This window comes from Borostomias antarcticus, assembly GCF_949987555.1.
Source record: "Borostomias antarcticus genome assembly, chromosome: 13".
In the NCBI taxonomy this organism is placed as follows: Eukaryota; Metazoa; Chordata; class Actinopteri; order Stomiiformes; family Stomiidae; genus Borostomias; species Borostomias antarcticus.
In genome coordinates, this window is record NC_140246.1 from 14,221,572 (window position 1) to 14,293,660 (window position 72,089).

The 72,089-nt window shown below is 45.5% G+C and overlaps 4 protein-coding genes across 7 annotated transcripts in view; 2 read left to right on the forward strand and 2 right to left on the reverse strand.

Annotated features, from left to right (window-relative positions):
- Positions 1-6,898, reverse strand: part of mettl25 (methyltransferase like 25) — a gene marked incomplete at its 5' end in the record, with an annotated part of 16,371 nt that extends 9,473 nt beyond the window's left edge. Inside the window, 5 exons of the mRNA XM_084447637.1 lie at positions 4,756-4,903; positions 5,216-5,851; positions 5,964-6,070; positions 6,340-6,508; positions 6,671-6,898. Of these exons, the coding sequence (XP_084303763.1) occupies positions 4,756-4,903; positions 5,216-5,851; positions 5,964-6,070; positions 6,340-6,508; positions 6,671-6,898 (1,288 nt within the window). The remainder of the gene's footprint in view (positions 1-4,755; positions 4,904-5,215; positions 5,852-5,963; positions 6,071-6,339; positions 6,509-6,670) is intronic.
- A 248-nt stretch (positions 6,899-7,146) lies between these two features.
- Positions 7,147-11,038, forward strand: ccdc59 (coiled-coil domain containing 59). The gene is made up of 5 exons (XM_084448242.1): positions 7,147-7,387; positions 7,710-7,859; positions 8,335-8,740; positions 9,462-9,570; positions 9,690-11,038. Exons 1-5 carry the CDS (start codon positions 7,234-7,236, stop codon positions 9,852-9,854), a joined length of 984 nt encoding a protein of 327 aa, XP_084304368.1. The 5' UTR covers positions 7,147-7,233; the 3' UTR covers positions 9,855-11,038.
- Positions 11,039-13,533: 2,495 nt separating this feature from the next.
- On the forward strand, positions 13,534-36,283 carry cracr2ab (calcium release activated channel regulator 2Ab; the record flags this gene model as incomplete). Its single annotated transcript, XM_084448012.1, has 17 exons — positions 13,534-13,737; positions 16,299-16,410; positions 16,629-16,812; positions 16,955-17,101; positions 29,681-29,771; positions 30,525-30,620; positions 30,982-31,169; positions 31,468-31,539; positions 31,944-31,992; positions 32,112-32,188; positions 32,623-33,355; positions 33,496-33,634; positions 34,423-34,504; positions 34,694-34,808; positions 35,129-35,230; positions 35,499-35,575; positions 36,196-36,283. The coding sequence occupies 17 exons, from the start codon at positions 13,534-13,536 to the stop codon at positions 36,281-36,283; spliced, it is 2,556 nt and encodes an 851-aa protein (XP_084304138.1).
- A 2,505-nt stretch (positions 36,284-38,788) lies between these two features.
- Positions 38,789-48,560, reverse strand: prmt8b (protein arginine methyltransferase 8b; the record flags this gene model as incomplete). 4 transcript variants are annotated; one of them, XM_084447945.1, is made up of 10 exons in its annotated part: positions 38,789-38,872; positions 39,008-39,129; positions 40,485-40,635; positions 42,133-42,248; positions 43,034-43,121; positions 43,445-43,587; positions 44,453-44,516; positions 46,128-46,283; positions 47,504-47,722; positions 48,492-48,560. In XM_084447945.1, the coding sequence occupies 10 exons, from the start codon at positions 48,558-48,560 to the stop codon at positions 38,789-38,791; spliced, it is 1,212 nt and encodes a 403-aa protein (XP_084304071.1). The 4 variants fall into 4 exon arrangements, with proteins under 4 accessions (XP_084304071.1, XP_084304070.1, XP_084304069.1 ...); XM_084447944.1 differs by having other exon boundaries at positions 47,504-47,725; XM_084447943.1 differs by having other exon boundaries at positions 47,504-47,728.
- Positions 48,561-72,089: the final 23,529 nt, after the last annotated feature.

The following is a 72,089-nucleotide window of genomic DNA, read 5'->3' on the forward strand; positions in this document are numbered from 1 at the left end:
AATGTATTACTTGATCACACGGGGGAAGGCCGAAAAAGCATTGTTAATTTAGAGCAGACCTTCTCAACTCAAGTAGGCTACCTAAGGAAGAACATCCTGGGCTGCTGCTATCTGTTTCAACTCGGAGTAGGCTACGTCTACTTAATTCAGCTACTCAGCATACCATAACCCTTGAATCACAAGCGTTAGAGCTGAACTAGCGCAACACATATCTCGGCTTAATTACGCAAAAGAACCAGAGTTGAGGTTCTTCTGAAACACTGATACAGAATTACAATGACTTATGGCCCGGTACTTATATTGATTCAGAGTCGGCTAGCTGAGAAACCCCCTCTTATGGATCTATCTAACATATGACGCTGGAAAACATTTCGTATAAATAATTTCCAAATCCACTCTAAATGAAAAAGGTCGAAAATATCACATTTTCAGATCTTTTTAAACTGTTATCCTGAGACTATAAATCTACCCAATGGTTCTAACAGTGTCCCTCGTCTTTCCATAAGGGGATCTGTATTGGCGGTTGGCTGCGCAGGCTACTCCTGCACACGATGGTAATCGGCAATGGCCTGCAAATATACTATTGTCATCGTGTATGTATCCAACGGCACACGACTGGGCCCGCCGGAAAGGAATCCGTCCCCCGGGCTGAAAGAGAGTGACAGGGTAGATGTGTGTATGTGACAGAGCTATGGTTAGCATTAAACTACGGAGGGTGTGTGTGTGGGAGGCGGGGGGAGGGTTGTGGAAGTGTCACAGGACCTCTCCGAGGAAGGACGGCGCAGGAAAGAGGGAGAGATGAGTGAGCGATGATGAAAGAGATAGAGATGGAGGGATGGAGAAAGGACGAGAGAGAGAGACATACACACACGCAAGCACAGCAGGCAGTTCGAGACTTAAGAGTTTGGCTCTGGTTGAAGCTACAATATATGATGGGAACCATATGTGCACAAGAGAAGTGTGGTCTGTGTGTGTGTGAGGGGAGTGGTGATCTTAGGCGTTACTACGTCTCCTTGTCTATCTATACGCCATGCCTGGAGACTAAACCTGTCCTGTGGGAACCCAGGCAGGACACTCACTCCTTTAGCCCATCTGATCGATCACCAACAAGGTAGTGAATCACAAGAGACTCTGCTAATCGTGAGCCTACGTACTGAAAGGGTACATAAGTCACACCAGCACGGGATTCGTCTTTGAATAGGCTGTATTGGCCTATAGCAGTGACACTAAACAATGTGAATAATCGTCACATCAAGATAAACCAGAGTACTCGTGGCATGGATGTATTAATTAAACTGGATACAGCCACTCCATTCACTGGCCGCTATCAACAATGAAGCCCTATTGAACCGCGCCATCTTGGCAAATTTGTAGTCATTTGACTATTTCCGGTGACTTTTGACTTGCGCAGTTGTGCTTTTCTGGCCTTCCGGTGACTTTTGACTTGCGCAGTTGAGCTTCTCTGGCCGACGCGCGTCCACGAAAAAGTTCACATTTATCTGAAATGTAGACGCACGTTCCCGGCTCTCTCGGCTCTCCCCGCTTTGATTTAGCAATGAAAACCGGCTTGCATATTAACCTGTTTTGTCAAATATATCAATTGGAGAAATTATTTTTTCATCCAGGCATCTTAGTTTTAACAGGTTAAATATAATTGAACATGTTTTGTTTGCTAGTAGATGGTATTCATTCCGTTCGCGATAACGTTATTGCAGCCAGGCTAAATTCCTCCAGGGAGCCAGTGACCGGCGAGTTGAAGAGCTTCACTCCCCGCCAGCAGGAGCTCTGGCCGCGGCTACCGCATCTCGGATAACCCGCTGAGTTCCTGGCTGCTATTTCACACTCGCCCTTGATCAATCCCAATACCGATCCATGGTAATAATGAATCAATCGTTCAGATCAGATCGGCAGTGCTGCATGCATGTTACAACATCATTGTTAGCTTTATTAACAATAACCATAGCCTACATTTATCTCTCTAACGTTAGGCTATCCATCTTACACCAGTCGGCCATTCGATAGCTGGAAGCGGTCAACGCCAACGTTGACTGAAAACACCCAAACTCAGTGTATCGTTTCATCTTCATGCTACACATCAACTCCTTTACATTGTATGTGAATAAATTCCTGTTATTCTAAAAATATCCCATTTCTGTCCATTCCTGGAAAAGGCTAATAATTGCTGTCAAATGATCACTCCAGTTTATCACCGTATCCCACTACCATTTCAACTATGCACAGGAGATTGTCTTATATATATATATGTGTGTGTATGGAGCAATTGTTTTTAATGTCCGACTTTTGTCTGTGCTGTTCAGTAAATGTGCATCTGTCCTAATTTATTGTAGCCTATCTACTACACAACATGCATTCATACATTTATGAATCTTCCGCGGCGTGATCATTTCCAAACCAAATTGCGGGGGGGGGGGGGGGCATTAAAAGCATTACAAATTAGACATTAAAAGCATTAAAACGAAATGTGAAACAGCATGACAACATACATATTCCTTGATTATTTGTATGCTGTGTTGTCCCGTCTGAGTTTGTCCTGTTCGTGATTGGGCTCGTGTTCCCACTCGATAGGCTTGCACCTTGACGTTGGTGAGTGGGCTTTAAACCAAGACGGGCTGTATGTGTATGTGTGTATGTATGTGGTTTGTGTGTCATATTCTATTATTGAAATGTAATAACAGAAACAGTGTGCCTCCTCTTATCCTCACAGCTCAAGCCATTTTTAGGAGACCAGTTCACACCTCAACCAGACCTGCTGCTGTTTAGGACCTGCTTTAAGCCCTTTTTTGTGGTGTCCGTTTTCTGTGTTCTGTGTCAAGTAAGCCAACCCACCTTCAATGCAGTGTAGCCTCCACATTTGAATGGTTACAGCAGTCTTGTCGTCTACAAGCAACAGTCTCTGGCTTTGCATGGCAATTTATGTAGTATCATCCGAGTTCTACAAATGCTGTACTTTTTTGTACTGTAAGTAACCCCTCAATTATTCAATTTTACTGGGGAGCAGTGACCATAGCCTACTTGCCAACCCTCCTGACTTCCGCGGGAGATTCATAAATTTGAACTAGGTTGTGTAGTAGATAGGCTACAATAAATTAGGACAGATGCACATTTACTGAACAGCACAGACAAAAGTCGGACATTAAAAACAATTGCTCCATACACACATATATATATATATATATATATATATAATGTTTCACATTTCGTTTTAATGCTTTTAATGTCTAATTTGTAATGCTTTTAATGCCCCCCCCCGCAATTTGGTTTGGAAATGCTCCCTATTTCTGAGGTCCCAAGGTTGGTGAGTATGGCAAGCTATAAGCTATTAATACAAGCATACCGCTCAAAAAGGGCTTAATACATACAACAAACTGATCAGGCTAATCATTTTTTAATGAAAATGACCACAAGACAACCTCCTGTGCATAGTTGAAATGGTAGTGGGATACGGTGATAAACTGGAGTGATCATTTGACAGCAATTATTAGCCTTTTCCAGGAATGGACAGAAATGGGATATTTTTAGAATAACAGGAATTTATTCACATACAATGTAAAGGAGTTGATGTGTAGCATGAAGATGAAACGATACACTGAGTTTGGGTGTTTTCAGTCAACGTTGGCGTTGACCGCTTCCAGCTATCGAATGGCCGACTGGTGTAAGATGGATAGCCTAACGTTAGAGAGATAAATGTAGGCTATGGTTATGTTAATACAGCTAACAATGATGTTGTAACATGCATGTAGCACTGCCGATCTGATCTGAACGATTGATTCATTATTACCATGGATCGGTATTGGGATTGATCAAGGGCGAGTGTGAAATAGCAGCCACGAACTCAGCGGGTTTTCCGAGATGCGGTAGCCGCGGCCAGAGCTCCTGCTGGCGGGGAGTGAAGCTCTTCAACTCGCCGGTCACTGGCTCCCTGGAGGAATTTAGCCTGGCTGCAATAACGTTATCGCGAACGGAATGAATACCATCTACTAGCAAACAAAACATGTTCAATTATATTTAACCTGTTAAAACTAAGATGCCAGGATCAAAAAATAATTTCTCCAATTGATATATTTGACAAAAACAGGTTAATATGCAAGCCGGTTTTCATTGCTAAATCAAAGCGGGGAGAGCCGAGAGAGCCGGGAACGCGCGTCTACATTTCAGATAAATGTGAACTTTTTCGTGGACGCGCGTCGGCCAGAGAAGCTCAACTGCGCAAGTCAAAAGTCACCGGAAATAGCCAAGTGACTACAAATCTAGCCAAGATGGCGCGGTTCAATAGGCCTTCACTTTAGATTTCGAATCCTGGGGGCTTGGGACTCGTGGACACCGATGGGAAGACTCTTGGGTTTTGTGCGTGGAGGGTGATTGGCCCGTGCAGATAGAGGGCTGTGCTGGGAGTCTGATTCGGCCTCTGATTGGTCGCTGACCGCAGCTTTACACTTTTCAAGTATCCTGCATTCGTGCGAGATGTCGGTAGCATATGTGGCACGTAAGGTGCGATTTAAGCCACTTGGGACTTTTCTTCCATGTTAACTCTCACTTCTCGGAGTTGGCTAGCTACAGTCTTCCTCTCTTCTGGGCAGGATGAGGTTTTCATTTAGAAAGGTATGCGACAGGCTCCGCCCCTTATGCCCATGCTTTGAGGCGTTTGACTCCATGTGAAGAGGTCTGGATCAGGCCGGGGAATGCGGTCGCCAGCCTGTTCCCCCCTCGCCCCCCCCCCCCGACGCGCGTCATTACCCTGTCTGCCGGGATCGTGCTCTTCAGAGAGGAGGTGGTAGCAGCAGCCCACGCTGCACACAGACAGGAGCTCCCGCTTGGCCACGAACATGCGCAGCGTGCTGGGAGCCAGGTCTCCGCACGTGTGCAGGCCAACCATGACCGCCTCCTGAGGTTTGGAAGAGAGGGGGGGGGGGGGTGTGGAGATGAATTGATGAGATCCTGAGAAGCTGGCAGCGGCACTTATAGCCCTAACTGATATGAGGCTAACATACAGGGAAGCAGAATGATCTGAGGTGTTCAATTGCCATTTAGCAAGTATTTTGAACAACTTGAATATCACTGTAAAAATGCAGCTTGATGTAGGCAAGGTCATGTTATTAATTTCCTCGTACAGTGTAGCCTAATTCGACGGAGTGAATCGTTTCCTCACTTCCTCATGGCCTTAGGCTAATTAACCGAATTCAAGAGTGTCGCTCACCTCAAGCTCAGCGATGATCTCCCGCAGCTCTGTCTCCGCGGTAACGTAGGAGGTCAAAGGTGAGTAGAGGCTGCTGTCACTGTTGTTGACCCTGTTCTGGGCCTTCCTCTCCAGGTTCTCCCTCTTCCTCCTCTCCCTCTCCTCCGCGGTCAGCTGGCTGGGAGGGACCCGGGGGGACACGGGCTCCACCGCGTCCACAGACAGTGCACTGATGAAGGGATCCCCTGGTTCAGGGTCTAGGGTGTCTGCTTTGTCCTCTACGGTGGGAGAGGCGAGTGGTGGTGATGTCACTTCCTCTTCCTCGCCCCGTGACGTCACAGTGTCTTCGTGTAGTTCTGTTTTGTCACACTCTGCGTCTTGATTTTCTTCATCCTCTGCACGCTCAACCTTGTCGAACTTATTTCCGTCACTTTTACTCGGTGTAATATCGTCCAAACCTGCAGGGGGCACCACTCTCAGAGTCCTGCCTTTAATAGTGTGTTTCTGGTAAGCCCTGGAGTATTTCTTCATCTTCCTGTTTCTCTCCTGGGCGCCGTGGGTGTTGGTGCTGGAGGAGTCGATGCCGTACACTCGGAGGCCGTAGCGCAGAGACAGAAAGGAGCACAGGTAGCCCTTCCCTGAGCCCACGTCAATCACCTGGGAAATGTAGTTTGACAGTTCAGAAAAGCAGTCAAATTCTGGTTTGGCCCCATACATCAGTGGATATCAAGTTCGGGTTTAGGTTCAAAATATGTTGTCTCTCTCTCACCTGTCTGACCCCGCAGCGTTCGGCTAAACGAGCCACCACCTCCGACATGGCCCGAACCTCGTGGGACTTCTTAGAGTTCATAAACTCATCAGGCTCCATCACAGAACCTGGAACAGTCGGTATATGAACACGTCGGCGTAACCGGTGTCTGATGCAGTCGTTCAGACAGCGACAGAGAACGCATCTGAATTCAAAGTGAAACTGCAGAGAATAGCCTATATGTGGAGTGAAACCATGAAACGCCTTAACCCTATGCACATTCTGTATGCAGTTGACTCACTGCGCAAGACAAATTCCCTCTAAGCCATCTCAGATCAGAATCAGATAAAAACACACTCCCTCTTGTTTTTGGAATAGACTGAGTGACCATCATTACCTTCCTCTAGGGGTGAGCCATGATCCAGGTCTCTGAGGGACAGCAGTAGCTCGTTCCTAGATAAACACAGCCCCAGGCCAGGCAGGGAGTGAGCCTTGGCAGCCTCCAACAGTTCAGCAACATCCACCAACCGCTTAGAGTCATCACAGAAACCAAATGTTGTCTTGGTCTCATCTGCAAGAGAGCATTACATTTATAATGTTTCTGATAACAAACATTTAAGGTTTATGCATTTTCTATAAGTGTCTTTAATTAAATAAGAAATGACCACTAACTTGTTATATTTGAATATATGTGAACAGCAGCACACAATTTATGGAATAAACGTTACAGTACCTCTACCACTTAAATAGTCTTCTGGCGCCCTCTTCTGGACACTGTCCGAAATGATCGCTGACAGGACCTCCACTGGTGGCACAGCCATGAATTGATCCCATACATTACGAGTGTAAAATTCCACAGTGTGTGCATTGGCGATGCTCAGCGAAACGGAGAGAAAGCGTTTTACTTCGTCTAACTTACTCCGAATCACTTCGAGTGAATTCAAAGGAGATGCCATTAAAGCTCTCTAAACGTGGATGTGTGCTCTCTGTGATCATCGAGGACTTCTACTGCACACTCAGACATTAGTAGTTGCAACCAAAGGATGGTCATTTTCTGGTCCACTCGAGGAGGCCATGTTGGGTGTACCAAAAAACACTGAACACTACGGAAGAGCGCAACAACACGATGGTCTCTCTCTCGTACGATTGCTCTTGTATCGATGGTTCGTGTCTTATTCTTATCTGAACGTCATCACAATGCGACACTAAGGAAGCGCATGCTTTATCAGCGTGGAATTGTAAACATTTATTTAATTCCACGGATAACGTTACTTTATTTAAATTCAGTCCAATGACAACTGTAAATCAGAATATGAACAACAAAGGCAAATTTGCGAGGAATAGTGGCAAGGACAGACAAGCAAACACGCGACCAGGTGTTCTTGACAAACCAAATAGGAAATGGGTCCCCGAGCATAAAGTATTGGATGGAAGTGCTGGCGAAGGTAACGTCAGCCTATTTAGCTAGCTGGCTTTCTAGCAGTTTACACTGCCAGGTCAAGGAAGTCTAGATAGACAATCCAGATGGATTACTTGGTGTAAAATTCAAAATGTGATCCTAATAGTTATAATATGCAGTGAGCATGAGCAAGCTGTCAGGTTGTTACTACTTGAGCTATATCTAGCTAGAGTTAGGCCCATCGGGTAGCCTACATGAATCATGACCTGCAGTTGTATTTTTATTGGTTCACTAATGTCTTGAGATGCACAGCAACGAAGGTGGCTACGATATTAGCCAGTTTTTGATTAATCCTTTTCAATTAACAGGTCAGGGAGGTTCTGCCTTCAAGGACAAAGGCAAATTTGCGAGGAATGGTGGCAAATATAATCAAGCAAACCAGCGACCTGGGGGTGTCAACAAACAGAAAAGGAAATGGGTCCACGAGAATAAATTATTTGAAGGAAGTGTTGGAGAAGGTAACTAACTTGGCTAGCTAGCTTTCTAGCTGCTTACACTGTTACACTGCCAAGTCAATGATGTCTAGATAGACGAACCAGATGAATGAAGTGGCCTAAACTGTAAAATATAATCAGATATAATCAAAGTGTCTTTTTTATCCTGTACGGTGACCTTGAGTGACCTGAAAGGCGCCTTATAGATAAAATGTATTATTATTATTAATATTATTATTATTATTAGTAGTAGTAGTAGTAATATTCATAATATGCAGTGAGACATTTGACAAAGCTTAGATTGTTAGCTATATTTCATGTAGGCAGTCTAGTGTGCTAGTAGTATTACTGTTAACTTGCTATAGATTGGTTAATACAGGGTCATTGCTTACACATGACCTGAAGTTGTATTGGCATTGGTTCACCAAGTCTTGTGATGCAGAACAACCAAGATGGCTACAATATTAGCCAGTCATTGATGAATCTCTTCCATTAACAGGTCAGGGTTTTGCATTCAAGAGAAAGCAAAAAGTGCAACACGAGTACAACAAATTGCTACGAAAGGAGAGAAGGAAACATGCAGCGGTCAGAACCTTTTACAGAGACGAGTACCCCGACCACCTGAGCCACCTGTACAAGGCCGAGGCTGAGAAACTCTACGACGAAGCTCGGATGAGCCGTATAAAGAGAACCCAGTGTAGAATGGGTGTTGTGGTAGAAGAGGTGCTAGAAGATGCTCCCGCAGAACAAGCTCTGTCTGCAGACACGGTAGCAGAGCCTGGCGTTCCCACAGAGCAGCCTGACCCTTCCACTCAACAGCCGGTAGCTGAGCCTGACGGCACCCCAGACCAGACTGACTCTGCCACGCGACAGCCAGAACCCTCGTCGGCTTCTGGCGCTTACAGGTAAGCCTACAGCACACGCTGGGTAGACTGCACATAGGATCATACACTAACACTTCACCAGGATCATACACTAACACTTCATACACTAACACTTCACCAGGATATTACACTAACACTTCACCAGGATATTACACTAATACATGATACACTAACACTTCACCAGGATCATACACTAACACTTCATACACTAACACTTCACCAGGATATTACACTAATACATGATACACTAACACTTCACCAGGATCATACACTAACACACACACTAACACTTCACCAGGATCATACACTAACACTTCGCCCCAACCCCCTCAGTCAGTATACTAATAAGCAGAAATCAGGTTAATTGTTATTCTAATAAGCAGAATTCAGGTTAATCATTGCTCTAATATGCATAAATCAGGTTAATCGTTGCTCTAATAAGCAGAAAGACATCGTCACTGAACGATTTGAAGTTGCCTGGTCTACCTCCTTCTTGACGTCCTAAATAAAATCTATTCTGAGGGTAGGGGTGCATTTGCAGTACGTTTTGTGCTGCTGTAGTCATTGTGTCAAATGCATTTGAAATACTTTGTAGTCGGTATTCAGTGACGTGTGGATGAGTGATGCAGAGCCTTCTGGATGTGTGTCAAGAACATTAACTGTGAAGTCATTGTGGGTCTTAATGATGCGGGTGTGTTAATGATGCGGGTGTGTTAATGATGCGGGTGTGTTATCTTCCTAGTCTCCCCTTGAGCAACCGTCAAAAGAAGAAGCTGCTGAAAAAGACTTCCTTTCAGAAGACAAAGGAGGAGTTTGAGAGCATCATAGAAAAACGCGCAAAGAAGAAAGAGGTGAAATAGACCTATCCTAAAATCAATAAATCCTATCTTGCACTGCACTGGCCTTATACCAGTTCCAGACATGGAAAAGTGTTTTAACTGCTTTCTATGTGCTCATGTTCACTTTTTAGGAATTCTTGAAGGACAAGCAACAGAGAGAAGAGGCCATTCAGAAGTACAAACAGAAGAAGAAGGAGACCTTTAAGGTGCTGAACACAAAGACCAAGAAAGGGCAGCCCAACCTAAACGTACAGATGGAATACCTGCTTCAGAAGATACAAGAGACTGGGAAATAACCAAAAGATGTTGAAAATAAGTAATGAGTAATAAGCCAAACTGGACCGCAGATTAAGTTTCACACAGACCTGTGGAGCTACAGTATTACAATATTTATACTGTGTTTTACCCCTGCTCACACAGGCTGGGGTTGAGCCTCAGGTCCCAGAGCTTGGTGTCAAGTCTGGGGGGGTATGTCACCTGTAGTCAACAAACAGCATCCTTCACTGTCACATGATTACAACTAACTTGATGTTTTTCCATCAGTGGGATCCTACCAGGTCATAGTAGCCTGTACAGGTCATCTAGCTGTAGTAGCCTACTTGGCCATAACTGCCACACAAACAGAACTCCTTTGAACAAGAATGGAATCATTTAGTTTAATACTGTATCTTAATATTAATTAAAATACATTTACTTTCACCACTATGTCATCATGCTTGATCCAATTATTTTTTTCTTTTGACATAGTTGTAGAGTTGAAAGGTGATTATGGAAACGATGAACCAAAGTGCATTCTCAAGGTTTTAGAGGTTAAGTAGTATGCTGACTTGGATTGTATTTCAAAACAAATCAAACTTGATTTATATAGAGCATTCCATACACAGGGCCGACACAATGCACTATATCAATTGGACGCTTACTATTTCATGCAGGCAGAGGAACATTTACATTAGTGTGTAAAAAGCACATAACAGTTCTGAACATCCAGACACCATGGAAGAAATATTAATTCAAGGTCCAATAATGACTCTACAAACCAACAAAAAACGTATATTTGAGAACAGAAGGTTCTGTCACATTAACTAATTTGATACACAAAGCACCATTATAATGACCGTTCTGGGTGAGTTGACTAATGTAGCCAGTAGCCTATTGTAATGACATTAACATAAATGAGGAAACATAAATTCATTAATTAATACAGGCCTAGACTACTGTAAAATCCTGCAATACTGATATTTTCACAAATTTGTACCCCCCAATATGACCAAAAAAGATCGAGAGTTTAACATGTTTTTGAAAGATTTTTCAAGATGCCCACCCACATCCATTGTATGACCTAAACAGTGGTAGAGCAATTATCAGACTTTCTCAAAAGTGCTAGTTTTGTCAACGTTTTTATCTGAACCATTGTATATGATCATAAGTAACCTTAAAACAGGGCTAAACATGCATTTTCCCTTTACTACTCCTTTAAGTATGTGTGTAAACAGCTGTGCTGTGAATGAACAGAAGAGAAATTGGGAGGGTAATTGCTCGTGTTTGAGTTTGTCCAGATGACAGGTGAGAGTATCAAAACACTGATGTGTGCCTGTCTGTCTGTCTGCCTGGTTATCTGTGTCAATAAACAGGAAGGATTATTCATTTTAACTCCATTCCTCTGTTCTCTTTATTATGTTGGAGACTGTATCCATCTGTGGGTTCACTTTCAAACTAACACTTCTGAAGATAGAAACCAGATTCCAAACTCTATGTCCTTTTTGATCTGATGATCACGTGTTGTGACCTTAACTGACTCTGTTTTATTCCTTTTGGTTTAGGAATGTCACATGACATTTTTTTTAGATATGAGGAATTCAGGTCTACAGTATGAGGAACTGCAGTTGTTTTGTTCTCTACATTATCACTTAAATGATCATAACTAACCGTAACTTAACTCCTCCCACTGCTGCTTGGACCAGTCGGTCCAGTTTGTTATATTCTTCATAGGGCTTCTGTCAGTGTGCTTTCGCTTCAGTAGTTCACATTAGGCCTCCCAATTACAGTGGATTAAACTGATATTTGTAAATAAATACATTCAGTGGTATTCCATAAGGTAAGTTTTTAACATATGGATCTAGTTAAGGTTTGTTAACATTTAGTGCTGTTACTATTGTAGTCTACTGGGGTGTGGGGATGCTGAGAAAATGTATTTTGATCCAACATTAAGCTAGGGCTAGGGTTAGGCAGGGTCATCATACCAAAATATAAACTAGAGACATAGGGTTAGGGTTAGACGGAAGACAAAAATAGACTAGCCTACCAATATTCTTTGGTCCCCTTAGGTGGTAGGCTAGCCTACCAAAATCTGGATTGTCCCCTGGACTAAATAGTTGGTCTTTTCTATTAATTTATTTTTCAATTAATTCTCTTTCAGAATTGCGTATTATGCAAATTAGCATCTTCCAGCTACTTTTGGGAGAGCCAAAAGCTACTTCCCTTACAGACGAGTTGGCAACACTGGGTAGTTAACCATAATAGACCGTATTCCTAATGTGTCTTGCATGGCAGGGTCGGCCACACACGCGTCCTTGCCATCTATGGTCCTTGTCCGGACGTTGTCATAGCTACAGATGATTTGCACATCGCTCTCTTTGATCTCAACCTGTTGCTGAGAATATGGTTTATTTCGGTTCGACCGGCCAGAAGCCCGCTGGCCGACTGCCCCTGACATCACATGGCTGCGGGATGACTTTTTTGAACGTTAACCATGAAGCAAGACCGGAGACTTCCTAGATAGAAAGTGTTATCGTTGCAATAGGCCCGGCATCTAGCTGTTTGCGGAAGAAAGTAGGCTAAGAAGTTAGTGGGGCAAGATCTCTTTTTTGGGGACTGCATTAACAGGAGTCGGTAAGTTATTTTAAAATCAATCAACATCACTCGACAGTTAAGAATGATGGGATGTTTTACTTTACGGTTGTCAAAATATGTCTAGCCTAGCAATATCAGATCAGGGTAAATATCTCGTATGAGACTATCAGAGGCATATCAATCAATTATAGCATAATGGAGCATAATGTAGCCTATTGTATTGGCAACTTCACACACTCTAACCATACCACAAGATCATATTGTGTAGGACGTCACCCATCCGGATACTGCTGCTCACTCCTCAAAAACCACTTCCTCTCCCTGACTTTGAGGCGGTTGTGATCTGCAGATGATGCTGTCAGAACTGTAGCTTAGAGCGGACAAGGTCACACATTTGGAGTCACAGGATGTTATCTCTTGACATGAGTGTTGAACCAATCAGGGATACACAGTAACAGTAACAGTAGCAGTTCTACTACTGGATACAAACTATTCACCTTCCCATTATTTGGAGTGGACTCACTGGGAATGGCTGGTCTCCCCCTTTTACTCAGGAATTAACATAGTCATGTGTTTAGTATGCTGATGGGTATTAAGGTAAGCCTGAACGGTATGTTTTCGTACTGTACAGTATATAGGTTACCATGGTGAGTTGAGAGCTTGAGAAAAGAGGAAGTGTAGCCAAGTCTTCCAACTGTCTTCTTATCTTCCTCCAGGCACTTCTTGTGATGCACAGTGCTCAACCTCTCAAGAAACAGTTCTTTGTGTGTTACATTGGAATGAATAATAACTCATATTTATCAAACACTTTTCATTGTGGGGCAATCTGAAAGTGCTGAATTAGGGCACATTTATTGCATAGTTCACATCTAGCACACTAGAATTATCTACAGTAACAAACTAAATGCAATGCAATTTCTCAACTGCTGTAGAAATTAAAATGATCTCTCCTCTCTTCTTCACAGGAACCTGAGTCATCAAACACCAAACCAACTCCTATCCAATCAGCTGATGATTCACCACCGCCTGCTGTCCTCCCAGATCTAACAACCCTAGCGACATCACATCCTGTCCCTCCCGTCACCATGACCCTGGTGGGCCTCACAGGGGGTCTGTCCGGAAGCCATGTTTGATTCCCATCTGCGCCGCGCCACCAGAGTTCACCGCAGTATCCTGAACATGGAGGGGGAGAGCCAGCTGAACCGTGGAGAGCCCCCCCGGCAGAGGGACTCAGACTGGGGCAGCGCCGCCATGCTGGACAAGACCAAGGAGTTCTTCCAGACCTGTGACGTGGAGGGCAAAGGCTTCATCACACGCACTGATATGAGGGTCAGTTCTGATATGAGGGTCAGTTCTGATATGAGGGTAGGTTCTGATATGAGGGTCAGTTCTGATATGAGGGTCAGTTCTGATATGAGGGTTAGTTCTGATATGAGGGTCAGTTCTGATATGAGGGTCAGTTCTGATATGAGGGTCAGTTCTGATATGAGGGTTAGTTCTGATATGAGGGTTAGTTCTGATATGAGGGTAGGTTCTGATATGAGGGTTAGTTCTGATATGAGGGTTAGTTCTGATATGAGGGTTAGTTCTGATATGAGGGTAGGTTCTGATATGAGGGTTAGTTCTGATATGAGGGTTGGTTCTGATATGAGGGTAGGTTCTGATATGAGGGTCAGTTCTGATATGAGGGTTGGTTCTGATATGAGGGTTGGTTCTGATATGAGGGTAGGTTCTGATATGAGGGTTAGTTCTGATATGAGGGTTAGTTCTGATATGAGGGTTAGTTCTGATATGAGGGTAGGTTCTGATATGAGGGTTAGTTCTGATATGAGGGTCAGTTCTGATATGAGGGTAGGTTCTGATATGAGGGTCAGTTCTGATATGAGGGTCAGTTCTGATATGAGGGTAGGTTCTGATATGAGGGTCAGTTCTGATATGAGGGTCAGTTCTGATATGAGGGTCAGTTCTGATGTGAGGGTTAGTTCTGATATGAGGGTCAGTTCTGATATGAGGGTAGGTTCTGATATGAGGGTTAGTTCTGATGTGAGGGTTAGTTCTGATATGAGGGTTAGTTCTGATATGAGGGTTAGTTCTGATATGAGGGTCAGTTCTGATATGAGGGTTAGTTCTGATATGAGGGTTAGTTCTGATATGAGGGTCAGTTCTGATATGAGGGTAGGTTCTGATATGAGGGTCAGTTCTGATATGAGGGTCAGTTCTGATATGAGGGTAGGTTCTGATATGAGGGTCAGTTCTGATATGAGGGTCAGTTCTGATATGAGGGTAGGTTCTGATATGAGGGTTAGTTCTGATGTGAGGGTTAGTTCTGATATGAGGGTTGGTTCTGATATGAGGGTTAGTTCTGATATGAGGGTTAGTTCTGATATGAGGGTTAGTTCTGATATGAGGGTTAGTTGGGAGAGATGGGGAAGGCAAACATGGGTCCAGATGTGGAGTGTATTGGTATCAGCTTGTTTTTGAAGGCAACATGTTTTATAGCCCAATGAGTTAGCTAAACTAGAGAGATACAGCACAGCTCTGGCATACTCTCAGCCCAAATTCTCTCTCTTTCTCTCTCTCTCTCCCTCCCCCTAGTTCTCTCTCTCTGTGTCCCTCTTGTTCTCTCTCCCACACCCATCCTCTCTTTTACACACATACGAACAAACAACGTACCAAAACAAGGTTATCTTGGAGAACATTGTGTGAAGGTGTTACGCTGTTGCATCTCATTAGTATTGCTGTTATTGAGCGGAGGGTCACGTTGAAGCAGTACTAACAGGACTGTGCATGAACAGTGTACAACAGGCAGGAAGTGCTTTGTGTTGTGGTTCTCTGGTTCTCTTATCCTGCTCTCCACATAATCAGTGTGGGCTTTCCATACTTTTATGAGACACACACACACACAGACACAGACACAGATGCAACCACTTTTGCTTTGGTACATGCTGTAAAGTAGGTTCAGCTCAATGGATTAGACACCCATGTGCGTGCAAGCACTTGCGCACGCACACACACACACACACACACACACACACACACACACACACACACACACACACACACACACACACACACACACACACACACACAAATATAAACAACATATGGATAAACAAATATACACATTCACATATAATTCGGCGAACTCACACTCAAGCCATTTTCTTTCAAATGAACAGAGGTCGTTATGACCATTAAGCTTTTGTTGTTGTTTACGTGGAGGATACTGTGCTTTTGTTGTTGTTTATGTGGAGGATACTGTGCTTTGTTACCTGTGCTTGAAGAAAGGCTATAGATAGCTTTATGCTAATCAACTATCTAATACCAAGAATATCATCTGTTATGTATTCTACCATTGTCACATTGCTTGATTGATTCAGTACCTTAGTTCAACATTTACACACCACATTCATCCTGCATGTGATGGATGGTTTGTTTGACAAAAAATGTTATAGTCATTTTTGCAATTTAAAGGAATTACTCAAATAGAAGTCTTAGTATTGATCATACATAATATATTGTGCCTTGCAATTGTGTACTCTTCTCTCACATTACCTCTACATTTGTATCCAAAACATGTGCTTTATGGTGCTAGCAGTTTGTGTGTGTGTGTGTGTGCTTTGGTTTGAAAGATTTGGGCAGATACAGAGCTTTAGTGGAGGATTGTGCGTGTGTGTCTGTGTTGTGTGTTGTGTTAGGACTGGTGGACTCTGTGTGTGTGTGTGTGTGTGTGTGTGTGTGTGTGTGTGTGTGTGTGTGTGTGTGTGTGTGTGTGTGTGTGTGGTCTGGTTGCATTTTAGGTTTATATTTGGCTTGTGTGTAGAAGATGATGACAACATCTGATCATTTTGGCATTTGTGTGTGTGTATGTGTGCGTGTCTTTGCTACAGAGGCTTCATAGAGAACTAACTCTCTCAGCAGAGGAACTGGAGGATGTTTTTGACTCCTTGGATACAGACCATAACGGCTACCTAACACTCGAAGCGTTCTCTTCTGGATTCAGTAGGTTCCCCTCCCTACTTCACTATCTCCTCATATCCTATTACTTATTGGTATAAAGTGGATGGCAGTGCAATAACAATATACACCTTGATATCTGACTTGGGTCACATTTGGTTCTCCAGTAGAATGCATTGGCCTTTAGTCAAATGTAGGGAATGCAGTTCGCTAACAAGTTTCTCACCTATTGCATCGTTTTTCTGATATGGGCATGTCCTCAGGTCAGTTCCTGCACGGTCGGAGGATCTCAGTGGCTGATGAGCGGGGCCCCGCCCCTGCGCAGAGGGTTCCGGAAGCCCTATACCAGAGCCGATGGGATGAGAAGTTGACGGGCGGAGAGGACGAGGAGGAGAAACACTTCAGTATGCTGCTGGACAGTCTGGGAGCCAGCAGTGTGTTTGAGGAGTGAGTCCGCTTTACTGTTGTGCATCAAGGGATCATCTGGGGAATTCGGATAGAGAAGTTCATATGAGCTCCATGGGTTTCCCCCAGAGATTTCTGAAGTGCTGCTCTCCCCTCCTCGCTCTGCCCCCCCCCCCCCCCCCAGTCCAGGGGAGGTGCGTAGCCTGTGGGCCCAGCTGAGGAGAGATGAGCCGCATCTCCTGTCCAACTTCGAGGAGTTTCTGGCCAGGGTCACCTGCCAGATCAAGGAGGCCCAGCAGGAGAGGAGGGAGATGGAGAACGCCCTCCAAAGGTGGGAAGGAGACAAAGTCTCCCTAAACACTCCCTAAACACTACTGTAGAACTTTCCAGGGAAGTTAGTGATCTACGAATAAGTTATGTTATGATTGATTATGCTTTCTTAATTATTGGAACTATATCGTATCTCCAGGCTGTTAGGACATGCGTAGTTCGCCGGGGCGTAGGGATTTTTAGGTGACGTTAACTTCAGTTGGTTTTTCATTTTAACCTGATTGTCAGGACCGGTATGCTTGTCGGTGAGTGTTGAGGCTAGCATGGTTAGTGTTTCGGGTCACAAAATGTATATACACGATTTAATTGTTGTAATTCCTGTTATTAATACCAAGTATGTTTTGTGTGTTTGTGTTGTATTGCAGGTTTACAACCTAACTACGATTTCTATTTCTTCTAAGTTACCAACTGTAGCTAACGGTTGTGGGAGACGTGTATGTGTGCGTGTGCATGAGCGCAATAAACGTCACTACAAAGAAACCAGAGTTGTAGCCAATCCGCCGTACCGTTCTTGAAGACCCTTCCAGAGGGGAGTTTATTAGACAGAGTAGCCTAGTCTGGTAAAATCTGGACAGTTGTAAACCGTCGTCGGAGCCGTGCCAGCGAGTACGAGAGCCCGAGCGGACATCGAAAAGACCGTCGCGGGACTAGAGGCTTGAAGCAGGAGGCTGAGAGACCATCCCCAGCGGCCGTCAACGACGCCATCACAACGGAGGAGCCGGAGCCAAGAGCTAACGGGGCCGTTAAAGGGCAGTAAGTCGCCGAAAGGCTGAAGTAATTTCCAGTCGTAGATAAGGCTGTGTGGACAGTATAAACGCAAACGCTAAAAACTGACTGTTGTCGGGGCTAATTGCGTTCTGGACAAACTAACCGGACGGCTGATCAAAAGAATCGAATCCTTTAAATAACTCTTTTTGCCTGGTTCGGATCGTTTAAACGATTCTTTTTGCCCGATTTGAATCTTTTGAACGACTCTTTTTACTGAAGTAATTCTAGTGATTAGGAAACAAAGTGACTGGTGGTTCTATTCATCTGGGGAAAACAATGATGGAGGACAAGTCAAACCTAGAGACACTTAAGCAGAGGCGTTCAAATGTGCAACAAAACTTCACAACACAAATAAACCGGCTAAGTGTCTGCGCTGGCCGTTTACGTGAAGGTGATTTATCAGATGAGTTAGCAAAATTGAGGAATGATTATAACAAACTCCTTGATGCCAATAATGACTATATTGATGCATTGGGACAAGCAGATCCATCAGGCAACGACACTGAGATGCGGGATGCCCTGGCGAGGAGAGACGCCAGTGAGGAGAAATTCCTTGGAGCCGAGGACACGATCATGGACATGCTGTGGTCCAAGTATGCAGCGCCAGACATAGACACTCTTGTAAAACAGTTCAAGTCGGCTTTTAATCAGGCTGAGGCACTCGGGAAAGACAGAGTAGTATCATGGATGCAGCAAGGGGTCGAAACCAACAAATTGGATAGAAAACTCCATGATCTGAGAAACACTGTAAGTTTGTGGAAAGATTATTGGCCTCACGGAAAGGAACAATGGATGCTCTATTTGTCATTGAAAGAGGACAAGGAGCAACTGATGGATGAGTGGGGATGCAGACGTCGTATTAAAAGGGACAGTACAGAGCATGATGGTAACGGTGATGGGGGTGAGGAAGAAGAGGATAAAGATGTGGGAGGAGATAATGCAGGCAGCGGGCCTGTCACAGCAGCCAATGACAGCCATAGAGCTGCAGATAATATTACTTTTACTCAATCTGGAACTCCTGCTATTACCACTCCACCCGTTAACACCCAGTCTGCTGATGTCACACCGCCTGTTTACGGGCAGGGAACTATACACGTCACAAGCCCTCAGTTCATTTCTACTGAAAGAGCAAGCAACATCAATAGCACTCCCCAACAGACATTACATCCCACCCCGCAGTCACGACAGTCTGACGATGGACTTAATATTGGGTTTTCTCTACCTCCGACTCACGCCAGCACGTCACAAGCACTGAGCGCTCCAGCTGCTCCGCCTGCCAACCTCAGCATGGGACAAGGGAGTAGCGCACCTTACAGCGGCTCCGGTGCATACGCCGGGGTTAATAGCAGCTCTCAGTGGGCCCGGCCTACAATAAGGCTAACTCCCATAAGCCTGCCCAAGTTCTCCGGGGAAAGGAGGGACTACTGGCGTTGGAAGACTGAGTGGGAGAGTATCCAGGCGCAAGCGGAGCCAACGGGGTCACGTGAGTGTAAGAAACTACATTTACTAGACAGTATAGACGAGACTGTGAAGAGTGAACTCAGGCTGTTGCGTTGCAGAGATGCATACGATATCTTCAGGGAACTAGAAAACCGTTATGGAGATAAAGCTCAAACTGCAGAAGAGATTGTGTTGGAGCTACAATCGCGACCTGCTGTAAAGAACCATCAGCCACGAGAGGCATTAGAGTTGATCCTAACAGTGAAGAGAGCAGCATTAGATCTAATGGACCTGGGGTGCATAGACGCTTTGCAGAACCAGCTTGTGATTCGGTCTTTAGAGAGCAAGCTCCCTGATGTCATGAAACGAGAGTGGCTCATGTATGTAAGAAACTCCATCAATGATGTCCAACCAGGAAACCGCTTTGATAGGCTCTTACTGTTCCTGGAAGACCAAAAGTCATTACTCGTGAGGTTGGAGCAGTTGCTGCCCAGCAAACCATGGCCTGCTAATGCTCCCGAGAAACCTAGCTACAGAGAAAAGCTGGGAGACAGGTGGAAAGAGAAGAGGTCGTTCACTAAGACTACAGCTAGTGAAGTGAAAAGAGACTCTCAGCAGGTGCCATGTGCTTTGTGTGGAGATGAAAAACACGGTGGGAAACTGTTTCGCTGCAAAACCTTCAGGAAGGCCGAACTGGCGGAGAGGAAAGCTCAGGTGAGAAGAGTGAGAGCGTGTACAAAGTGCCTGGATGTTCACGGGGTCGACGGCGCCTGCACTCCAAAGTTCCTCTGTCGCAAGGAGGAGTGTAAGAAAGGCAATGCTTCAGTGGACCATCACTATTTCCTCTGCCCGAAGGCACAGACGAAGGAGGCTGCTAAGGGGGAAAATAAAATGGAGAAGAGGGGAACTCGTGGTCCAACAGAGGAGCAAGAGGCTGTGTTCGCTGAGCTAGGACTGACCCCTCACCAGCTTGAAGTTGTCCGCAAAGCCTGTACAAACAAAACAACATCAACTGTGTGTTCCAGCGAGAGCCTGATAGGACAGAGTGGCTTAAAGGAGCATCCAGTCCTCATGATGCTTGTGCCGGTCACGTCAAAGAGAGGAGACAGCCTCGGTGCTTTGGTGGATCTCGCTTCCGACACCAACTACATTACGCACCAAGCTGCAGAAAGACTTGGGCTGGCTGGTGAACCGATCTCGCTCGTGGTGTATGGTGTGGGCACGATGAGAGAGAAGGTGGATACGAAAAGATATCTTGTGAAGATAAAAGTGTGGACCTCAAAAGGGACCTTGAAGCTCCACGAAATGATCTGCTACGGGCTGGAAGACATCGCCAGGGTGGATCGTGTGATGACGTCCGAGCGGCTGGAGCAGTTTTTCCCAGGAGTCAAATCAGGAGAACTGGCTCGCCCAGAGAAGATCGATCTACTGATCAGTACCAGAGAAGGTCGGTTAGCTCCGCAGAGACTTCAAAGGGCGGGGGACTTGGTACTGTGGGATGGTCCTCTTGGCAAGATCGTGAGTGGTACGCATCCAGATCTCTTCGAGGCAGTGGAAGTGACGACACGGCACTCAAAAACACACTTCGCACGCACCATGAGAGCGGTAGCTGTCAAGGTCGAAGAGCACCTCATAGGAGAGACGGGGAGCAGTGTGGAAGTCCGAACGACAGCAACATGCAATGCAGAGGTCCTTGAATGGCTAAAATGGGACAGCATAGGAGCCGCCTGCAACCCTGCCTGTGGAGGGTGTCGCTGTGGTAGGTGTCCTCCGGGAGGAAAGGAGATGTCCCTGGCTGATGAGAAGGAGCTGGAGATAATAAGGGCAGGCCTGACCTTCAGAGAGAGCGACAAGCACAGCAATCAGCCACACTGGGATGCAAAGTACCCCTGGAAGGAGGACCCAGCCTCTCTCCCAAATAATCGGAAGGCTGTGGAAGCAACGTTCTTGAGGGCGGAGAAACGGCTTGTGAAAGACCCCGTGTGGAAAGAGGCCTACATGAGACAAGTTCATGAGATGGTGGAGAGGGGAGCCGCTATCAAGCTCACCAAGGATGTGATGGACGGCTGGAATGGTGCTGTGTGGTGGGTGAGCCACCTAACCGCACCGAATCCCCACTCAGTATCTACGCCTGTGCGCCTCGTCTGGAATAGCAGTCAAGAGTTCAGAGGAGTGAGTATGAACAGCATATTGCTCAAAGGCCCAGACGTCCTTAATCCCATCAGGGCAGTGCTTCTCAGGTTCCGAGAGGGGGAACACGCGGCCATCGGAGACATCACCAAGATGTATAATTCGGTGTGGCTGGAGGAACAGGAGGTTCATGTGCATCGATTCCTATGGAGAGACTCACCAGAAGACGAGATTGAGGACTACGCTGTCGTGAGAGTGAACATGGGAGACAAACCGGCGGGATGCATCGCGCAGGTAGCCATGCGAGAGACCGCTGGGTTGCCCCAGTTCTCTGACATGAAAGAGGAAAGAAGGGTCATCGAAGAAGACTCCTATGTCGATGATCTCCTCACATCCCATAATGACCCGCAGTGCCTGGACGAGATCCTAGAGGGAGTGGAGAAGATACTGGAAACAGGAGGCTTCTACCTCAAGCCTTGGGTCAGGTCCGGTCAAAGTGGGAGGCGAGACGGGACAGGGCCCAAGCCAGAGACCCTGGTATTACCCAACCAGCTAAGGGAGGACGACAACAAAGCCCTGGGGGTTGGTTACCTCGTGCAAGAGGACAAACTCTTTGTGATGGTCTCTATCAACTTCTCCAGAAGGAACAAGAAAATGAGAACGGAGATTGACCTCACTGAGGAAGAGGTGGAAACAAAGACACCAAACCCACTGTCTCGTCGTGTCTTACTGAGCCAGGTTGCAGGTCTGTACGACCCAATCGGATTAGCAACACCAGTGAAACAGAAAGGAGTGATTCTTGTGAGAAGAGCCTTCCAGGAAGCTGGCCAGCTTACGAAGGACACCTGGGATCAGCCCCTTTCTGACGAGCTCCGCAGGAAGGCGATTGAGCTGTTCAGGGAGTATGCTCGCCTCAGTTGCATCCGGTTCCATAGAAGCCTCACACCCCCTGGCTGGATGAGCAGACCCTGGGGAATCACGTTTTCTGACGGGAGCTGCGAGTCCTATGGCGCTGTGCTATACTTGCGATGGGAGACGTCAGATGGTGTGGTCACCCGGCTGGTGGAATCGAAGGCCAAGTTGACCCCCCTTGACCAAAAGGGCGACGCGGTCAAGTCTGAGGTCTGTGGGGCAGTCTTTGCTGCACGCCTAAAGGGATACATCTTGAAGCACGGGCGACTGGACGTGGAGAAGTGGTATCACTTCATCGACTCACAGACAGTGCTGGGAGCCATCCAAAGAGAGAGTTACGGGTTCCAGACGTTTTTTGCAAACAGAGTCGGAGAGATTCAGAGGGCTGGACCTACAACAGACTGGTGGTGGATCCCAGGTGAGGTCAACATTTCTGATCTTGTCACAAGGGGGTGCTCTCCTGAACTGTTGGAGGAAGACTCTGCATGGCAAAATGGTCCCGGGTTCTTGTCTAGTCCAGTCGAAGATTGGCCCATGAAGTCCGCCTCGGAAGTGGCAGCCGATGCTAGGGAGACGGTGAGCAAACTCCAGAGAAAGGCCTTTTCTGCAGTGCTCACTAGGGCTAAAGCCAAAAGTCTGCTGAGCCCCGTCACTTCTGGTGGTGAGAGTGCAGTAGTCACAGATGGTGAAAGTGGGTCTCCAGAGTCCTCAGAGAATGAGGCAAAGTCAACTCCGACTGAGACCAAGGAAAAGGAGAAGCTGTGGGGAGCTGCGCTCATAGACCAAGTAGATCCCCAGAAGTACAGTTCTCTAGCTAAGTTCTGTGGAGTAGTCGGCTATGTCCGCAGGGCTGTGAAGAAGTGGTTGGCCAGTATAGGAAGAGCCCCTGTGTCAGCAAAGTGGGAGGTAGTGTTGACAGTGAGAGAACTCGAAACTGCGTTCAATGACCTGTGCCTGGCTGCCCAAGAGGGAGTGAAATTTCCTGTGACAACACTGAACAGACTCGTTGTCAGTAGGGATGAAGAGTCAGGGCTTCTGTGCTGTCATGGTAGAGTCCAGGCCGATAACCAGGGAAAGACAGGTGTGCCCCTGGTTCCCTACAAAGTGTGGATCAGCACCCTTCTCACGCGAGAGGCTCATGAGGCTAACCACGAAGGAGTTGCTGGTACACTCCTCCGAATGAGGTCCAAAGCATGGGTGGCGCAGGGACCCAGGATCGCCAGGAGTGTTATTGACTCCTGCATACACTGCAGAAAGACCAGGGCGAGGATGTGCAAACAAGTGATGGGTGAGCTTCCCCTCGAACGAAGTGAACCAGCTGCACCCTTTGAGTTCACGGCAATGGATCTCTTCGGCCCCTACATCGTTAGAGACACGGCAAAACGACGAACCAAGATGAAAGTCTGGGGTGTGGTTTTTAGTTGTATGGCTTCAAGAGCAGTTCATGGAGACATCGTGGAAGACCTGTCGACGGATGGATTCCTGAAGACGTACCAACGCTTCACAGCTCTCAGGGGTCACCCAAGGAAGCTCTGGTTGGATCAAGGGACCAACTTCATTGGCGCCAGGCCTGTGCTACAAGAGCTTTACGAGTTCTTGAGTAACGTGGACAAGGATCAAGTCCAGAAGAAGGCAGCGACTGCAGGGACTGACTGGTCATGGGTGTTTCATCCGGCTGACTCTCCCCACCGAAATGGGGCAGCTGAAGCGGCAGCCCGTGTGCTCAAGAAAGCGTTAGGTAGCGTTGGTGAAGAGGGTAACTTGACGGCGTTGGAGTTCCAGACCCTCCTCTACCTGGCTGCTAACCTGGCGAATGAGAGACCAATTGGTGCCAGGGCCCAGGTCCAAGATGATACAGTAGAAGTCGTCACTCCCAACTCCCTTCTGCTTGGTCGTGCGGGACCAAGCGGGGACACCCGAGGGTTTGAGTATCCAACTTACCCCGTTGTACGGCTGAGAGCCATCCAGATCGAGGTCGACAAGTTCTGGGAGCGGTGGAGCCAGCTGGCGGGCCCGGGTCTCTTCATCCGACAGAAGTGGCACACGCCTGCTAGGAACGTCGCGGCAGGGGACCTGGTGTGGTTAGCCGACCAGAATGCACTGAGGGGCCGGTTCAGACTGGGTCGAGTCGTGGAGGCGTGTTCGAATGAGAAGGGCGTGGTACGAGACGTGAAGGTGAGGACGTGCCAAAGCCTTCCGGTTTTTGATGGACAGTCCAAGAGGAGACAAGGGGTGGAGAAATGCCCCTCCACCATTCTCCACAGAGATGTGAGGAGACTGGTGGTTCTACTACCAGTGGAGGAGCAACAATAGACTTCCCCACCATGGTGTGTTTCGGTTGGTAAAGGACGGTAAAGGATCCCCACCATGGTGTGTTTCGGTTGGTGGACAGTAAAGGATCCCCACCATGGTGTGTTTCGGTACTGGACCAAGACCTCCCCACCACTATCCTCCCCGGAGGCTGGTGGTGTGTTTCGGTGGAGGACGTGACAGTGTTGTAGTCAAGGACAAGTTAAGGACAATGTGTGTTGTTTATGGACCTTAAGGCTACCTTGAACCGTTGTTTATATTGTGATGAAGCACATCTGAGAATGTGATGTTATATGCCTGAGTATGGGGTGAATTTGTGTTTAATAGTTTGTTTGGACTGCTTATAGTGGTCTCCTTGGATTTATAGAAAATCAGTAGACCAAGTGGGAGGTGTAGAACTTTCCAGGGAAGTTAGTGATCTACGAATAAGTTATGTTATGATTGATTATGCTTTCTTAATTATTGGAACTATATCGTATCTCCAGGCTGTTAGGACATGCGTAGTTCGCCGGGGCGTAGGGATTTTTAGGTGACGTTAACTTCAGTTGGTTTTTCATTTTAACCTGATTGTCAGGACCGGTATGCTTGTCGGTGAGTGTTGAGGCTAGCATGGTTAGTGTTTCGGGTCACAAAATGTATATACACGATTTAATTGTTGTAATTCCTGTTATTAATACCAAGTATGTTTTGTGTGTTTGTGTTGTATTGCAGGTTTACAACCTAACTACGATTTCTATTTCTTCTAAGTTACCAACTGTAGCTAACGGTTGTGGGAGACGTGTATGTGTGCGTGTGCATGAGCGCAATAAACGTCACTACAAAGAAACCAGAGTTGTAGCCAATCCGCCGTACCGTTCTTGAAGACCCTTCCAGAGGGGAGTTTATTAGACAGAGTAGCCTAGTCTGGTAAAATCTGGACAACTACCTAAACACTCCCTAAACACTCTTGACAATTTACTTTCATCTGATACGTTTGGGGCGTGCATTCATTACATTACATCAGTCATTTAGCAGACGCTTTTATCCAAAGCGACTTACAATAATTGCATTTAGTGTTGCAAGTCAGTGTACAACTACTCACCAGAACTCACTATTGCCTCTCCTTTCTAAACAAGTGACTAAGAGCATAAACTAGTGCTGAAGGCAAAGCGCAAGAGTAGCAAACAAAAAATTCAACAGGTGCTTAAGAGGGAGGATCCTCGTAATACTTCTTCAAGAGGTGAGTTTTGAGCCTGCGGTGAAAGATGGGCAGCGACTCTGCAGTCCTGACGTCAGTGGGCAGCTCATTCCATCACTGCGGGGCCAGGACAGAAAAGAGCCGTGACCGTGTCAACCAGTCACCCCAATGTAGCAGAGCATAGTGTTCGGGAGTAGGTGTAAGGCTTGATCATGGCCTGGACGTAGGAGGGAGCTGTTCCTTTCGTTGCCCTGTAGGCTAGTACCAGAGATTTAAACTAGATGCGAGCTGCTACAGGGAGCCAGGGTAGAGAATGGGAGGTTGTGTGGGAGATCTTGGGGTGGTTGAACACCAGGCGAGCAGCAGCTTTCTGGACAAGTTCCAGAGGTTTAATGGCTGACGCCGAGGCCCCAGCATGGAGGAAGTTGCAGTAGTCCAGGCGAGAGATGACCAGGGCCTGGATGAGCACATGCGCCGTTTCGTCAGTTGGAAAGTGTGAATCCTCTTGATTTTGTAGAGCAGGAATCTGCAAGAGCGTGTGACGGATGTGATATGTGCCGAGAACGACAGTCGGTCATCCAGGGTCACACCCAAATTTCCTCGCTGTCTGAGTTGGCGTCACCACTGTGTTGTCAGTGGCGATGGCCAGGTTGTGGCGCGGGCAGCCCTTACCCGGGAGGAACATGAGCTTGAGGTGGTGTCATCCAGTCATGTCAGCCAAACTATGCGTGTCTCCACTTGTGTATCAGAAGGGGGAAATGACAGGACCAGTTGGTGTCATCGACATAGCAGTGATAGGAGAAGCCATGTGAGTGAATGACAGAACCCAGAGATGTAGTGTAGAAGGAAAAGACCCAGGACAGACTCTTGTGGAACCCCGGTAGTCAGACTACGTGGTTCCGACATCCACCCTCATGTCACCTGGAGCGGCCCGTCAGGTAGGATGCGAACAGGGAGCATGTAGAGCTAGTGACGCCTTTCTCCTCGAGGGTGGAGAGGAGGATATGGAGGTCTACCGTATCAAATGCTGCTGACAGGTCTAGGAGTATCAGGACAGAGGAGAGAGAGTGTGCTCTCATGGCGTGGAGTGACTCTGTCACTGCAAAGAGGGTGGCTATTCACACATTCACACATATACTATAGGTTTGACTGGTAATTCATTGTTAAGGAGCCTGTATATTGTCCCAACCAACACCAACGTTGGATTGGTGTGCCATGTTTGTTGGTGACTGTTGCCGTTGGTTGGATGGATGGATTTTTTTTTTGGTGAACATGTTGAATCCAACATTCTAACAACAACTGCCAACTTTAGAATGTTGGGTGTTGGGAGTTGGTTGGCAGTGGTTGGGGCAGTGCGCAGGTACCTTTACTCTATCCGTTTTTTGACCGAGTTCTGAAGAGAAACATCAAAGTGCTTTGCTTCTGAAGGCTCTGGGAACGCTCCAGTTGATTAGCTAGCCGCTGAACCTGGGAAGCAGCCAGTGGCATGTGGCGACATGTGGGTTTGTTTGGCTGCCCTGTGCCGTGCCTGTGGTCTCTTGTGTGGTGTTACAGTAAGTCTCTGCAGAATGTTCCCCTTATCCCTTTCAAATGACCACTGATCCTTGGAATGATACAAACACTGAGAAAATGGACCAAGTCAGCCTGAAACATTGCATCTAGTCCATGCCTTGAGGGAGTATTTAAAAAAGGATAGACACTGAATTTGGTCGGGGTTTCATGAACAACAAATTATTGAATAACCAAGGTATTTTTTTATTTATTTTTTGTCATTGCTTATGTTGTAGGCTATACTGTACTGTATGTATGGCATGTTCCCATGGTACTGTCTGGCACCGCCTAAGAGGACTAGTGGTTCCTCCTCTGTTTTGCTAATTGGTTGTCTGGGTCTTAAATGGTGTCAAAGGGAATGTTAAAGGAATGTAAATACCATTAGCGTTTATCCGAATGAAAGGCCTGTTTGTTGGATGTGTGTGTGTGTCTGTGAGTGTGTCTGTGTGAGTGCTTGACAATACGGCTATATTTGTTCACCTGTATTCTGTGTTTGTGTACGTGTGTATCTGTCTGGTATATTGTCTGCCTTTGTGTGTGTGTCTGGACACTAATGGAAAAGCAGTGCTGTAAATAGCTCTTACCTAACAGTAAACAGCAATCACTCTAAAACCTCAGTAATGAGTTTGGTGTGTCCCTTGTGATATGTCCAACATGTATTGCATATTTGACAACTGACCATTTTGAAAATGAAAATAGGCTATTTTATTTCTGCATTGTTGTTTCGATTATTTTCATTTTTAATGTTCAATTTCATCCATGAAACAAGAGTCCTTGTTCCTTGTCGTGGAGTTGGTCTCAGTCTGCTGGGCTGCTTTCTTGACCAGGGGGGCCTGGTAGGTTAGGTGGGCCTGGTAGGCCTGGTAGGTTAGATGGGCCTGGTAGGTTAGGTAGGCCTGGTAGGTTAGGTGGGCCTGGTAGGTTAGATGGGCCTGGTAGGTTAGGTAGGCCTGGTAGGTTAGGTGGGCCTGGTAGGTTAGGTGGGCCTGGTAGGTTAGGTGGGTCTGGTAGGTTAGGTGGGCCTGGTAGGTTAGGTGGGCCTGGTAGGTTAGGTGGGTCTGGTAGGTTAGGTGGGCCTGGTAGGTTAGGTGGGCCTGGTAGGCTAGGTGGGCCAGGTACTGTAGGTTAGGTAGGTCTGGTAGGCTAGGTTGGTCTGGTAGGCTAGGTGGGCCTGGTAGGTTAGGTGGGCCTGGTAGGTTAGGTGGGTCTGGTAGGTTAGGTGGGCCTGGTAGGTTAGGTGGGCCTGGTAGGCTAGGTGGGCCAGGTACTGTAGGTTAGGTAGGTCTGGTAGGCTAGGTTGGTCTGGTAGGCTAGGTGGGCCTGGTAGGTTAGGTGGGCCTGGTAGGTTAGGTGGGCCAGGTAGGCTAAGTAGGCCTGGTAGGCTAGGTGGGCCTGGTAGGCTAGGTGGGCCTGGTAGGCCTGGTAGGTTAGGTGGGCCAGGTAGGCCTGGTAGGCTAGGTGGGTCTGGTAGGTCTGGTAGGCTAGGTGGGTCTGGTAGGCTAGGTGGGCCTGGTAGGTTAGGTGGGCCAGGTAGGCCTGGTAGACCAGGTGGGTCAGGTAGGCCTGGTAGGTTAGGTGGGTCAGGTAGGTTAGGTGGGTCAGGTAGACTTGGTAGGCCTGGTAGACTAGGTGGGCCTGGTAGGTCTGGTAGGCCAGGTAGGCTTGGAAGACAGCCACCGCCTCATCTACCTTGATGGTAGCTGGAGCGCAGAAACTCCGGGAACTCCAGCAGGTGGAGTAGCTCAGTGTCAGCATCACAGTTAGTGTGGGTGTCAGGCTGGGCTACATACGCAATCCATTGAGTACTTTGCCCAGATGGTCACCTATGTTATTGTAGCCTGTTGTGAGTCACTTGTTTTGAGGCACATTTAATCAAGATCTGCCAACCGGGCCGCCAGGTTTGAAGCCCAATCAGCTATTAAATCACAAGCTTCACAGTGGAAAAGTCCTTGCAACCAAAGTCCCCTGCAGCTAAAAGCAAACAAACAAAAAAACAACAACAAAAAGCAAACATTGTATCAAAAATGTATTTCCCATTTCACAATTTTTTCTGAGCATAAGAAAATACAAACATTGTATCAAAAATCCATGTTTCCAAGAGCAAAACATCAGTAGAACATCAGGAACCCACCTTTCAACTGTTTTGTTTGTTGTGAATTAAGACAAATTAATTTTAAGAAAGAAAAGCGGTACACGGACCTGGTCGACTGTTAGCTCGCTTGTTACAGGTGTATGAACTCTGTTATATCCATCAATCACCTACCGTACATTGAACTATTCTCCCTAAAACAGGAGAGCAGCCACACACGACAGTGAGATACGACGCCTCTATGAAGAGATGGAGCTGCAGATCAATAACGAAAAGGACAGGATTATCCTCAAGGTACGGTAGATGAATATATCCAGTTCAGTGTTGTTAGTATCCATATTATACTGTTCTATAGATTACTAGAGCATAAATCATGTGGGTTAAGATTATCCTTTCTAGATTCGCCTTTCTAGGTTTAATCTGAGTCTGGGAGGATCTCCTCTGAAAATGGCCTTCTTAATCCAGCCCTATAGGCCCAACTGTATGGTTTTAATCTAGCCCTATAGACCCAACTGTATGGTTTTAATCCAGCCCTGTAGGCCCAACTGTATTGTCTTAATCCAGCCCTATAGACCCAACTGTATGGTCTTAATCTAGCCCTATAGACCCAACTGTATGGTCTTAATCCAGCCCTATAGACCCAACTGTATGGTTTTAATCTAGCCCTATAGACCCAACTGTATGGTCTTAATCCAGCCCTGTAGGCCCAACTGTATCGTCTTAATCCAGCCCTATAGACCCAACTGTATGGTCTGGTCTTAATCCAGGCCTATAGACCCAGATGTATGGTCTTAATCTAGCCATATAGACCCAACTGTATGGTCTTAATCCAGCCCTGTAGGCCCAACTGTATGGTCTTAATCCAGGCCTATAGACCCAACTGTATGGTCTTAATCCAGGCCTATAGACCCAACTGTATGGTCTTAATCCAGCCCTATAGGCCCAACTGTGTGGTCTTAATCCAGCCCTATAAACCCAACAGTACGTGTTAGCTCCTTCCTCCTTCCCGTGTCACGGCCCTCTCCTCCCTGGTGTCTCCTCCTCCAGGACTCAGAGCTCCTGCTCTCCCGCAGTCAGGACCTGGAGCACCAGCTGTCCAGCAAGGAGAAAGAGCTGGAGCAGCTCTTCCACAAACAGAGAAGGGTGAGAGGAGAGGCTGGCTGTGTCCCGCCGAATACGCTGGTAGATACACTAACATGTACCGTACACGCATGTGGTAGACATCCATGTTGAAAGATTGGGAGGAGAATGTACAGGCCAGACGGAGAGGACCAAGTCTCTCTTTAGACTGACAAAGATGACTTTGACTGTGGACAAAGACGGCCGTGACGGCGGTCAAAGACGACCTTGACCGTGGACAAAGACGACCTTGACCGTGGTCAAAGACGACCGTGACGGCGGTCAAAGACGACCTTGACCGTGGACAAAGACGACCTTGACCGTGGTCAAAGACGACCGTGACGGCGCCGCCCGCGCGTGACCTTGTCTCCGCATGCCTCCTCAGCTGGAGCGTGATTGTCGTTCGCTGAGCAGCGAGCAGCACGAGAGCCGCGTGGAGAACGTCAAGCTGAAGACGACCAACCACGAGCTGTCCAGGGAGCTGGAGAACACCAGCCGGGAGCTGGCGCTGGCCCAGGAGCAGCTGGCCACGCTGCAGGGCCAGGCCACATGGCTGCAGCAGGAGAGAGAGATGTGGGTACACACACATCCTGTTGGTGTACACACACACACACACGCACACAAACGCACGCATGCACACACACATGCGCACGCACGCACATGCACACAAACAAGCAAGCATGCACCAGTGTGCGTGCATGCGCACACACACACACACACACACACACACACACACACACACATTATATGTTGTATGTCACTACACAGACCAACACATACAGTACAGTAGAAAGTGTATCAATGCAGTTCATTGGGCTCAGTATGTGGTGGTGTTGAGTCCCAGTCAGCGTTCTCTCCTCCGCCTCCTCAGGGAAATGTACCGGGTCACCGAGGGACTTCAGAGAGAGAAACAGAGTCTCATGAAACAGCTTGACCTCCTCAGGTTAGGCATCACACACACACACACACACACACACACACACACACACACACACACACACACACACACACCACACACACGCATGCACACCACACACACACCACACACACACCACACACACACCCCCACACACACACACACACACCACACACACACACACACACCACACACACACACTCACCACACACATGCACACGCATGCACACACACGCACACACACACACCACACACACATGCAAACACACACCACACACACGCGCACACACACACCACACACACACACACACACACACACACACATATGCACACACACACATGCACGCACTGCTACTGTACTGATGTACCCCTAACGTGTTCATTATTTAACAACAAAAACCCTTCTTTTTCTCATTGTAACATCTACCCAGAGAGATGAACAAGCACCTGAAAGATGAGCGTGATATATCCTACGGTATTGTGAGTATAGAATCACGATTCATAACATTATTCATTATTGCACAGAGCTCGACGCTGTAAATATGACGTAGCTTACTGTACATGGTAACATTGTGATACGTCAACTCGTATTCTTATAGAAACCCAGGAACTCCTTTAGAAAGCAGCGGGCGGCCGTTGGAGATCTGTTCTCCGAACCCCCTCAGACTGTGAAGAGGTGAGCCTGTTATCTTAACACTGCTCTGAACGTTAATCCTTCCTGTCAGCTTTGATCGTGTGTGAATGGGGCTTTTCTCTTGAATAACGGCCGTGAGATGAGAGGGGATTTAAGAAGGAAAAACAGGGGATACCAAAAAAAATAAAGAAGAATGAGTCCAAGGCACTACAAAGTGGGGTTGATTTGACTGATTTGAAGGAATTGCATTGACTGCATATATTACGTATGCATAATATACACAGTATTACATTACAATACATGTTTTATTCATAACACAATAAGAATGATAATAATAATAATAATAATTCTAATCATAACTACTAGTAAATAGTTTTTGTAGCACTTTGAATATAAATTATGATACTCATAATTCTATTTTGAAGTGCCTTGGACTTGTATAACTCCGTTATCCTCTGTTTCTCTTGTTTCTAAAGAGCCCTACTGTCGGAGAGTTACTCCTATGAGTTTCTGGAGGCGCTGCCGATTGAACACCTTCAAATCGTCTTTCTTGTCTCCTCCTCCTCTAGCGAAGACGACGCCTCCGGCGCCGCCGCTAACGCCGGCGCCGCGCATCAGCAGCACTCCGCCGCTAGGGACGCTGGGATAGCCAACGGCTACGCTAGTCTGTCACTGGCCCAGGGGGCTGATGGGAAGGCAGAGCTAAAGGGTCTTGGAGCGAGGGAAATATACGACACGACCGGCACAGAGGCCGAAACGGACGGCGAGAACGAGGGGGAGGGGGATGGGGAGGGGGAGGGGAAGAAAGAGGCGGAGAGGAAGACGGATATAGGGGCGGAAGTGCTGGACGCTCCCCTGGACGGGTGGCCTCTGCGTCGGGTCATCTCCATCGAGGAAGACCACCTCCCCCACCTCCTCCACGGAGATCCCCAACCGCTCCTCCACCAGCTCAGCGAGGAAGAGGAGGAGGACAAAGACCACGGTGACCACGGAGACGAGGACGACGATGTCGAGGCGGGGCGGAGCGATCTAGCGATGAACGCCGTCTTAGCCGCGGACCCGCCGGTCACTCGGACCGCCGCGCCCCGTGTCCCCGTGACAAGAGAGACCCCCTCCTCGACCGCCAGGAGATCTCGTTTCACGAGGGGGAAGAAGCCCCCCAGGACTGCCATTCCCCGTGGTCAGCCTGTGGGCAGGGAGACCCAGCAAGTAAGTACCACTGGATCCTGGGAGGGGGGGGGGGGTCTGTGTGATGGACCAACCCAAGCCTCTAGACATATTTATGAAAAATCTTCCTCTCTCTCTCCCCCCTCTCTTCCCTCCATCCCTCTCTCTCTGCCCCCCGTCAGAGGGTTAAGGAGGGGCTGGCGGTCGTCCCTGAGCGCCTGTTCAAGGTGGTCCTGGTGGGCAACTCCAGCGTGGGCAAGACCTCGCTACTGCGCTCCTTCTGCGAGGGACGCTTCCACCCCACCACGACCGCCACTGTGGGTGAGAGGACGGCAGCCTCGCTACACTAGTCCAGACCACCACCACGTCTGAGTGTGTGTGTGTGTGTGTGTGTGTGTGTTTGTTTGTGTGTGTGTGTGTGTGGCGTGAGTGTGTCTGTGTTTCAGTTTGAGAGATTAAGGCAGATGAGCTTTAGTGGAGGATTGTGTATGTGTGTGTGGGTGTGTGTGTGTGTTAGGACTAGTGGACTGTGTGTGTGTGTGTGGTCTGGTTACATGTTAGGTTCATATTTGGTCCGAGCGGCAACCCAGCATCACGTGGAAGAGAGAATCACAATGCCTTCCTCTGTTCTCTGGCATCCTACCACAGATTATGTCACATCTAATGAATCATCCTTAGTACTTTCCTCCCTAACCCCTTATTTTCCCCTAAGATTTCTCCTTTATCAATAAGAATGGAAGACAGAACTATCACCATGCTTGGGAAAAGAGTTTATGTGCGCCCCCTGGTGTTCAATCATAAACCGACTCCACCATTATGTATCTTGGATCCAGGCCTAATCGCCTGGAAAATCATTTCTAAACCGCTCTAACCATTATCGTTATTCTTTGTGGATTTATGGAGTGATTCTGGATGGATGACCAGGCCTCAGGCCCCATCAGATCTTAGATCTACAAGAATCCTCCATGCAGATACAGTAGTATGTATCCAGATACAAGTATCTTGTATCCAGGCTGTGTATCGATCACATAAGCATCTTATGTTAAATTGTTGTTCTTCTTAGGTATTGACTACAGTATGAAGACACTAACCTTGTCTGTTTTTGTTAGGTATTGACTACAGTGTGAAGACACTAACCTTGGACAATACTCAGGTAGCCATGCAGTTGTGGGACACAGCAGGACAGGAGAGGTGAGGGACACTCTGCTTGCTCTTTCTGTCCAGGAAAAAATGGACAGAATATGAAACAAGGGTCCACTTCTCCTAAAACTATATATACAGTACTTAATACGCTTTATAACAAAATAAGAAACAATATGATGACAAAATGTATCAGCAAAACAAAATGCCATCCAGTTTTGTGATGTGGCAATGTTGCAGGTACCGCAGCATCACCAAGCAGTTCTTCCGGAAGGCGGACGGGGTGGTGGTCATGTATGACGTCACGGTGGAGGACAGCTTCAAGGCGGTGCGGCCCTGGCTCCGCAACGTTCAGGTGAGCTCACATGACCTTTGACCTTTTAATGCAGGGAACGAAGTTGACTTCTCCTATGAAGAATGCTAGCTTGCACATTCTTACACCTACACCTATACATGCACCTACAATTTAATTTGTTTTGAAATTATCCGTAATAGTAAAGCAATGACATAAACGTAATTTACTGTAAGTATGGCTGCATTTGCTGGTGATTACAGTCCACTGTGACGCTGGCTTGTACTGTTCATATTGAGTCATTAAGCTTTAGCTTATTCATTAATAAACCATGAACAGACACTCAGAGTCTGTTCTCTCTTCCCCTGGACTTCATTACCCAGGAGGCTGCGGGAGAAGCCATTCCCATCCTGCTCCTGGGCAACAAGATGGACATGATAGGAGAGAGGGAGGTGCCCTTAAAAGAGGCTGAGACACTAGCTCAGGTGAGTCTGAATCGAGTCATACCATTTGATTCAGTCAACTTGATTCACTTCACCAGTGTCCATTGTTCTGTTCAACTTCTTGAATTGACTGAACTGCTAATGCCATGCTTCCTGTAATGGTGCACACCTAGAAAGGAGCTTGAAGCATGATGTTCTATGAGCTTGCATCAACTAACGTTACTTACTTGACTCTGTAAAATGATTCTGGTCGTTTATGGATTGTGGAAACTAAACAATGATCTGGTTGTATTTGTGTCCATCCCTGTAGGACACCGGGGTGATGTTCTACGAGGTCAGTGCTTACACTGGCTACAACGTGGCCGAGTCCCTCACACACCTGGCCAGGTAAGAGTTTCTGAGTCCCCTCCATTTTCTTTTACTAATAACATACTGTAGCACTACTGTATTATGGATATTTTAGCCCTACAGTAACTAAACCTAAATCTTCATACCATACCAATGAAGTTGCAGTTACATTCATAGCATCTACAGCTCATTTAAATTGATAAATACTAATAGTAATGTAAATGTCCAGGTCTAGGCTCAAACACATAGATAGAGAGAGCCTTTGCCATCAGGGCTCCGTTCTCTGGAACGATCTGCCAGCAGAGATCAGGGCTGCAAACTCTGTTCCAACTTTAAATCCCTGTTCAGAACGTGCCTATTCATTACTTTGCTTTTTCGTGAAGTCACTATCTTAGGTTAGTTTACTCATCTGTTTTTAAATTGAGTTGACTGCTTTGCTTTGCTTTATTTTACTGAATCTTTTCCATTACATTGTGTGCATTGTATTGTGTACAACACAATACAAACACTGTATTGTGTTTTTATCTGTACTTCCTATTATCTGTTTTTATTGCCAAGCACTTTGTAACTGTGTTTTGAAAAGTGCTGTATGAATAAAGTTATAAATGTTACTATTATTATTATTATTAATAATAATAATATTCCTTATCTGTGGTCAGAGTGCTGAAAGATCAGGAGGATAGAGTGAGAGACGCCACGGTCCAACTGTGCGCCAAGCCGGTCAAGAAGAAGGCCTGCTGCAAGTGACGCACACACGCACATACAGTACACACACGAACCAGAACTTGAGGAGACCCCCCCCCACACACACACACACACGAACCAGAACTTGAGACCCCCCCCCCACACACACACACACGAACCAGAACTTGAGACCCCCCCCCCACACACACACACACACACACACACACGAACCAGAACTTGAGACCCCCCCCCACACACACACACACACGAACCAGAACTTGAGGAGACCCCCCACCCCACACACACACACAAACAAACCAAAATGTGAGGAGACCCCCCCCCCGACACACACACACACACACATTGACCAACACATGCATACAGTGCACGCACACGTTATTGAATTACATTTGTATGTGCTCTCCTTCCCTGTATTGGATGTTTATTCAGCGTGAGACACATCTTTCATGGAAAACTCATTCTAATTGGATCTCTTCCCAAATCCCTCCCCAACATTTTTGTCTAGTTTATTTTGTTGACAAAAAAGTCAATAGATTTCGTTATAGCTTTTGTCATAAATTAGTTTTTATTTAATTATTGTCTCGTGACGATAACTACATACTGTTGCCGAATAATTTTCGTGATAGTTTTCGTTGACAAAATTAACACTGCTCTTGTATTGTTACACACACACGCGCACACACTTTTATAATCTCAAATTGATATTAAATTTGTGATTGGGTCTTGTTCATGTCTTAAAGGACAATGCTCGTTTTTGACAACCTGGACCTTATTTACGACATATTATAAGACGTTTGACTCACCGAGATCACTTTGGTGTAGTTCGGAGGCCTGTAGAAGAAATGTAAAATCCAGCGCGAGCCAGATTGTGCGAAACGGTTGTTTTCATCAATCTGTCTTGATGAATCGCTATTTGTGCTTACATAGAGCATAGGCCTGTTGTGTTGTTTTTCACATGCCTCTGTAATATGATCTTTAGAAACGTCTTTAGACACGAAATAGCTTCCTCACTTGCTCCAGCACGCATGCGCACAGCGTGCTGGAGCAACGATTGCGCGCTGTGCGAATGCGTGCTGGAGCAAGTGAGGAAGCTATTTCGTTTCGAAAGACGTTTCTAAAGATCATGGCATGTGAAAACCACAACAGGCCTATGCTCTATGTAAGATATAATATGTCGTAAATAAGGTCCAGGTTGTCAAAAACGAGCATTGTCCTTTAAGCTAGAACAGTGTCCTACTGTTTTGTTTTGTAAATAGTGCAGAACCAATTTGAGAGGCAAATCATAGATGATTTATCTATAATCTGTGTATAATATATAATTTATAATACACCGGGTTTTCTGTATTGTTGTTGGAGTGTGTAATGACCAATAGAAATGTATTAGCCAGGGAGTTAAGACATGTAATAATTAAGTGTGATATTTATATGAAACAGTTTCAAGTGTAATGTTGATCTACAGTATTGTTGCACCATATGGACAATAATACATATTTTTTAGCTGCAACCAGCAGCTCTACTGTATAGGTCGCTCGGTCCACAAAAGTGCAATGCTGCTGTTGTCCACAAAAGCACTGTGGCACCACATCCCTTACTAATCCACTAATTAGACAAATGAGAAGAATATTCAGCCAGATTGAAAATGCTTGTAGCCTAAGCCTACTCAGCTTGTACCACGTACCACACAGCTATTGTGAATTTGTCCTTTCATAAATTGAATCAAGATGTAAAATAATTAAATTCATTCTTTACCTTTAGTTCTTTGTAATTTAATTCATTTTATTCTTTTTTTCTTCATACAGTACTTTGCACACCATCCTGAAACCAATATGTCAAAACCACCACTGGAAGTGTATTGCACTTGTTCATTCCTTCATACATCCTCCCCCTACTGTACCATAGTGGCTGGTAACAGAATACATGATCTCAAGTGGTGGATCAAATCATATGATCATGGAATCAGAAATCTATAAAGAACATAAAGTTAAACATGCAAGTACAGGAACTTAGCAATATATCCATAACTTAACGTAATATACAGTACAACGGAACACTATAAAACTACAAACCGTTTTTAGATACCACTTTGATGTTTCAGAGATTACCTATAATTAATTGCTGTTGTGTCCTTTCAACCTTTTTGAAGAAAAGTACTGCCCAGAGCTTTACACACTGGGTAAAGTGAGTGATATCTTTGCAGTGTTGTTACCTTACCTTAAAACTCAAGATCCTTTCATCTAACCCATGTAATACTAATAACAATCAAAATGTAAAATTCATTTAAAATAAAGTTCATTGAGGATGTTACATTCAAAGTGGCGCAAAGGGCAACTTAGTCTAGGTTGGTGGTGGATGATGGCGCTATTGCTAGTAAGTTGCTGGCTCATTCTGATGACATCACTGAGGTACTGGAATGCTGATATCCAATCGGTGTTGTCTGGTGGTCCTCTTCAGCCAATAGGATGGCTTTCCTGAGAGCCTGTGCTCCCCCCCTCTCAAGGTGTATCCAGAGGGGCTGAGGGAGGCTGAATTATGCCCTCTAGTGGCTCATTAGCGCATCTTGTAGTCATGGGAAATGGCAGCCTCACACAGTTGTCCTTTAAAGTCGAGCTCAAAGGTGAACTCCAGGTCACGCTGTGATAAGAGATGAAGACAACTGAATGAGCGATAGGACTTAAGAGTGAATGCAACAGCTCAGTCCAATCATCTCTTATTCCTACAGTATCTAGAGACCACAGCAGCTTTGGAGATCGAGCTCTTAGTTCTCACCACATTCTTCTCGTTCGGCCGGACTGTGATGCTGCCTAAGATCTCCTCTCCCTTCTTCACAGTCAGGTAGTCTTCCAGGTAGAACACAGTCTGCTTCCAGTGGGTGCTGGGGGCGTCAGGAGCTGGCCGAGGGGAGAGGAGACGAGAGAGGGAGGAGTACAAGGAAGGGAGGAAGTCAGTTAAAGGAGTCATGTGTAACTGAGTTGAGTTGGTTAAACTCACCCCTCGATATAAATACCTCCCACACTCACCGTCAAACTGCTAGCTTTTGGGTGGTGTAGCTAAAGGGCTGAATATAACAGGTGGTCACGCGTGTTAGTAAGGATGTTAAGATGAGCGTAGACTGATAAGGAGTTGGAGGAGAATAAGTTGTGTAGGCTGAGAGAGAGAAAGACAGATGTAGAGGGGGACAGATTCCAGAGACTGTACGAAAGACAAGCATAGTGCCTCGCCTACTCAACTTATGTAAACACATATTAAAAACAACATAATGTTCCATAACAAATTGAGACACTGACCGTCAGACAGGCTAGTGGGGCTTACAAAGTCTTAAGCCCAATTTATGCTTCGTCGAGCGACACTTTTGATGTCATGGGCAACTTGGGCGATTTTTCTAATGACGCTGACTCCGTCACATATTGTCGCTCAAGTGGGATTGGATAGATAGATAGAAGGCTCGTGCGTTGCCATGGATATGCTTGTTCCTCAGCCTTGTTTTAGTTTGGGCTGTCATTTGACGTTTGTCTGTCATGGAAGGAGTAGAGGAACGTCTCTCCCAGCTTGTGAGGAGATATCCCCGTCTATACAATTCATCCCTGCCCCTTCACAGAGATGCCCAAGTACTGCGGAAAAGAATGAAAACAAACCACAATGAAAACCACCCTCTCTGAATAACCTCTTTACCTCAGATTAATCTCTTTCCCTCAGAAAGCCGCTTCTCTCAGAATTACAACAAACGCGCAACAAAATGACAAGCGCGCGGCTGATTGTTGCCATAGAGACGACGCGAATGTCGCCCGAAGCATAAATGCTACATATCGAGCGACACTTTTTTTTTGTCCAGCGACATTTGTAGAGCGACACTTTTCAAGAAGCATAAATTTGGGTTTAGGGAGAAACTGGCATTCTGTGCTCTGTCTCAAACCACCACCAGAGGGCAGTCAAGAGCTGAGTTTAGCTTTAAGGGAATTTTATGGGAATAAAATAATGGACTGTGCACACATGTTCTCGACCACCTCTGTCAATCCCTGACAGCTACACTCCACTCATGTTGGCACCTCCATTTAGAAACTGGAGTTTATGGTTCAGGAGTTTCTAGGTCAAACAGTTTCTGAATATTTTAGACAGAATCTATAGGGGGATCATCAAAATAACGTACTATAAACCTAGCATGTATGTGTGTGTGTGTGTGTGTGTGTGTTTGTGTGTGTGTGTGTGTGTGTGTGTGTGCGTGTGCTTTGTCGAGGCGGGTCCCAACCGGTGGAGAAGCCGGTCTTCTTGTGACACTTGGTGAACTCGATGTTGAAGTAGGTGACCAGCGCGTGGACGTAGTCGTTCCTCTGGATCTGCAGACAGAAGGCCGAGGTGAAGGACAGGTCCTCGCGCTTCACTGTGTAGATGTCCACTTCCTGGGTCAAAGGTCATAAAAACAAACAAACAGTAGATGTCAGTCAATCAATCAATCAATCAATCAATCAATCAAAGCTTTATTTGTATAGCGCATTTCATACCCAGAGGCAAGACAATGCGCTTTCAGGGGGGAATAGGAGAGGTCTATTGTGACAACTGAGATGGAACCCACTAACACTCATACAAACCATCTGTCTGTCTACCGTAGCACTCTCATCAGTGGACAGACATATGAATCACTACGTCTCTGGCTAGGGTCTGGTCCTTCAACCCTCATCTCTTTGGGATTGCTCGGTCATGATGGTTCATGATGACTCAGCAGTCAACTACTCACCCCACAGCAACGGCTTCTCTTTCATCACAGAATTGAAATGAACAGAGGACATCAGCCCTTCATCCTGCCTGGCCAAAGCCTTTTGTGTTCCCTCTATCCCCCCCCCCCCTTTTTTTTTCTTACCTCCCTATGTAGACATTTTTTCTCTGTCGGGCTCCAGTGGTTCTGGTGATTAGGTTTTCTCTGGCCTGTGCTCAAGGGCTCAGACATATAATGTCACTCTGGAGTTGAAATTGGATAGGACCATGTCCTCTCCTGCTCCCTTCCTCCAAAGAAAGGTTGCTGTACTTTTTCACTCATTTGGTCATTCAATCATTGGTTTATTCAGTCACAACATCTGGACTCCTTTTATTCTTTTTTTTAATCCTCCATCCATCCCTCCATCCATTCATCTTCAAAGCAACATGAACTGAAACCGATGCTCATGCCTCACACACTGGCATCATGAGGACACACGTCACATTTTCTCCCATCTCTCTGGCATTCGGAGTGACATCGGCTACGCCTTATTGGAGAGGACAGCGGCGATACATCATAATCTGTCAACTGCCATCCGATCGACCGCCGCAAAACCAGCAGACGGTGAAATCTCTTCTGAATCTCTCCTTGCAGTCACACAGACGAAATGTCTCTTACGGGTGGCGATTGACATGCAATGCACAAACTGGGCAGCTAGACCTGTTTCAGGCTTATCACAGAGATCCCCATCGCCTCTGTGACAATTCAATTTCAGAAATGGATGTTTCTGCACATTGTCTCATATTGTCTACTGTCTGAATATTGACAGATTGCTCTTGGTGAGATTGTCATTGTTAGCGCCTTAGTTGGTCTGGCCACCCCTCTGGATGTGGTACATTGTATGGCTGAAGAGGTGCTCGGTAGGAACCCACACACACACACACACACACACAGTGGAGAGGGATTGAGGAGACGCCTACACACGGCATGTGTCCTGCTACCAAAGCGCTTAGTCAACCCACTGTGATTCAGCCTGTGGGCTTTCACAGTGAGCCTCCGCATGTTCACACACACACACACACACACACACACACACACACATACACACCAAGCCCGTATGAGTGTTCCCTGTGAAGATTTTGTTTATTTCTCTCTGTCTCTCTCTCTCTCTCTCTCTCACACACACACACACACACACACTGACCTTTACAAGGCAGGAGTTGGTCACCACCTGCTTTGGATCCACCACGTCCACCAGAGGTTCCCTGATGGCCACGTTACGGATGCAGGTCATGTCAAAGCCATAAACGTTCTCCCACCCTGTACACACACACACACACACACAGATATGTGCTTACAGTTTTGGTTGGTGAATCATGTTTCGGAAAGAGTGGGAAGAGTGGGAAGAGTTATGTGGGAAGAGTTCATTTCATTGGAATTCCACAAGTTATTTCAGAAATGTTCGCTAAACTACAGCACAGCACAGCTTGCCCAAAACACACGGGAGCAGTTCCTCTGCCTCCCTCTGTGTCTCTTTCTAGTTTCACTCTGAAAGACACCGCCTGCAATAGATCCTGGCCTCCTACACCAAGGATGGCAACCTTCCATTACTCTGTATCCTACTGCCATTTGGGTGGAAAACAGAGCAGGAAGACTCTCTCTGAGACTGCCAGACTGGGCATGTGAGAGAGAGAGAGAGAGAGAGGAGGGGGGGGGAGGGGGAGAGGTAGAGGGAGAGAGAGAGACTGACTGACTAGTGGAGGTGGGATGCCACCAACGCATATAGCTGCTAAAAACAGCATGGTCAGGGTGTGGGTGTGTAAGAACGTAAGAAAGACAGTAAGAAAAGAAAGACAGTAAGAAAGACAGTAAGAAAAGAAAGAAAGAAAGAAAGACAGTAAGAAAAGAAAGAAAGAAAGACAGTAAGAAAAGAAAGAGAAAGACAGTAAGAAAAGAAAGAAAGAAAGACAGTAAGAAAAGAAAGAAAGAAAAAAGACAGTAAGAAAGACAGTAAGAAAGACAGTAAGAAAAGAAAGAAAGAAAGACAGTAAGAAAAGAAAGAAAGAAAGACAGACAGACAGATAGATAGATATACTCGTGCTCACAGTGGATTTTGAAGTCCTTGTATTGCCTGTCTTCGATGGCCACCACGTAGAGAGCAGCTCTGTCTGGAAACATCAGTCCTCCTGGCTTCTGAACAGGAGAAAGGAAAGACTGTACAGTGTGTCCTTCAGGTGTTCACAGTCACACACACAGAGGCCATCTCACTATTTATCTTTCTCTCTCTCACAAACACACACACCACACTATGGCCTTCCATTGGTCACGGCTATTCACATTCGCACACCAGGCTAGTAACATTAGATCACACACACACCTATAACCCTGAAGCTACAGAAGGTGGAAACCGGAGAAGAACCTGTCTGAAAGGTAGATGTGTCCTTTTGTCAGTGTGTGGAGACCCATGCACGCACGCGCACACACACACACACACACACACACACACACACACCTACCAGCCATTTATCCCTGGCGAAGATGACGGTGTTGAGCATGGACTCGTAGAAGAGGCAGTAGCCCATCCACTCTGAGATGATGATGTCCACCTTCTCTACAGGAAGCTCCACCTCCTCCACCTTCCCGTTGAAGATGGTGATGACTACAGGGAATCGCAGACAGCACATTTGACTCCACAACACCATAATGGCTCTGGCATTCAACGGGATCCCAATTTGTGAACTACAGTATATTTCAAAGTGTAATAGCGTCTGAGCGCATCAAAGTAAAAGCGTATTATATAAGCTACGGGCTAAATGCCAAAGCGGAATAGTCTGGTAATGTACGATGCCTGCGGTAAGTGAATATAGAGGTGCGATGTGACAATCTGACCACGTATTCACGCCATCACATCTCCGCCTGTGAAACCCGAGGCGGCGTTCCGCTGCGCCGATCGTCAGACAGAGAGACAGTTTGACTTGACGGCTTAGTTTTGCATCTGTTGAGCTTGAAGGCGAGCGTCCGTTTCCCAATCAGAGTCCGATGCAAGGGTGTTTGCGTGCGTGTGCTTAGTATGTGTGTGTGTGTGTTTATGTGTGTGTGTGACAGATAGTTGGAGCTGAAGTGAAGTGATTCCTCAAGCTCAGTCCTCATTTAAGAAACTTTCGTTTCTTAAATGAAAACTGGTCAGTCAATCCCCCACCCCAATTAGGCATTTCTATACAGTGTGTAGGGTCAAATCAAATCAAACTTTATTTGTATAGCGCATTTCATACACGGAGGCAACACAATGTGCTTTACAGAGAGCAATGGGGGGGGGGGGGGGGGGGGTGGGCATAGGTCCTACCCCTACATATTCCAGAGGGAAGCAAAAAAACCAGTTTCACCCGGGGGCCAGAAAAGTGAGCTGTAAAAATTGAGCTGTAAAAAATGTACAGTATACAATCATAAAATACGGGATATGACCTTCAGTCTATTTACCTCCACATTCACATGCTGTATACGTGCTGTTCATAACGGCATCTTACCGTTATGTAGGTGATTAGACTTGATGATCTTCTCTGAATATTCTGATATGCTTGAACACTCAATCTGCAGAAAGGAGGGGGACAAAAACAGGGCAGGTCACACGCGACACCATCAGCGCCACACTGGAGATGAACTACAACCTGCTGCTCTTCTAATCAACTGGAACTGCGCATCCACAATCATAAACCTATAGCCTCTCATCCCGGATGACACTAGCCTCTCATCCCGGATGACACATGCACATGCCCGCACGCACGCACGCACGCACGCACGCACGCACGCACGCACGCACACACACACACACACACACAACCTGATCACTCATTCAATGTTTCTGTCTCTTCGCTTTAAGTGTGATACATGATTCAGACGTCGACGGGAGAGCGAGAAGCGATAATGTATTGGCTGTGAGTGGGAGTGAGAGCCCTGCTTGTGTGCGTAGGACTGCTTTCTCTGGGTCTCTGCAGCAGAGATCTGGACAGGAGCCCAGCGGGGACGAGCTGGACTTGAGCCCAGAGATACACCCTGATGCATGTTACTGGAGTCCCTGAGCACTGCGGAGAAGAGGGCTCTGTCCCTCAGGGAGAGGGAGGTTCACTTGCATGCCGACACAGGTGGAGGGTGACGGTCAATCACCCTCCCAACCAGTCCTGGCAGGATGTTAGTGTGTGTGTGTGTGTTTTTGTGTGAATCAGTGAGCGCAAGTGTGTGTGTGTGTGTCTGTTTTGTGCGTGTGTGCATGTGTGAATCAAGGAGCGAGAGAGTTTGCGTGTGTGCGTGGGTGAGTGTGAATCAGTGAGCGATTGTGTGTGTGTGTGTGTGTGTGTGTGTGTGAGAGAGAGAGAGAGTAGAAACTGAAGGAGGAAGAAGTATAAAACAACAGAAAAAAAACTATTCGGCTACATCAACAGAATGAGGTCAACAGAAGCTTTTGGCTCTAGATTCAACCTTTTAGACAGCTACAGTAATACTGTTGAATAGATTCAACCCTTTAGACAGCTACAGTAGTGCTGTTAAATAGATTCAACTCTTTATGCCGGGCTCACACTACAGGACTTTGGGGTCGATTTATCCCCGATTAACCCCTCCCGACAATTGGAGGAGAAATCTGGTCTGGAACGTAGGTCGGTAACTGACATTGTAATGTGAGGGGTTAACAGACCCAATTTTAAGCATTCCGATCAGCTCACAGGCCCGTCAGAGCGTGTTTGATATTTAGATTATTACATTGCTAGTTTACAAGAGTCGGCAGCGGTTCGTTGTTGAGTTGCTCCCTCAGGCACGATAATATCCTGTAGTATGTGATGAGCTGTTATTTTCAAATCTTGAAGCGTGTGCATGTTTGAGATTCGTGAGAGGAATATCTGTTAAGATTACCCTTATGTGTGTGATGCAACCCGTTGTTGAAATTGGTTGGGATTGTAAATACCCTGTAGTGTGAGCCCGGCATTAAACAGCTAGGACTGTTGAACAGATTCAACCCTTTGGGAAGCTAGGGCTGTTGAACAGATTCAACCCTTTGGGAAGCTAGGGCTGTTGAATAGATTCAACCCTTTGGGAAGCTAGGGCTGTTGAACATAAGATGGCGCAGGCCTCTTATATGCAGGAGGATTAACTGGGGATTTTTAGTCCGAACCCACAGTCTTGCGGCGCGTCGATACGACGGACTCTCACCCCGTACACGTGCCTGGCGCCCGCGTTTGCGGCGAACATGGACAGGATGCCCGTCCCACTTCCCACGTCCAGCACGACCTTGTCCTTGAACACGTGCTTGTTGTGGTACATGGCGTTCCGATAGGTCAGCGTCCGCACCTCGTCCTTCAGCATCTCCTGTCCAGGTCCAGACCACATTGTTTGGGATCGGGAAAATGGCCACTCAATAAGGTAACGGTACAAAATGTTTCTCATGTGTCCTTGTGAGTTCTCATTTAGGAAAGGTCTATTTATCCGGTTTCATTATCATATTACCCAACCCAGAAATAAACCTATGATAAACTTAATCTGGTGTGTGTTGCAGAAGATCGAAGACAGGCAGAGGATGCCAAGCCCAAAGATTGACACTCATAAGGATTAAAAGGATGAAAGCAAATACTGGGTCATTCGTAGTTGCTAATACTGTGAATACACACTGATTACTTATGGTGAAATACAGTGGACATACTACAGTGCACAGTGAATAGGTGAACACTAGCTAAAGCCACATGTGTTTCTAAGCCTGTGCATGTGACTTGCCTGCTGGGTCTATTCATAGTGAATTGTAAAAGAGACGGTGGTAGTACAGTATATAGGCCACCAACCTACGCAATGCTGGCACAGGCTCTTTAAATAGAGAGGGCTATATCACCAAGCCTTATGGGACTCACTCCTACCATCACCCTAAACTCATTCACACTTTCCTTCTCTCTTCCTGTCTCCCCCTTGTCTTCCCTTCAAACCAGGGCACTTCCTCTGTCTGCTCACTGATCAGAACCTGACCCACATGCTGAACATGGCCGGTGTTCTGACTCGTCTAACCGGGTCTCTGTTCTGACACGTCTAACCGCGTCTGTGTTCTTACTCGTCTAACCGGGTCTGTGTTCTGACTCGTCTAAGCAGGTCTGTGTTCTGACTCGTCTAACCGGGTCTGTGTTCTGACTCGTCTAAGCAGGTCTGTGTTCTGACTCGTCTAATCGGGTCTGTGTTCTGACTCGTCTAATCAGGTCTGTGTTCTGACTCGTCTAAGCAGGTCTGTGTTCTGACTCGTCTAACCGGGTCTGTGTTCCCCCGCCCCCTCTCTGCTATACCGCAGCGCTACGTGGGGTACGACCTCTGGGTGCGACCTCTAAACGCCGCCCCTCGAGCAGTCAGACGCGGTGCTGCGCCGATCATAATGCAACATGCAGCTCATTTAACGGACCCAGAAGAATACATTTGGCTGCAAAAAAAAAGAGATGTTTAGAAAGAAAGTCATGGATGAAGGGAAAAAGAATAAAGACAGAACGGGAGGTGAGGGAGCAGCGTCCCTGACCCTTCACCTCCCCACCCAGGTACCAGGATGTTGGCCAACTGACCTCATGGATGCCAAAGTGGGCGTAGGAGTCAAAGTAGTAGTCCCGCGACGTCATTTCCTCTGGATTGAGCAGCTTGGCCATCTTGCCCCGGGTGGGGCAGGTGGAGAGGGCTGCCACGTGGGGGGTGTGAGGGGGGCAGGCCACATGGTGGGAGGTAGGCACAGGTTTGGGCAAGGGGGCAGGCTGTGTGGACAGGGAGTGGGGGACACTGATTGGGTGCTGCCGCTGAGAGGTGTGTGTGTGGGGGGACATAAAGAAGAGGGAGGGAGGGGATAGGTTGATGTGAGTTTTAGAGGGAGATAGATGTCCTCTGTCTCTGCACTGTCCTGTTTCGTCCTTGCACCAGGTCTATTGTTGTCTTTCCATTAGTGTTAAATTCCTATGTGCGAAAAATACCTACCCGGCAAAATAAAATCTGATTCTGATTCTGAGGAGAGGAGGGATACTGGGAGACAATTGAAACTACAGAACCCGTATACAATGTTTTCTGTCTGGCAGTAATAGCCTGTAAACGCCAGATTCAACGCACTACAGTGCAAAATCATGTGCTGCAAAATTTCACATCCAAATGTGCACTGACATCGGCTACATCGACTTGACAGGTCTCGTTAGTCAGCATAGCCTACTGTGCGTTCAGCACCAAGGACAGCGCACCTACAGGCTACTTGCTCGTCCCACAAGGTTATTTAGTTCTAGCAGGTAGCCTACACATAACCAGTTTCTATTATATTTCAGTGACAATAGCAAGTTAGCAACACAACCGCATGGTTCAAGAGAAACCGTATTCTGCATTATTTGCATACATAGCTTAATGGATAACAGCCTGCCGATTCTACAGTTGACGCCAAAAAACGGACAAAGATAATAAAAAGACTCGACAAAAATTCAGTAATTATCTGTCTAAAAATGTATACTAGGATACACAAAACGAAGGAGTTTCACTGGCAGTGCCACTCTTAGGCTACATCGTTTACCGGGTAGGACATACCTCTGAGTGGTCCGTCTCCGCCATCTTTCTCCGAAGGAGCAAGCAGCGCGACGAGTGCCTCAGTCCCATACGAGCCAACGAATTTTCTACAAGTCTTTAGAGAGAGAAAAACTGGTACAAAATAAACTTAGTATAGACTAGCTCTCTTACGACGAACTACCTATCCTGTAAAAAAAAAGAAAAAAAAGATGTATACCCTATTTAAATAGGCTATTCTATGGAATTTGTAATCATAATAGTCTAGTGGAATACTTTTATCAAAGATATTCAATGTTTTTGCATTTCGACGTATTGTTCACTCTCAAAAAGTTATATTGGTCTTGTGCAGCCTTTGTGTCAATTTCAAATACTTTAAAAGTCCAATAATCCATTGTGCAAAAGTTAAGCAGGTGGTTTAATATAATGGAGGCGCTTGGGCGCTTGTGCGATAAAGGGAGCAACAGAATGTGCCATCAATCGCCCACTCTCTTTCGCGCACTGCTATATTGGACGCGCTGGCAATTAAAAAAATGTCTGGTTTTCCATGTCAGCGAGTCGCTATTCTCCGCCTCTCTCCGCAACAGTTAATACTCGCGTTCTTTAAGATGCGCAGTTCATGGGTTGTTGGTATCGCGAAATACAAAGATCCCTCTCGTGTCTTCAATCTTTGGGTGAGAATGCCGTAGCCTACCATCGGCTCCGGCTCGCCTGATTATTGAATGTTTAAAAAGTTTAACTTGACTCTTCAGCTATCGACTGGAGGCTGTAGCCTACATCTCGGTATGACACGGTTCGGTCGTGATAAAACGTTAGAACTGTCGATTTCCTACGCGCCAGATGCATGCTTCTCTCCAGTCTCCTCCCCAACAGATTTTCCCCACAGAGGACAGAATATGCTCTCGAACCAATCCTCCTCCACTTGGCGCTTTCGCGGAATAGGCTTTACCCCACGGGGACGAATCATTGTAGCAAGTGTGTCTGTCCTTCTGTTCTACTTCCAAAGCCCCATTCGTCTCTATATGGGGCATGTCCAATAATCACGGTCCGTAAACGGACCAGGTGGCATGTTGGCAGTGTAGGCTACTACATCTGTGCGTAATTTCCCAAAGGAGACTTATATAGAAATCTCACAAAATTCTGAGAGGTCATGTCATCTGAATTTTAGTGTGCAATCGGTAAGCCTATAGTTTAGTGTAGTGAGCCCATTTTAATTTCAGTCACACAAAAAAGTAAATAAACATTAACGTAGGCTAATCCAGCAGTACTATAGCATCCAGGTTTACAGGTTTATCATTACGCCTGATCAAAGCAAGCACAGCACGATCATTAAATGATGAATAGTCTATTGCGAAATTATGGCAAAAATAATTATTTCGGTGTCCATAATTTCTCAGAAGCACAATAACTACCACTGTTTATAATGTAGGGATACCTGGAGAATGAAAGCGATTATTTCCATAGAAAATACAAAATAGAGGCCACACAGCAAGTGAGTCAGTGGGACGATGTCAGAGACCAAATACTGCAGTACAGGAGTTCCGCAAGGCCTGTCACCATTTCTTTTTGCACTATACACCAATGATTGTAAATGTACTCATCCAAACAATTATATTGTAAAATATGCTGACGACACTGCAATCCTGAGCCTCCTTGATAAAGACACATACCCCTCTGTGTGTCAAGATGAGATTGACACATTCATTGAGTGGTGTGACAGCAACCATCTCATTCTAAATGTCACCAACACACAGGAGATGGTGTTAGACCCAAGACAAGCGACTGACCATCAAAAACAAGAAAATCGCTCAGATGGCCACTTACAAACAGGCCTATAGGGGTCCAGATAGATAATTGTCTGCTGGAAAACACATATTGACAGCCTATGTAACAAACTGCAGCAGATGCTTTATCATCTAAGGCCACTGAGGCTCTACGGTGTGAGACGGATCACGATGATCTTCTACGGCTCAATCCTAGAGAGCGTAATCAGATATGCAATAACTGTGTGGTTTGGAAATTTAACAGTGCAACTAAAAGGTAGACTAGTTAGCATGCAAAAAACGGCCATGAAAATTGTAGGCATTAGAGACTATGAGCCAATCCAGAGTCTGTATGACAAAGCTGTCTTAGATAAGGCAAATAAGATCAGAGCGGACCCTCAACATCCCCTCTCTTCTGAGTACTAAACGCTTCCATCGGGATGAAGGCTGCGCGTGCCAAAATGTAAATATAATCGCCTGAAGCTGTCATTTGGCCCAGCCTCTATTAAACTGATAAACTCGAGTAAATAGAGTACGAGTGGACACATCAACACCTTAGCACTTGCTCTTTATTGTTTAACTCTAGTGCAATTGGGCAATGTGCAATCTACGTGTTGACTGTTGTTTTTAGACGATGCTGCTGTCAATGACGAGACTGTTCTCGATGGACTCTTCCTGTTTCTGTTGTTCCGTCGTGTCCTGTGTAGAAGTATAATCAATCAATCAATCAATCAAACAATCAATCAACCAATCAATCAATCAAGAGCTTGTCCCTGTTAAAAGATAGGATGTGTGAGTTAACATGGTTGGGCAGCTTCCCCTCAAATCCACCCATCCATGTAACACCACCTCAGCAGCAGGTGCAGGACGAGACTGAGGAGAAACTCACAGACGCTGACATAAATCACATAAATCATAAGTCACAATGACACAAATCCCAAACACCTGTTCACCTGAGCTCTTTCTCCCCCTCCATGAAATCCTAAAACATTAAAGAGAATATATAATTAATGATTAATGAATGCTACACAGTATATTCATAAAGGCAATACCAGCATGTGTTTTATATACAGTACACTTACAAATGAAACATTGTCATACACCTTAGTATTATCTATGCTAACTGTGCTCAACAACAGCCAGCCTACACTACCCACACACGCGCACACACACACTCTCTCACACACACACACACACACACACACACACACACACACACACACACACACACACACACACACACACACACACACACACACACACACACACACAGCAAGGTGGAGGTTGTAGCCACTGGCAGATTTGCCAGAAATACCAGTGAGTGTATGAGGGAGTGGGCGGCCTTGACACAGTAGCTTGTAAAATAGAGTTTAAATTTAGAGTTTGCTTGGCATGTTATTACCTCAGATTTTTTGCAGACCAACTAAGAATGTCTACACTTATGCTTCTGTTTATAATTTATTCCATCAGAGATGAATTAAATACTACTACTAATAATAATAACTTTATTGAAAAGAAAAACATGAAGAGAAAACCAGAGTAAAATGTTAAGCATACAATACCATCCAATGACAGATCACCCAAGTAATACAACACAAACGTCTTTATTAGTCTGTTTTACAACAGCAAGTTGTACAAATTTGTCATTTTCCTGTCTATATCGACTTATATAGATACAGTAGAACACACTAGTTTTAGTCTCCTATACAAACCAGACAGGCATAATGTACTACTGTATATGACTGACTAGAATATAGTCAAAATAAAACCACAATGTAAAATATACAAACATACTGGAAACATTTGAACAGAATCTGGGATCATAATATACAGTATGATGTAATCCTATACAGTATGCAGATGATCTGCTTAAGGTATGTCTTTGTTTGTAGAATTACAGTACAATTACAGTACAATTACGACTCCAATCGAAGTCTGTTTATGAGGATATAACTCAGTCTATGTGGCAAACAGGACAGCTGATCAGAGGGGCTGAGTTTTTACCGCCTTTGTTAACCTGAGGGCAGAGGTATAGATAGTTTTTCTGTGAAAATGGCCCCTTTGGAAGTGCAGCCTCGGCATCATAAAAGGTGACCTGACCCTCCTCATAATCCACAAACACCCCTACACTTTGGATCTTTTTTTCAAGACTGAGTACAACAGGGTTTTGTAAAATAGCTTCATATTTATCATTATTTACTAGCCACATAGCCCAGTATCCACTCTCAGGGTAATCATCCCCTTCCTGTTGACAGAGTCTTTGGATACTACAGTCCAGTCAGTCCTTCCCTTAACCTGAACCTCATAGTAAAATCTCCCAGATGCACTGCCCTTTGCTACTGACACAAGGTGAAAACCTCTTTGGATTGTCTGAAGATCCTGTCTCATGCTATCAAGTTTCACTTGTTTCTCATCATCAGCAAGATATACATTTCAGAGTGCTGTATCAGGGTCCAGAGTCACATCCACTCACCATTTCTGCAGCGTTTTCATCTCAGCATCACAAGAAAGAAAAAACTCTGGCTCCATACTATATACTGTATATGCAGTTATTTTACTGACCTTTCAGCCTGTTGGCCTTCTTCAGAATCAATAGTTGGACCCAAGTACTGGTTTGTTATAGTGGTACCTCTATAGTAGCACCTGGTGATTAGACAATCAAGCTAATTACTCAAGTATTACTTGAGTTAATTACTCAGTCAACAGGTGCTACAGCCAATCAAATACATAGATACTAGACACATAGACCCTGTTTACACCTTGCATTAAAATGTGTCTCCTATCAAGACTGTAGATAATGATTTAGCCTTATTACATTTACACCTGGCATTAATATGCGTTTCGATTACCTTCAACCCGATCCGTTTGAGATCCGATCGACTCTGTCCAGCTGACAATCGAACGTCACATCCTGTTTGTTCTTGAATATTTTCATCTGACTAAATTGAGAGTAGGCACTTTTGTCTCGTCTGGACTCCAACCTTACCAGGATCCATTTTAATGCTTTCTTGCTAGCTGCCATGGAAGCCTGCTCCTTGCTGGTCTGGAACCGGCGCGTTCCAATGGCTACGTATTTCCGCCCACGTTGTTGATATGTGGATTAAAAACGCATTTAATGTGGTCGAAATGCGTCCCTGACCACCTCCGGAGGTGGTTTGGCCGATCGGATCGCAATCCGTCCTCAAAACGTTTTGGGCGCATTTACACCTGTATTTTTATGTGGTTTAGCACGATTAGATTGCAATCTGATCACCAAAAACATTTTAATGCCAGGTGTAAACGGGGTCATACATACATACATACATACATACATACATACATACATACATACATACATACATGCATACATACATACATACATACATACAGTACATACATACATACATACATACATACATTCATACATACATACATACTTACATATGTTAGTCTACATAGGTTAATGAATATTGTAACTGAAGAACTGAGTAAACTAAAAGTGTGGTTTGACTTAAATAAACTATCATTAAATTTGAAAAAACCCGAAATATATCATTTTTGACCTTGTGGACATGAAAACATCACTAATTCTATTTAAAGCAAGAAATAATCTACTTCCAGACAATATTCAAAAATTGTTTTGTGAGAGAGATAGGAGATACACGCTAAGAGGTGAACTAAATTGGAAGCAACCGAGATTTAACACAGTTATGAAAAGCAAGTGTATATCTGTGCGTGGAGTTAAGTTGTGGAATGCACTGCCCGAAGTCCTAAAGCAAAGTAAGAATGTGTCAGAATTTAAAAGAAGGTATAAATGTATGATGTTGGATAAGTATAGTCTTGAGGGTTAATTGCATTTATTTTCTAAACTATTTTTTATTTATCTCAAGTGCAAGTGTGTGTGTTTATTTTCTTTACATTTATTTGTGATTAATTATTTTTATTTACTTTTCTGTTTGTCACAGTGTTAAATTATGTGATCGTGTCTGTCTTAAGTTTTGATGATGTGTAAAAGGGCTGGCATTTTTTATAAGCGTTAGCTTCAGCCATGCCCTTTTGGTTGTTCCTATAGGACCCATATACATTTGAAGAGAAAAATAAGATATGTTAAAAAAAATTACCTAAAGAGAATAACCAAATAAAACATTCATTCATTCATTCATTCATTCATTCATTCATTCATTCATTCATTCATACATACATACATACAAGTAAGAATAACAAGTAAACATTTCAATTGTTCATATATAAACAATACAAAATATATTTAGTTAGAATACCAAGTCTCACCTGGCAGGCATCAGGATTCGACGTTTGTCCATCGCCTCCAAACGTCATTTTTAGACGGCATCAAACGTCATTTTTAGACGGCATCATACAACTCCAAACGTCATTTCTAGACGGCATCATACAATGATGCAAATAACGTATATGCGTGGAGGCGCTCGGGCAGCGAGCATTGAGCAATTCCCCTGTGCGCCCGCCCGCGCAGGGGTATTGCGATATGCAGAGCGCCCCCACTAAGCGCCGACGAGTAGCTCCACTCCTGGGTCCAGTTTCGTAAATTTGCCAGATCCCTGTGTCCACGTTAGAACACAAGCTATAACAACAGTAGCTAATGCTAGCTAATAATAATGACAGTAAGAATGTGAGCTAGTTGGCTAGCTAGTAGTCTTGTTTGCTAGTTGCTTGTAAAACATTGTTGTTGTTTGCTAGTTTCACCAGCTAGTTTTGCACTCGGTGTTGTCTCACCAAAGTTGTTTGACCCACCCAACCAACCCTCAAAAGCGCTCACAAATTTATACCCCTCTTCCATCATGTGTTCTAATGTGAACAACCAACCACATAACTCTGACAACAACCAATCAAAAACTTAGGCATATCCCACGTCTTCTGCCGACGTTTATAACTGTATGATGCCGTCAAGAAATGACGTTTGGAGGCAATGGACAAACTATTTTAACAACTATTTTAAAGGAGTAGTAAAGGGTTACTTATGATCATATACAATGGTTCAGATCAAAAAGTTGACAAAACTAGCACTTTTGAGAAAGTCTGATAATTGCTCTACTACTGTTTTGGTCATACAATGGATGTGGGTGGGCACCGTGAAAAATCATTCAAAAAACATGTTAAACTCTCAATTTCAAAGACAAGAAACTCACCGAGGTGTTAGTTGGCGTTCTGACATATAATTCGCCATAAAGTAAGATTCTAGTTCATCTGGATGGCTTTTTAAAATATTTAGCATAGAAGTATTTAGTCGCAGCACATACGTGTGTAAACGTCCACAAACTAGGTAGCCTAGCAACATAAACAATAACAATAGCTACCGTAAGTAGTCCCGCTTCCTGAATCCCCTCTGAGGATTGATCTACACATCTACAACGGTCGCGTCAATACAAGTCAATGGATTTCATACAATGATCAATAAAACCCTACAGGATTCATACTTTGCGGCGAATTTGATGTCAGAACACCAACGGACACCAATTAACCCCTCGGTGAGCTTCTTGTCTTTGAAATCGAGAATTTAACATGTTTTTGAATGATTTTTCAAGGTGCCCACCCACATCCATTGTATGACCTAAACGGTGGTAACTTTCTCAAAAGTGCTAGTTTTGTCAACTTTTTGATCTGAACCATTGTATATGATCATAAGTAACCTTAAAACAGGGCTAAACATAATTTTTCCCTTTACTACTCCTTTAAGAAAATAGCACATGGTCACAACACTAGAGCTAGTCTGGGAAATGTAGCCCTCTACAAGCACAAGACAAAGACAGGAGGAATATCTTTTATCTATGCTGGTGCTGTGGAGAGGAACAAACTACCTCTCTCCATAAAAGAAGTGGAAAGTGCAGGGGCTTTCAAAATAAGGATCAGGAAACGGTTATTTAGCGACCTTCCTGTATAAGCTATGTGTCTGATGATGTAACACGAGTGTGGATGTTACATTACTTTGGTTACAACTCTATTGTATTTTATTGTATAGTATAATTGCTCAAAGCACTTTAAGCTGAAGCCTGTCTCTTGGTGTACTTGGACCCCTTGTACATCAGGTACAACGATGGAAATAAGTCCTGGACTTTTCGCTTTTATCCCTGACTTTGCAGACATACTGTATGTTTTTTATATACTGTATACTTATTGTAATTGCTTTTGTCAAAATAAATCAAATCAAATCAAATAAAGCTCAACTCTGGATGAACATCATAAATAACTTAGTCTAAACCAGGCATTCCCAAACTGTCAGGCGCGCCTCCCCTGGGGGCCCCAAAAGAAAGTCAGGGGAGGCATGGAGGGATGGTTAGAAAGAAAGAAAGGAAAAAACATGTTATTTATTTTTTTAATGTCTATGTTTTTTATGAATGAAACGTGATTTTTAGAAGTCAGAAGATCGAAATAAATAATGGGAGAGATGTATACTAAATTTGTGGATAGTGCAGAGAGAGCCTACCCCGCAGGCATGAATGTATTGTGCGAAAATGTCATAACGTTAACTAGCAACAGGTGCCACCGAGCTAACCTAGCTGTGTAACGTTATGGGATAGCTGACGCTGACAAATTTGGGGGGTTGGGGGGTGCAGGTGTGTCACTGTTTTCAGAGGGGAGGCCCCCGTGATGGAGTTTGGGAACCCATGGTCTAAACATCGAAAAGCAAGGTACACTAGTGCTGCGAGCAGCAGTGAGCGGGCCCTCGCACCCCACGCGTGTCGGGGTGCTGCGCCGTTAAAGGCTGTGCTATTTCGGTGTGCAGTACTGAGAGAAACTTCCTGTCACCAGTAGGTGGCGCTCTAGGCGTGACTCAATACCGAAGCATAGATGTGTTCAGGACGGTACCTTGATGAAGCGTGAGAAATGTTGAGTAAATGGGATAACGTATGTAGGAGTTATGAGGACTTCCTGTTTCACCAGTAGGTGGCGCTGTAAGTGTGACTCAATACCGACACATAGATGGGTTCAGAAGGCCACCTTCATGAAGCGTCAGCAATTTGGTGCAAATCGGATGATGTATGCAGGAGTTATGAGGACTTCCTGTTTCACCAATAGGTGGCGCTATAAGTATGACGCAATACTGACACATAGATGTGTTCAGGACAGAACCGTCATGAAGCGTGAGATATATCGGACGAATCGGATAATGTATGGAGGAGTTATGAGGACTTCCTGTTTCACCAATAGGTGGCGCTATAAGTATGATGCAATACTGACACATAGATGTGTTCAGGACAGAACCGTCATGAAGCGTGAGATATATCGGACGAATCGGATAATGTATGGAGGAGTTATGAGGACTTCCTGTTTCACCAATAGGTGGCGCTATAAGTATGACGCAATACTGACACATAGATGTGTTCAGGACAGAACCGTCATGAAGCGTGAGATATATCGGACTATTTGGATAATGTATGGAGGAGTTATGAGGACTTCCTGTTTCACCAATAGGTGGCGCTATAAGTATGACGCAATACTGACACATAGATGTGTTCAGGACAGAACCGTCATGAAGCGTGAGATATATCGGACAAATTGGATAATGTATGTAGGAGTTATGAGGACTTCCTGTTTCACCAATAGGTGGCGCTATAAGTATGACGCAATACTGACACATAGATGTGTTCAGGACAGAACCGTCATGAAGCGTGAGATATATCGGACAAATCGGATAATGTATGGAGGAGTTATGGGGACTTCCTGTTTCACCAATAGGTGGCGCTATAAGTATGACGCAATACTGACACATAGATGTGTTCAGGACAGAACCGTCATGAAGCGTGAGATATATCGGACAAATTGGATAATGTATGGAGGAGTTATGAGGACTTCCTGTTTCACCAATAGGTGGCGCTATAAGTATGACGCAATACTGACACATAGATGTGTTCAGGACAGAACCGTCATGAAGCGTGAGATATATCGGACAAATCGGATAATGTATGGAGGAGTTATGGGGACTTCCTGTTTCACCAATAGGTGGCGCTATAAGTATGACGCAATACTGACACATAGATGTGTTCAGGACAGAACCGTCATGAAGCGTGAGATATATCGGACAAATCGGATAATGTATGGAGGAGTTATGGGGACTTCCTGTTTCACCAATAGGTGGCGCTATAAGTATGACGCAATACTGACACATAGATGTGTTCAGGACAGAACCGTCATGAAGCGTGAGATATATCGGACAAATCGGATAATGTATGGAGGAGTTATGAGGACTTCCTGTTTCACCAATAGGTGGCGCTATAAGTATGACGCAATACTGACACATAGATGTGTTCAGGACAGAACCGTCATGAAGCGTGAGATATATCGGACAAATTGGATAATGTATGGAGGAGTTATGAGGACTTCCTGTTTCACCAATAGGTGGCGCTATAAGTATGACGCAATACTGACACATAGATGTGTTCAGGACAGAACCGTCATGAAGCGTGAGATATATCGGACAAATTGGATAATGTATGGAGGAGTTATGAGGACTTCCTGTTTCACCAATAGGTGGCGCTATAAGTATGACGCAATACTGACACATAGATGTGTTCAGGACAGAACCGTCATGAAGCGTGAGATATATCGGACAAATTGGATAATGTATGGAGGAGTTATGAGGACTTCCTGTTTCACCAATAGGTGGCGCTATAAGTATGACGCAATACTGACACATAGATGTGTTCAGGACAGAACCGTCATGAAGCGTGACATATATCGGACAAATTGAATAATGTATGGAGGAGTTATGAGGACTTCGTGTTTTATGGCGAAATGTCAAACTTTGGCGGGGCGCCACGGCAAGGGTGTTTGGTGAAAACTCAATTTTTTTGATAACTTTTGATCACAAAGGTCTTAAGATGAAGCTGACCCGATATGAAGTTGATCGGATGAAATCTGTAGGAGGAGTTCGTCGAAGTACGAGGCATGGAAATGGTCAAAACAAGGACAAAATGGCACATTAAGAGCAAAATGGCGGACTTCCTGTTGCATGTTGGGTATAGCTCCAAGAGACATTTAAGTGTGGCTCGATGAAATACATATGCCCTCCGAATTTCGTTCGCCTACATCAAACTGAAAGGTGGGGCTCGCCATTTGAAACTTTCCAGGGGGCGCTCTTGAGCCGTTTTGCCACGCCCATTTCCGTCACCCATGAATTATCAAATTTTTCACCGGGACTGACGTATCTGCAAAGTTTCATCCGTTTTCATCGATGTTCAGGCCGCCTAAAAGGCATTTGTTTGGAGTAAAGGAGAAGAAGAAGGAGAAGGAGAATAATAATCCTTCGAGTTTCAATAGGGCCTCGCACCGCCAGTGCTCGGGCCCTAATTACAGGAAACCTTTTAAGAGGTACTTTACAGAATCTGAAGTCATATCCACATTTACTCCATGAGGGGACAGGGTTCTCAGGCAGTAGATCCAGTAGTGCTCCCTCCCTGAAAACTCCAAAACATCTTAGAGAGGAAATAGGATGATGAAATGATGAAAAGATGATGTGCTGCTACTGGATAATTTGTGTTATTGCATCTAATAGTGCTTCTATGTTCAGCAATTACATTACAGTCATTTAGCAGACGATTTTATCCAAAGCGACTAACAATAATTGCATTTAACGTAGGAAAAGCCAATTTACTACTACTTGCCAGAACTCACAAGTACATCTTCTTTTAGCATAATCTAGTGCTGAAGGCAAAGTGCAAGAATAGCAAACTAAAAAATCAATAGGTTTTCAATACTCTGCTCGTCTTACCTTCATCTAAGCATAATGAATCCTCTTCATTTCTGTGTCTATCATTTCACCCAGTCTCCTTTACCTGAAACATAGCTCCTCATACTGTAGGTCATCTGGGTGCAATTCCATTCTACTGTAGCAAAATCTGAAGTTCACACTAGCAAATACTGTATTTATATGGAAAACAACAAAAGGTGAAGTTTTGCCTACTTCAGATACTAAGACTGGGATATTGTTATGACTGTAATATCAGATTATTAAAAAATGCTGCAGTAAAGATACATGAAACTCATCTCAGAGGTACTTGGGGGTGTGTTGAATAAGGATCTGGTGTTCGTTGCTGAAAACAATTTGATTTGAGCTTTCTATGCTAATGTAAAGGTCAGCCTATATAGAACTTAATGGGATATTGTTATGACTGTAATATCAGATTATTAAAAAATGCTGCAGTAAAAATTCATGAAACTCATCTCAGAGGTACATTGGGGTGTGTTGAACAAGGATCTTGTTGGTTTCTGAAAACAATTTGATTTGAGGTTTCTATGCTAATGTAAAAGTCAGCCTTTATAGAACTCAATGGGATATTGTTATGACTGTAATATCAGATTATTTAAACCAGGCCAGGTCCAGCCTGGCTTAGGTGCGAGGCTGACTTGTTTCTGTTCAGGACTGGTAGGACGGAAGCTAGTCATGCCACTCAAATAGCTGTGAATTGAAATGACATGAAATAATGTCTGATAAATTAAGAAGTCTTGTTGCTTGGACACATCAGTTCCAATGCTTCCAATGCTAATCCAGCACAATAAGAGTGGGATAGCCAGATAGCTCATGGGCTCACAACAACTAGCAGCAGCTTCCAGAACATTAATGGTAGCGGTCAGTGGCTAAAGCAGTTACACTGATGATAACATAAATTCATCCCCACCGGGAACCCCGGTCTCCTGGGTGGGAGTCCAATGCTCTGACCACTACTCTACTTGTGCAGTGGAGATCGGCGGGTGGGTTTTGGTGTCCTTCTTCCAGTCCCTAGTGTGAGTTGTGGTTAGAATATGGGTTGGGGTTGGGACACGATCTGATCTATAAGGCAAGGGGTAAATGTTGGAGTGAAAGGATGAACATGTGGAGGTTTGGGGTATAGTCCCATAAAGTCATCCCCACCGGGTCTTCAACCCCAGTCTCCAGGGTGGGAGTCAAATGCCCTCACCACTACTCTACTTGTGCAGTGGAGATCGGCGGGTTGATTTTGGTGTGCTGGGACTACTGCCTCTTGTGGTGCCAACAGAGAAATGCAGGCCAACATTGTCCGCAGTAATGGAGGGAGGGAGGCAGTGATAACCGGACGAACGCTATACTAGGTGCGCTGGCTTACAGCCATGCACAAAAAAGCATCAATACATTAAGCTAATTTCTCCATCACCACCTAAAGCTGTGCCAGTCAACAGTCAGTCTTATCACTGAAAATAAACCACATGTAGGCGTAGAGCGACATACTGTATATAGTAGCGTACCGTGGGGTCTTGCACAGGGTCTTCTCCGACATTGTTATTACTCCCAACCCGTCACCCCCCGCCCCCCCTCCGCACACCCCATACACACACGCAGATAGGGAGAGAAACTACGTACGTAGGGGTCAGTGGCGTCTGGTGGATCCTAGAACCAGGTAAGCCAGGACCAACGAAGCACGCACGCGCAGCACGCACAATTTTTTAGGGGGTGCGCTTTCAAAGCATGCCCCGATGGGTTTCACAGCACCAGAAGGGCGCTGAGCATTGGCATTTATATGTAAAAACATACAGGAAAACTATAGTAGCCTTGGCTACTGATGTTTTTTTTTAACACATCAACAAAGGCCAATAATTTGAGAGCGAGCGAATAAGAGGGCAATATTTAGGCAGAAACAACCAAGCTTTTAGGGACACACTAAATAAACTAAACACTAAATAAACAGTTTGCAATTCAGACCTGTCAAACTGAGAAACATAGCCTATATTAGGCTATAAGCAACGGCAATGGCTAAAGATTCCCCAGGCAGAGCTGGTTGATGCTGCCAGGGAAAGGGATGTCTGGGGCTCCCTGCTGGAACTGCTGCCACCGCGACCCGACCCCGGATAAGCGGATGAAGATGGATGGATGGATGGCAATGGCAACCAGATTGTCAGAGAAGTCTATAGTAGCCTACTACACTGTAGCAGTGCTTTACTGCCCCTTGTGGTTGCGGGTTGTAATAATTATTTTAACGCCGCTGCCACTGTCGTTGTTGCTCTCACCACGAGGTACGGCGAAATATTGAAGTTTGGATGACTGTAGCTATGATGTTAGGCCCAATCCCAAACCAGCCCCTATACCCACTCCCACTCCGCCACCGAGTGTCACTCCAGATGAAGTGTCACTCACAGCAATGGAGGGGACTCTCAATTTGGTGGGAGGGTATATTAATGGAAAGCCAAATGTGGGACGGGAACAGGGCTGTCACCATGGCATGTTTAGGTGATTTATGGGAAAAATGTTTATGATTTATAATAAAAATATATATCACTATAATTAAATACATGTATGATGAGAAATGGTCAAAAATCCAAAAGCAAATGTGTTTTTTCCAAATGAACTCTAACTCTTCTGCAGGTTCTCTTTAGTTGATTAATTTCCTCATTCCTCCATGGAGCTTTATGTTTGGCTGTAATCCTTTTCAGTTTAATAGGTTCTACAGAATCCAAGGCTGTCCTTACTTTGGTGTTAAAGGTGGTTGCTAAGTCTTTGTGTTAATTATTTCTCGAAAAAATATCAGCTACTGCAGAGGTAAGATAACGTACAGGAGTTCCGAGAATTCTGTAGAGAAGGCAGGACATTGTTTGGGAGACCTATACACAGTTACAGTACTACCAGAACTGGGGGCTGGCATTTTAGCATGGTATTCAAAGGAGGTAAAATCATTGAAGGAGATGGTCCTGCAGCTAATACCGTAGCATCCATAGCTATGGTGGCTATTCCTCCACCTTTTCCCCACTACTGATAGATAAAAAAAAACAACAACTGTAGTTCGGAGGAGAAGCTTTGATGAGAGCTGCTAATCCATTTATATTAAGCCAGGTTTCAGTTAGAAACATACGGTCTAATTTATTGATTACATATAAGATCATTAATGAGAAAGGTTTTGTCTGGTAGGACCCTGACATTCAGGATCGCCATTGAAATAGTTTCCGGAGAGGGGAACTGGCTCGCCTGACTGGTAGGCCTGGGTGGTATATTCACTGGAACGGATCAGGTTTTTCACGTTGGATCCACCTGACTGTATCCTTATGGTAATAGGAGTAGAGTGGGTCATCTAATGATCGAAGGGATTGGCGGCTCGAATCCCGGCTACTTCTGTCCACATGTCGAGTGTCATTCGGCAAGACACTGAACCCCAAACTGTCCCCAACAAGCAGGCTAGCACCTTGCATGGCAGCTGCCGCCATTGGTGCATGAATGTACTGTTATGTGTGAAAGAGTGAATGAGAGACCACTGTAAAGCTCTTTGGATAAAAGCACTATATAAGTGCAGTCCATTTACCATTTCCGTATCCTGCCCTGGGCAACCCTTAACATGGGTCAAACTGAAAGAACACAACACAGACCAGAGTACTACTGTTACAGTGGTGCCATTGTGGAGTGAGTCCGAGGTAGTGGAAGCAATTAGCTGGTAAATTCACTCCTCAAAGGAGCGCTTCCCCAGCCAGTTTGTCACTTATGGAGCAGATGATGGATCGATATATCGATCAGTTGGGATTTGAATTTGTCGCTGTGCATTTTTGACACAAGTCTATCTTCCCCTATCAAAGACTTGGGGATGACCTCAATGCCCTGATTTTTAGGGATTTGGGGCTTGTGTGTCCAGCTGCTTTGTAATGGCTGGCCATGGGGTAGTGTGGGTTGCCAGTCCATACTGCATGTTTGTGCTCAACCTGTCTGTCCCTGAGTCTGCATCTGGTGTGTCTGATGTAAAAGCAGCCACACGCACTCTAGTCTATATACTACTACACAGTCTATTCTGGACAACCCCTCACATCCCCTCTATGACAAGCTTTGGCAGATGGGGAGTCCCAGTCAGCCTGGATGTATGTATATATGTGTATTCCAGACATATACAGATTAAATGTATATATGTACATAATGTTTTCTATACTTTACTCATAATGTACGTTTGGACATTTATACAGTACTGTAGTCCTTGTTCTTCATGTTATGGTTATTGCTACTATGCATAGTCTGTATCAGCATTTCCAACCTCTGCTGTAATTTTCCCACTGCCCAAATTTCCCTGGGGGGATCATTAAAGTATCTATCTACATACAGTAGGAAGTACAGTATTCCAGTTTGCAAAGATTTTGACATGGTAGGTTCTCTGACTACTAGTTTGGGGGCCTGTCTGAATGAGACAGCTGGAGGATCAGGAAACACAGTTAATAGTTAAAAAGGATCACTTTATACAATACCCAATACCCCGTTTCTTTTGGATTATGTCCTTAATGGCATGAGACATTGCACTATATTGAGTGGTGAAGTATATCTGTCCAGCTATGCAGACACAGCTACTTTTCTGGAAGAGGCTTCTCCTTTCAAGGGATCTGGCTTTGGTGTAATAATGCATGATTGAGAGTATCTGTCTTATAGCCCCTGTGTTTGAATCTTTGGTGTGATGGTGCATGATTGAGAGTATCTGTCTTATAGCCCCTGGGTTTGAATCTTTGGTGTATGCATGATTGAGAGTATCTGTCTTATAGCCCCTGTGTTTGAATCTTTGGTGGATGCATGATTGAGAGTATCTGTCTTATAGCCCCTGTGTTTGAATCTTTGGTGTATGCATGATTGAGAGTATCTGTCTTATAGCCCCTGTGTTTGAATCTTTGGTGTATGAATGATTGAGAGTATCTGTCTTATAGCCCCTGTGTTTGAATCTTTGGTGTATGCATGATTGAGAGTATCTGTCTTATAGCCCCTGTGTTTGAATCTTTGGTACAAGTTGGTGGCTTGTTGGTCAAAATCATCATCTGAATCACATAATTCTCCTTAGTCTCTGGAACTGCCGATAAGGTTATGTTACAATGAGGCTGGAGGGATGAAAGCTGTTGGCTCGTAAGAAGGTATTCGGGTCAATGCTTTTGCTATGGATAGACATTGCCATTGTGATCCTTTGACATCTTTCCAGTCCAGAACGTTTATTTCAGACTTGCTATATTCTAAACTCAACCTGAGGTTGTCATTGGTTGAGTTGATGTGTTTGTGAAAACCGAAAAGCACTTCAACTTAATGTTGTCCATTAAAGGATTGGCTGGACTTTCTTCCCATAGGCCCAAGAATAGTCCTGCATAGCTTGGAGCATAGGGCAAAGGCCAAACTAACTTGGCAGGCATCTCAACAAGATCATGACTTTCCTTTGCTGTCTAACATTGTGAGTTATATTTCGTAGAGCTCCGCCCCACAGGGCTAGCTCCTATTGGCTAGTGAAACCTAGCTAGCTACAATTGACTGAAGAAAAAACCCATACACTCACCTGTGTCCAACTAGGTCCGGTGCACCACTGTATAAGCGGGCTTCGCCTGCACAACTGCTCCTTTGACATTTTCATCTGAGTCTGCATCTCGTAGGTGCCTAGTTGAGCTACAAGTGGCATATCTTTTGCACAGTGGGTGGGTGTGTGGGATGTTGTGAATATGATGGGTTCAGCTATTAGCTACCGCCCCATCTGAAAACGTTGATGGGTCTTGCTCGAGCCGCAGAAGTCTACCCTGCGGAAACAGCAGACATGACGACCGCAGGTCTCGCCGGTAATGTACTAACACGTCCATTAGGGAGTACGATGGGGCTGAACCGGCCAGGGCTCTGGTCCCATCGGAAATTTTTCATGTGTTCGGTTCGCCACAGAGTCTTCCCTGCTGTTACAGCAGACGTGACAACCGTAAGTCTTGCCGGTAATATACTAGTGCCTCTGTTAGTGAGTACGACAGGACCGAGCTAGCCAGGGCTCTGGTCCCATCTGGAAAACTTTGGTGTGTTCGGTTTGAGCCACGGAGTCTTCCCTGCTGTGTCAGCAGACGTGACAACCGTAGGTCTCGCCGATGATGTTCTAATGGTCCGCCGTGGCCATATTGCCCTGTTTGAATGTGTCCTAATCCCTTGGGCGACTGCCGGCGGGGATCTAGCAGAGCTCTAGTCCTTCCAACGGAGGTCACTAACCCGAATCGAGCGGTGGAGCCTTTCCCTGTTTTTGACAGGTAGAGCGACTACACGCTTGATGAGTACTGAGTGTACTTTCGGGGTTGTGTGACCCTCGGCTCGAACGGCGGCATGTTTTTCTACTTAAAACAGCAGTAAAACACTTGCGCTTGTCGCTGGGGACAGACAGTGTGAGAGGGGAGAATTGACAGCAACCTTGCCTAGCCATGTCAACATGAGCAGGCGAGGCTCTGCTCCTTGGGTGTTTTTTGGTACTGACGCAATGCCTTATCAAACAATCTGTTGTGTGTGGCGGCGGTCGTGCTCTATTTCACAAAATGCTTGAGTCACCTAGCTCCCGCTTAGCTACTCTGCATGATGCCCTCGATCAAACACTGTCTGGTTCTCATGCATCACTGAGTCTGATGAAGGTCACAGCCTCAGCTAGACATGCAAATGAGATGATGAGGATTCCCCACAAAGTGTCAGGAATGATCATACTCTGGTTCTCATACATCGCTGAATCTGGCAGGACCCGCAGTCTCAGTTAGCCTGCGTTCTCTTTGATTTCATAGGTGATTTCAGAACTCTGGTTGGCAGAAACCGGAGACAGTAGGGTGTTAGTTCAGGCAGCAGTCCTCCTCTCTCCTCCTCTTCTAAACCCTGAGCTGTAGAACACTCTAGAGTTACAAAAGGGGGCTGAGAGTCACCGGGTGGTTCTGGTGCTTCACAGTCCTAATTCCCAGAATTATCGAGAATTAAAGTGGCGTTTTTTCCCGGCGATTTTTTGCAACAGTATAGACCTGAAAGACACTTACTTCCATGTGCCGATAAGTCCTCGGCATTGGATGTATTGGCGTTCTGCCTTCCAGGGAGTGGCACATGAATATACCAGACTCCCGTTTGGATATGCGCTCGCCCCCAGGACTTTCTCCATTGTGTGTGGAGACGGTGTTGAGACCACTGTGCTAGCAGGGCATCAGAATCCTCGCGTACCTGGAAACACCTGCTGGTTCTGGCTCCGTCGCCTATTCTGGCTATGACGCACACCACCATGGTGGTGAGACATCTCACCAACCTGGGGTTTGCGGTCAATTGGGTCGAGCGCTCTGTGGCTGGCCTGTCAGATTGTTTACTTGGGTATCAATCTGGACACGGGCACCAGGAGAGCACGTCTGTCCGACCCAATGAGGGAAACGCTGGAGAGGAGTCTCAACATTTTCCATCCATCTCTGAAGGTCTTGGTTCTATTGATAATGTGCCTTCTGGGTCTCATGGCGGCTGCCCATGTGGTGGTGTCCCTGGGCATGCTGCACATGAGGCGCACCCAGAGGTGGTTTGCCCCGTTCTGTTTAGATCCTGTGAGTGGTCGGTGGTTTGTGGGCCGCTGGGGAATGGTGCCACATAAACCTCCTAGAATTAGAGATGGTTTTGCTGGTGTTGCGCCTCTTCGTCCACCTGTTACGGGGGCGCGATGTGCTAGTGTGGTCGGACAACCAGACCGCAGTAGCTTACATCAACCCGCAAGGGGGAGTTCGGCGCTTCACCGACTGGTGGTGATGCTGTGGCGAGGGGCTCATGTCAACATCCGGTCTCTGACGGCGCCGCACATTGCTGGACACTTGAATGTTGGAGCAGACTTGATGTCTCGAGGTGGGCCTCACCTGGGCAAGTGAAGCCTACATCCTCAGATTGTGTCTCAGTTCTGGGCTTGGTTCGGCAGGGCCGAGGTGGATCTCTTCGCTTTAAGAGAGAACGCAAAGTGTCCCCTCTGGTTCTCTCTGACACAGCAGCACCAGCCTCCGCTGGGGGTGGTCGAGTTCGTGCATGCCCCCTGGCCGAAGGCGCTGCTGTATGCCTTCCCGGTGGGGTTGATCTTACCATTATTAGCCAGGGTGTGGTTGGAGGGCCTATCAATGATACTGATAGCGCCGGACCGTCACTGGGTGAGATGGTATGCGGAAGTGATGGCCATGACGTCTGTGGAACCGTGGTTCATCCCTCCTTGGCCGAACGTGCTGTCCCAGGTGGAGGGCTCAATTTGCGTTCCCCCGGTTCTGGGGCAGCCACTGGTGGCCTGGCTCTTGAACGGCGGAGAGTGTCTGATAGAGGACTCTCCAGATGTGATCAGTACGATCCAGAGCGTGTGCGCGGCTTCCACTGCCACTGTTTATTTGGGTAAATGGACCACTTTTACGTGCTGGTGTGAAGAAAGGGTTATCGCTCCCGAGTCTTGCTTCAACACCTGATGGATCATGGTGACAGTTTAGTTTACTATCAAAGTGTATGCATATTTGGGGCTTTTGGGCTTGGTTAAGCGTTTCCTGACCAGTGTGCACCGTCTTTGCCCAGTACATAAAGCTATGGCGCTGCCTTGGGATTTGCTCTTGGTTTTTGAACCCACTATGTATGTTACGACCTGTTATGTTTGTCATTTGTCTCCTCCTCCTCTTCTTCCTCCTCCTTCCTCTTCTGCTATAATATTTATCTTCCTTTTCCCCCCAGATGTCCAGCAGTTCTCTCTCCCAGAGCTCCCACAGATTAAAGAGGAACAGGAGCTGTGGACCAGTCAGGGGGGAGAGCAGCTTCAATGGCTGCAGTCTGATACTACAGACTCCATATTCACTTCTCCCAGCGTGAAAACCTACTGTGATCCGGAGGACTCGTCCCAACTCCCACCTCTTGACCAAACTCCAACTCTGGAGAACAGAGAAAGAGACTCTTTACCCACCAACAGACCTGAGGAACAAATCAAAGAAGAGTCTGATGATGAGGACTGTGGAGCACCAGAACCATCCAGTGACTCTCAGTCCCCTTCTGTAACTCCAGTGTTCTACAGCTCAGGGTTTAGAAGAGGAGGAGAAAGGAGGACTTCTTACGCCCTACTGTCTCCGGCTTCTGCCTACCAGTTCTGAAATCACCTATCAAATGAAAGAGAACGCAGGCTTAGTGTTCTACACCTATTCTCAGCCCTCGTTCCTGCCCTGACACCTGCCTCAGGACCAAGACCAGCCAAAGCCCCTGGACTAGGCCTATTACCAGTTCCTTATCTGGAAGTAAATGTACTGTATACTGTGTGTCCTGTATGTATGAAGATGTTTCTTCTGGGGAGGCTGAGAGCAAGACAGTAGAAAAAACATATAACTACTGTGAGGAATGTGACAAAGCTTTTAGTTATAAGACGTGTTTAGTTGTCCATAGGAGAATCCGCACAGGAGAGAAACCATATCAGTGTGAGGAATGTGGCAAAGCCTTTAGTCAAAAGAATAATTTAGTTGTCCATAGAAGAGTTCACACAGGAGAAAAATAGTATCAGTGCGAGGAATGTGACAGATTCATATTGTGAAAGATTTTAGTCAACACAGTTTAGTTAAACATTGAAGAATCAACAGAGGAGATAAACCATATCAGTGTGAAATATGTGACAAAACTTTTTGTCAAAAGTTTTTTTTGTTATCCATAGAAGAGTTCACACAGGAGAGAAACCATATCAGTGTGACCAATGTGACAAAGCTTTTAGTCAAATGGATAGTTTAGTTAAACATAGAACAATCCACACAGGAGAGAAACCATATCAGTGTGACAAATGTGATAAAGCTTTTAGTGTAAAGAGTCGTTTAGTTAAACATAGAAAAATCCACATGAGCTTAACTATATCTGCTACTGCTGTAGCCTATTTATGTCTTGTGTGTAGTTTCACGATGCCAGACTTTCAAGATCCACTTGACAGGCTTTCGCCACCGAAAGCCTGGAGAGAACTATATCGAGAATCTGGGCTAGAATGAGCGCCTGCTACCAACGCTACCAATCAGAATCACTCTCTATCCTCCAATAGGGTGAAAAACCCACCTTAACGGAAATGATGTCCTCACCTAGTACCCGTAGTGAAACAATCTAGTCTGTAGTGGAACAAAACATTGGAAATGGATGTCCCAGCGAGCAACCTGTGTGCTCAATCCACAAGATTGGCGCAATTTTGCAGCGACTTTGTTTAAAACGTTTAACCCAGGACAAGAAAGTGCTGGTGGAGCCGTCTTTTGGCATCTACTTCTAACTGTAGTTTAGTACTACATATAGCTAACGTTTACTAGCTCAGATGGCCAGCACTAGGTTAGGGAATCTCTCGTTACAAATATTCATGCCTCAATTTGATCCCTTGATTAGTGCTAGTAACCATGCAAACGGCTTTGCAGATTATCTGATGACAGCTTTGTCTTTGTGTTACGTTACCGTATTACGTTACATTATCGTAGTCATCTGAGACAAGGGCCAGCAGTTTATTTTAAGAGTTGTAGCCACTGCTTGGCAAGTCACTTAATCATTGTTAGTCATGAAAAAATGGTGAGGTTTAGATTAGACTTTTAGTAAAAAGCACCCACTTGGATGAGCTAACGTTATTGAGCTTGTTAGAGCGCTACTATAGCCTGGAAAAAACACAGTGACACTTTGTTGCAGAAGCATAGGCTACATGTATTTCTCATGGTCATGTAAACACACTTTATTGCACAATTCCCAATCATGCAGCATCTGCCAAACAAGAACGTGCAGGCATCATCCAGCCTCTATCATACATGACATGTCAGGCCAGATGGACGAATCCTGTCCTAATAAAATATTGTCTTTTTTTAACAGATGAATGTGGTTCGACAATATGGTAACACCATGTTTCCGGTAGGACTGTGTTGACAAGCACACAATTTCTGCATGCCACCGCCTTATTGGGAAGGGCCACGCTAAAGACGTTGGATTGGTTTTGCAATGAAGTTTTTTTTTTACTCTCAAATTTTTTCCACTCAATTTTAAGACAGAAATTAGGATGTATGTCTTCAGTCTCTAGTTGAGCACAGCGTTTAGAGACTATCGTGAGTCTATCTTATGTGTTTTATTGTTTTACATTGATCGATTGATTGTTTCATTTTCACAATTTGCCTACTACATATATTAGCCTGCATTTAAAGTACCTGATTCTCCTCAAGCTCCTTGTTTCCTATCTTATCTTACTCTAATAATATATTGAGGTATTGGTATTGATACAAGTTGACTTACACGTGTGCTTGTTCTATATGGTATGGTGTAGCCCCCCGATCACAAGCCCGGTCTTGCCCAAGGACACTTCGGCATGTGGACAGGAGGAGCTGGGATTCAAACTTCCGACCCTATAGTCATTGGACGACCCGCTCTACCTCCTGAGTCACAGCCATCCCAGTAACATGGGAAATAGTGTCACCTTTAAGTAGTTCACCACAGACATGTTTTCCTTTCATCTTGAATCTGTGGTAACTTACTCTCTTATACACCAGCCTAAACTTTTCATCATCCACGTTACAACATTCTTTTAGGACAGGAGCTTTGGTCTGTCAGTCCCACCACCATCTTCACCACAAGTTTATTTTCCCTTGCAGCCACCTATTCTTAAAATGTCCATCCTTACTCACTGCGGTATAGTCTGCTCTATGTACTGGATGCACAGTCACAATGTCCACACGATGCTTTTCAGTACTGTCAAACTCGACTCTCAGGCCGCTCGTACCCCTTTCCGAAATGCTATTGAAATCCTCAATGCCATACCGGAATCAACACTGAGATTTGTAGCACTGACTGGTGACGAATAGAAACTAGCTGACTTAGGTCCTATAAGAGAATAGAATATTGGGCCCCCCAGACCTACACCTTATGATGATGATGATAATATTAATAATAATAACTCAGCCCCTGAGTGGGCTAGAGACACATGGTCTTCACCGGTGCAGTCTCGCCACCATGCCACTGTCCACGCCAAAGACCCCACAATTCAGCCCGTGAGTAGGCTTGAGACGCACGGTCTTCGCCGGTGGGTGCATGGAGATTGCCTGGTCCGTAGTAGTTCTAGCAGTAGCTGTTACATACAGCTGCAGCAGCTAGCCAACCTCACATTTTCTCCAGGAAATATACTTTCTAGTTATTATTATTAAGTATTATTAT

What these genes read in the sequence shown, in the direction of transcription:
- ccdc59 (XM_084448242.1), top strand. Translation starts at nt 7,234, where the DNA reads ATGACAACTGTAAATCAGAATATGAACAACAAAGGCAAATTTGCGAGG. An exon ending in GGATGGAAGTGCTGGCGAAG is followed by an intron (nt 7,388 to 7,709) that starts GTAACGTCAGCC and finishes TTCAATTAACAG; the next exon opens with GTCAGGGAGGTTCTGCCTTC. An exon ending in AACGCGCAAAGAAGAAAGAG is followed by an intron (nt 9,571 to 9,689) that starts GTGAAATAGACC and finishes TTCACTTTTTAG; the next exon opens with GAATTCTTGAAGGACAAGCA.